At 35.1% G+C, this 60,948-nt stretch overlaps 8 protein-coding genes and 1 long non-coding RNA gene across 11 annotated transcripts; 7 read left to right on the top strand and 2 right to left on the bottom strand.

Moving 5' to 3' along the window:
• Positions 1–444: 444 nt before the first annotated feature.
• Positions 445–7,287, top strand: LOC105955713 (uncharacterized). The gene is made up of 17 exons (XM_012979503.2): positions 445–932; positions 1,535–1,639; positions 1,720–1,786; positions 1,896–2,080; positions 2,229–2,489; positions 3,061–3,144; positions 3,246–3,293; positions 3,384–3,445; positions 4,345–4,402; positions 4,751–4,931; positions 5,545–5,663; positions 5,903–5,983; positions 6,065–6,139; positions 6,316–6,370; positions 6,469–6,520; positions 6,638–6,794; positions 6,886–7,287. Exons 1-17 carry the CDS (start codon positions 501–503, stop codon positions 7,084–7,086), a joined length of 2,223 nt encoding a protein of 740 aa, XP_012834957.2. The 5' UTR covers positions 445–500; the 3' UTR covers positions 7,087–7,287.
• A 395-nt stretch (positions 7,288–7,682) lies between these two features.
• LOC148770307 (uncharacterized) lies at positions 7,683–8,515 on the top strand. Its single transcript, XR_016031890.1, has 2 exons — positions 7,683–7,822; positions 8,419–8,515. It is a non-coding gene; the product is annotated as an uncharacterized LOC148770307 (long non-coding RNA).
• Positions 8,516–8,916: 401 nt separating this feature from the next.
• Positions 8,917–12,134, top strand: ARA6 (Ras-related small GTP-binding family protein). Its single transcript, XM_012979505.2, has 8 exons — positions 8,917–9,276; positions 9,507–9,583; positions 10,843–10,926; positions 11,020–11,114; positions 11,220–11,325; positions 11,437–11,526; positions 11,622–11,708; positions 11,813–12,134. The coding sequence occupies exons 1-8, from the start codon at positions 9,252–9,254 to the stop codon at positions 11,849–11,851; spliced, it is 603 nt and encodes a 200-aa protein (XP_012834959.1). The 5' UTR covers positions 8,917–9,251; the 3' UTR covers positions 11,852–12,134.
• An 820-nt stretch (positions 12,135–12,954) lies between these two features.
• LOC105955716 (Tetratricopeptide repeat (TPR)-like superfamily protein) lies at positions 12,955–15,752 on the top strand. Its single transcript, XM_012979506.2, has one exon. The coding sequence runs from the start codon at positions 13,121–13,123 to the stop codon at positions 15,656–15,658; it is 2,538 nt and encodes an 845-aa protein (XP_012834960.2). The 5' UTR covers positions 12,955–13,120; the 3' UTR covers positions 15,659–15,752.
• Positions 15,753–18,521: 2,769 nt separating this feature from the next.
• On the bottom strand, positions 18,522–21,683 carry AMI1 (amidase 1). The gene is made up of 9 exons (XM_012979507.2): positions 21,461–21,683; positions 20,683–20,835; positions 19,982–20,106; positions 19,782–19,907; positions 19,520–19,702; positions 19,287–19,437; positions 19,026–19,194; positions 18,768–18,902; positions 18,522–18,678 (listed from the first exon to the last, which is right to left on the bottom strand). Exons 1-9 carry the CDS (start codon positions 21,577–21,579, stop codon positions 18,553–18,555), a joined length of 1,287 nt encoding a protein of 428 aa, XP_012834961.2. The 5' UTR covers positions 21,580–21,683; the 3' UTR covers positions 18,522–18,552.
• A 1,000-nt stretch (positions 21,684–22,683) lies between these two features.
• On the top strand, positions 22,684–26,157 carry PUB14 (plant U-box 14). The gene is made up of 4 exons (XM_012979510.2): positions 22,684–23,403; positions 23,688–23,804; positions 23,902–24,342; positions 24,871–26,157. Exons 1-4 carry the CDS (start codon positions 23,128–23,130, stop codon positions 25,966–25,968), a joined length of 1,932 nt encoding a protein of 643 aa, XP_012834964.2. The 5' UTR covers positions 22,684–23,127; the 3' UTR covers positions 25,969–26,157.
• Positions 26,158–27,154: 997 nt separating this feature from the next.
• On the top strand, positions 27,155–29,258 carry LOC105955424 (protein NUCLEAR FUSION DEFECTIVE 4). Its single transcript, XM_012979140.2, has one exon. It carries the CDS (start codon positions 27,274–27,276, stop codon positions 29,053–29,055), a length of 1,782 nt encoding a protein of 593 aa, XP_012834594.2. The 5' UTR covers positions 27,155–27,273; the 3' UTR covers positions 29,056–29,258.
• Positions 29,259–32,993: 3,735 nt separating this feature from the next.
• On the bottom strand, positions 32,994–37,156 carry ATRZ-1C (RNA-binding (RRM/RBD/RNP motifs) family protein with retrovirus zinc finger-like domain-containing protein). 3 transcript variants are annotated; one of them, XM_088819982.1, is made up of 5 exons: positions 37,020–37,095; positions 36,777–36,926; positions 34,474–36,420; positions 33,487–33,992; positions 32,994–33,406 (listed from the first exon to the last, which is right to left on the bottom strand). In XM_088819982.1, the coding sequence occupies exons 3-5, from the start codon at positions 34,567–34,569 to the stop codon at positions 33,166–33,168; spliced, it is 843 nt and encodes a 280-aa protein (XP_088676108.1). In that variant the 5' UTR covers positions 34,570–36,420; positions 36,777–36,926; positions 37,020–37,095; the 3' UTR covers positions 32,994–33,165. The 3 variants fall into 3 exon arrangements, with proteins under 3 accessions (XP_088676108.1, XP_012834965.2, XP_012834966.2); XM_012979511.2 differs by lacking the exon at positions 34,474–36,420 and having other exon boundaries at positions 37,020–37,156; XM_012979512.2 differs by lacking the exon at positions 34,474–36,420 and having other exon boundaries at positions 36,777–36,903; positions 37,020–37,144.
• A 15,267-nt stretch (positions 37,157–52,423) lies between these two features.
• LOC105955149 (putative E3 ubiquitin-protein ligase ARI8) lies at positions 52,424–54,944 on the top strand. The gene is made up of 2 exons (XM_012978853.2): positions 52,424–52,583; positions 53,288–54,944. The coding sequence occupies exon 2, from the start codon at positions 53,317–53,319 to the stop codon at positions 54,757–54,759; it is 1,443 nt and encodes a 480-aa protein (XP_012834307.2). The 5' UTR covers positions 52,424–52,583; positions 53,288–53,316; the 3' UTR covers positions 54,760–54,944.
• Positions 54,945–60,948: the final 6,004 nt, after the last annotated feature.

Genomic DNA, 60,948 nt, shown 5'->3' with positions numbered 1-60,948 from the left:
ACAACCAAATTTTCATTCAATTAGAAAAGCAATATTATTTTATCTATTGTTAATAATATCCATTATTTTATATTATTAATATGTATTAAAAAAATATAAAAAAAAGGTAAAGCTCGCGAGCGGTCGAACAAGCGAAATGAAGCTCGAGCTCAGCTCGTCGAAAAGCTCGGGCTCGTTAGCTCGAACTCGAGCTCAATTTTTCGAGCTCAATAGCATTAAGCAAACGAATGTGACGAGTGAGTGTGTGTTTGTGTATTGTATGTATCATTGCTCTTTTCAAATTTAATTTATAATTGAAGGGTATAACAGTCTTTACACCTAGGGGTAATTTTGGAAAACATTATGCTGGAGTTGGATTATAACCGTAGTTTGTTAGATTTGTTTGGGCGGGATATTAAACTTCAAATATTATATATATATATATTATATATATATTCAATATACATATTGAACTGTTCACAAAACGGCATTTCACACAGAAACACCTAGAACGCGTGAAAATGGCGGAGGAAAACCCCGCGAAAGAGAGCCGCATTCGAATTGCAGAAGAGCTGCCGGTGACCGCCGTGGAATTCATCAGCCAGGAGAGTTGGGACAGTTTCTACACCTCAAAAGGCGCCGACGATTTCTGCGAGTGGTACGCCGACTGGCCCCAAATCCGGACCTCACTCAAAAACCTTCTCTCGTTTCAGCTGGCGGAGGAGCTAGACCATTTCTCATTTCCGCTGTTGCAGCCGCTGCCGGAGGAGGTGAGTATTTTGGTGCCGGCGTGCGGGGCCTCGAGGCTGTCGGAGCATCTCTACGACGAAGGGTTTACGGGGATTACGAATGTGGATTTCTCGAAGGTGGTGATTCAGGCCATGATGAGGAGGAATATCAGAGCACGGCCGGAGATGAAGTGGCGCGTGATGGATATTACTGATATTACGGAGGTAATTTTTCCCCTTTTCTTCATATTCAGTGCCCTAGGCCATGTGGTTTTTGGGGCTTATGCACAAATTCACTAGTTTCTAACTCTTGCAATTGCAACGAAGGATTTAATTCATAATAATCAAATTAATTGTAAAAATTGTCAGTTGATTGTAATTAGGAAATCGCCGATATGTATAATAAAAAGTGGGCTGGTGTATTTGTTCAATTATGGAAACTGAGATTATGGTTTTATGATGTGGGAATTCAATTTTGGGTCAGAGAATGATAGGTTTGCAGGAGCAAGAAAATATGGTTATTAGGATATTTTAATCCATGTTGCAATTTTGGTGAAATGATAGGATATCAGTGCAGTTTTTTGGATTTAGTTCATCTCCAAAGTGCCTGTTTCAAATGATTAATCAAATCGTTTTTAGTCAATTAGCCTGTAATTTCCCGCACTTTACTCTTTTGGCATGGTTATGTCAATTACTAAAATCAAGAACGGGAATAGATTCTGAAGAAATTGCCACCTAAATTAGTGCGCCTCTGTGCTGTGATTGCATTTTCCAACAATGCGAATGTGATGGATAGTTGCACTACTAATGATTTGTAATTGATTCAGTTTCAAAGTGGGATCTTTGATGCCATCGTCGATAAGGGAGGATTGGATATTCTGATGGATTCCGAGCATGGCCCCAGATCAGGACCATTATCTTATATATCCGAGGTTTATGATAGTCTTGTTTGATAATGACACAATTTCGATCTCGTTACTTGTTATGGTCCAAAAGTTTGACTTGTCAACAGGTTAAAAGACTGTTAAAAGCTGGAGGCCGATATATTTGTCTCACCTTGGCAGAACCTCTTGTGCTAGGTACTGTTTCACATTATTATGGTGAACGTGAAGATAGGAGTAGTTGGATTTTTATTCAGTATATCGTTTCTCTCTGCACTAAATTATTTCAATCATATGACTCTCTCAGATCTACTTTTTTCAAAGTTCCGATTTGGGTGGAAGGTCAATCTTTATACCATTTCTGACGAAGCATCTCCTGGAACCACCACACAACAGACTTTTATGTTGGTCGCAGAGAAATCTTATTTAACTGTTGTGTCTCGGATAGAACCATTCATGGATGTATCTTTTGTAGAAACTCAGGGTATTCAGGTGAGAGCAGTCGACCGTTTTCTTTTGTCCATGTACCCCCCTTTAAGACCATGCACTTTGATCAAGATTCCGAACAATCTGATACCAGTGCTGTTATTTGGATTACTACGGATCTTGAGAAATGCATTTACTTTTTGAGACGTTATAGGTTGATGAGCTACTTGAAGCACTTAAAAGAGAAAATACCGTCCGCGAAGAGTACTCCAAGAGCACAGATCAATGGTACTCACTTAAAGAGCTGAAGCAAGGGGTCAAAGGAAACATTGGAGTGATTGAATCTGGTCGTGTTATATATCTTTTTTTAGGTGAAACTGGAATATCGCGTTTCTTCTATACTTGTGTCCTTCTTGATGCTCCTCCAGAGACTGGACCTTTCTCAAAACAATTTCTCGTATTATTTTTGCAGAAAGTTAGTTCTTTTTTCTCCCCTTAGCCCTTCACTTGTCGTTTTAGTTACAGTTTAAGATTCTATTGCTCTTCCGTTCAGGAAAATCTGAAAGTAGATATACTTTAATTGCTTAAAAAGTTGTGCATAACGAGTATATTAATCTAATATGAGATTATGGTGTTTATTTGCTACATAACCAAGCTCTATCTCCTTCTTAATAATCTGTTGCATTTCTATTTATTAGTTTTTATATTTAGTTTTCAATATAGGGTCAGGCATGTGTGCTATATATGTCCGAGTTACTGAACATTAAATAACTCATGTCTCTAAAGTTTAAGCTTTTGCATGAGATGTTCATTTGAATCTCACCATCGTCCATTTATGAGAAAGTCCACATACAAAACTTTACTAAGAAGTAGTCTATACCAGATGAAGTGTGTTAGAGTTACTGCTTCTTAAATTATTACATCTGTTAGAGATTAAAATTAAATATGAGATAATCATTAACCACGTGGTTCACTTGCTATTGGCATACTTCACTACTTAATTTGTTTCCAGTCCAACTGTTATGTGACTGAGGTTTACAATTCAGTCTCAAGCTTCCCAGAAGATCCTCGCATCAGAATTCCGACAACGGCTCGTTCTTCAAAGCTTCAAAGCTGCTCGACTGTTGATTGTAAATATTTCCAGTCATTTATAAATTTGGTGTACTTTCTTCCTGTACCTGCCTCTTCATATTTCATTTTTCACTCACATCATTTTATTGATTGGTTTTAGATTGTACTGGATTCCAGTTATTTTCGTCTTTACCCGGACGATACAAGGGTAATATTGAAATTTATTTTCAATATGTAATCCAAAATGTGAGCTGTATACTTGATGTATACTTAAATATTCAATTTTTTCCTTTTTCAGGAGGATGCCGACTATTTTGTCGCTAAACTGTGCCAAGTGGGAGACGATGACACTGATGCTAAGTAAGTATCCCATCAGCATCGCTTGTCCAATACAGGACTCATTCGATAATGATTTTAGCTCTTGATTTCATATTAGCCATGCTAGTTTTGTAGTATATTTTGTTTAGATACTATATTTCATCAGCTCGCCAATTGGCCCCATCCTTATTTGCAAAGTTAAATCTTTCGTGGTCTTAGTTTAAGTGTTTTATGCACAAGGTTTTGTTTCTTCAATGGTATAACATGTTTATGGGTTGTTCAGTATACCAAGGTATGCACCCTGTTTTGGGAACACTTGTGAAATATTTTGGATAAATGGGTTTTGAGATTGCAAGTAAGATGGCCTCTTCGAGAAAATTATGTTACTATATTCTTTCTAAGAATTGCATGAGAAATGCCATTTTTTCAGTCTTGTGTGAGAACAGACGAGGAATCGTTTAAAACCTAGGACTAGGAGGGAAAACAATTGATGGTGCACGTACTAATGGCATTTTTGTATAGATTGAGTGATATTCTGCTAGTTACAAGAGAAATATGCAGTACTTCTAAGAGTAGGGGTTCCTTCATACTGATACTTCATGCTTTGGATAGTGAGAGAAGTCATATTCATTTTCAAACATAAGAAATGCCATTTTTGCCAGTCTTGTGGGAGAATAGACTTCTTTTGAAACCTAGGTGGTGGGGGGAAACAATTGTGGGAGATACACATGACTTCTTTTCATCGTTGACAAGCACCATGTGCCTTGGGATGCCTTCTTACTCCATTAGCAATTAAAATTTTCAGTTTTTCTGCACATAGTACCCTATTGTGCAACGGAAAGAGAGAGCATTAAAGCTGTTGCAATGGTTTCAGTGCATTATAGCCAGAGTGACTTTACATGTGTTCGCTTAATCGAGTTTATCAAATGGATATCTTGCAGATATATGGCTGGAGATTATATGATTGAGGGGATTAAGCAGAGTAAAACTGTGCATCAGGTTGAAGAACTACTATTTCTTGCCTCATCTTATGAGATCTATAGGAGTTGTATTAATTGTCTTTTTCATGTGTAGAGTAAGTTTGTTCCAGAATATGGTTATAGCTTTTAAATTGATGTGCTAATACTTTGGTGTTCACTGATAATTATTACTACCTCTAAAGGATATTTTGACATACTATTTTTTTTCAATTCTCAACATTGATTATTTGCTCTCTTAGCACACTTTCATGGTTCTATATTCAGTGGCATGTTTCTAATGCAAGTTTCTAGGATTAGATATTTCATATCTACTGCTCTTTATGTACTTCCGTCTCTCATTTTCCTCTCTCTACTTTGGTTCATCCAGGTTTCATCTGTCTTGACTGGTCAAATCTCTGTCGAAGACGTGATATATAATCAATCTCAGGATATCACATTCCGCCGCCTTTATTTTGAAAGAACTGAGAGTTTGATGCATTCTGAAGCTCCATTATCCACAGAAGCTTTCAGACAGAAGAAAGGAAAACCAAAAAAAATTGATTCTCACGGTGAATTTCTGATATTTATCAGCTTTTCTTTTTTTCCTTATGCACTTGTGTTACCCCATTTGGGTTTTGGAGTCATTTTAAATTATGACTTTTTGCTGCATACATTCAATAATTTGTTTCCTTAATGTAGCCATGTATAAGATATTAGCCATGTTCTAATTCTAAGAATTCATCCATAGCTAATAGAATTGGGAAACAAAATAACCACAGGAGACTCCAGATTATACTGTTCTCATCTGCATATTTCACTAAGATGAAAGAAAATTCAAATTTTGTCCTCCGATTCTTTATTTACACACACACACAGTTATAATACTTTCTAGGATTGGTAGACTTCAGGTTCTTTTGCTAGGCAGGCTTCTCTGAGAATGTGATCTATCAATTATATTTAGGTTCTGGTGGCAATAATTGTAGGACATGTACCTAAGGTTCAGTGAAACTATCTTCATTGCGAAAATTGACACGCAAGCAGCTTTTACTACCCATCTCTAAGTCATCTCTTTTTTTCCCAAGCTACCTTACAAGCCTTTTAAACTTACTGTTATCTACCGCTGAGGAATACAAGTAGCAATATTTATTCACCTTCGTTAATCGTCTTTTTAATCCGGGGCAGCATCAAGTGGTGTTAAAGTTGAACACACAATTTTGACAACTGGATTCCACAAGGGGGTTATTGCTGGACTACTGTTGTTTTCTACACATTCAAAAAGAACTACCAAAGCTGGTGGTTTGGTGAGCCATCTACTTTCTCTTCAAATCACTGCCTAGTTCTAATTACTTCCTCATCTCTTTTTGCTTAAACGATTCTCCAAAAAACCTGCATACGTGACTTGCGGGGTAAATTACAATACTTTGCGATTAACACTGATGAACTAATATACTAGTATCTTCATGTTACTATATTATTACTCACTGTTGATACAGCTGTCCATGTTATGGAAAGGAACTAAAAAATATTCCCACTTTTCCAGGTCAAAACAGTGATCATTGGTCTTGGACCAGGAATACTTCCTATGTTTATGAGAAATCGGCTACCTTCTCTAAAGATTGAGGTACAACGAAAATTCTGGCTGTGTTAATTTACCATTTTTTCAATTCTCTTCTCCTTATGTATATTCTTCTTAATTTTCCAGGTTGTCGAGTTAGATCCTGTGGTTCTGAATGTTGCTAGCAATTATTTTGGTTTTACAGAAGATGAAAGGTTGAAGGTGATATTCTATTTTCTAACGTTTTCTTGTTTAAGGTTGTGAAAGGCTGTTGGTTCTAAACATCCACATTTGATTTAACTGTAACATACAAATTTTTGAAGATGCTTAAATTAATTCCGACTTAAACTGCAAAAAATTGCTCATACTTTTGCTACTCTCCTTCTTCTCATGTTCAGGTACATATTACTGATGCAATTAAGTTTGTCAGAGAGAAAGCAAATTCTGAGGCAGGTAGGTATAAAGTAGCGACAACTAGTTGTGTATTGTAGTAATATAAAAAGGTTAAAACAGCATGCTTAGCAGCAAGTACTTAACCGTAGTTCATGCAGATGGAAGCAAAGTTGATTTACTCATAATCGATGTGGATTCATCAGACTCAAGGTAACGGAGCTTTTAATAAAATAAAATAAAGAAATCATTTTATTTATTTATTTTGGTATCATTTTTTTTCACCTGCTAGATAACTCTATTCTTCATTTTTTTATTTAAATTGTGCAGTTCGGGTTTAATCAGTCCAGAGGCAGACTTTGTTGAGGAATCTTTTCTATTGACCTTAAAAGACTCACTTTCCGACAAAGGTTTATTCATCTTTAAGTTGATCCCGAAGCACTACTTTACTTGTATGAGGGCACCGGTGTATTCAAAATTGGAAAGGGTGAGAAAAACTCGTGAAGTAACATTTGTTTCGGGTTTTTTTTTTTCCTTCTCTTTGCATTATGTTTTGATAGTTGGTGGATATTTGACAGGTATTTAGCAACCTGTATCACATGTACATGGACGACGGCTTCGTCGAAATAATATTTGCAGTGAAGAAGGAAGGTCCGGTTGAACTTGACGAAGTTTGTAAAGCACTTGAAAGATCGTTACTGGGTAATTACAAGATGCATCCTTGGATCAATAATGTGTTACATGATTCCAAATTGATCAAACCATTAGTACTACCCTGATGATAATGGTTTTATTGTAATTAGTGACTGACTGGTTTGTGCTTCTTTTTGTATAGCTCTATTATATAGTGTTACTATACTCTGAATGTGAGCAGATATTGTAAGTATCTGGTGATCTGATGAGAGGCATTACTGTGTTGATATAATACATTTGCACATATTAGTGTTACCTTTATTGCTGTAGTTTCTTGAATTTTGACACTACTTTTTTCATTTAAAAAAAAAATTAAAAAATAAAAATAATGATTCTACTTCAATCAATTGCTACCACTCCTCTTCCCAGATATTTGGAGAGGAATCCCTCTCTCTCTCTCTCTCGCTCTCTCTCTCTCTCTCTCTCTCTCTCTCTCTCTCTCTCTCTCTGTAACGATGCCGAATTAGAGAAGAATAGCCCCCTTTTGGAAAGAGAAGAAACGACGCCGTTTGAAGAAGAGTTGCTCTCCAACTTAAAGAAGCGTGGTTTTTAATTGACGCTTTTATCAATTCTCTGCCCAACGGAACGACGTCGTATTGCCTTGGTCATTTCAGTATAAATAGCAGATTCCGGGATTGGGAAAGGCAAGCAATTTCAGAAGCTAGTTCGTAGTTAGGTTAGTATAGCTCGTCTTTTAGCCTAATATTCTCATTTCTCACCAACCCTAGAGCATTATCCGCCGCCATCACTCCCTCATTGAACTCTATTGTTACAGGTTATTTCTCATCAAAGGGGTTGATTATTGAAGACAAAGGAAGAAGGGTTCGTGACACTCTCTCTCTCTCTCTCTCTCTCTCTCTCTCTCTCTCTCTCTCTCTCTCTCTCTCTCTCTCTCTCTCTCTCTCCTCTTTGTGAGTGTGTGTGTGTGTGAGATGAACATCCATCACACTTAAATTGTCTGAAATCCAGGATGTGAGATTTTATTACCTATTAATTTAATTTCTTGTTTAAATTTCAATTTCATTTGGGTGTATCTAAACTAAATCATTGTTTACATCAATAGTGCTCAATTTGGGTGTGGATCATTCAGCTTCCCTCAACAAAAATCAAACATTTGGAAATTATCAGAAACAAAGAAGAAGAAGAAGAAGAAGAGATTTATAATAATTAGAGTGAGGTCGAAAGATGAAGCTTCTGCTGTGAGTGTGAGTAAAAAGGGCACTATTGCTGGTGCAGTTGCTCTTATAGTACAGTTAAACCTTTATAAATTAATACAATCGAACTTAGGGAAATTCTATTAATTTAGTGAATTATTAAATTATCGAGTTAACACGTTTTCACCGAGTTGAGACCGATATAAACTATTATTTAATTGAGGTTATTAATTTATCGAGGTTCTACTGTATTTATATTTTTAGGTGACTAAAAATTGGAATTTGATCGTGTTGAATAGTCGAACCAGTCAATTTGGAACACTTTCAATCTACTCTCAGAAGACGAAGATTGAATTCAGAAGAGGTTTTGAATCGGGGAGGAGTGAATTATACCATGCATCTCTCTCAACAGTATATATAGTCACAAAGGCAACCGTGACGGTGTGTAACATTAAATGTGCTACAAAGTCAAAGTCACTCGATGTCGGCTAAGGCCGTAAAGATGTTGCCGAGAAAATACAAAGAATAATGGAGGTGCAACAAAAAAAGATAGAGATACGACAGAAGAAATGAGAGAGAGATTAAGGTTGAGGGAACCATTAAACTCACTGATTCGACAATCAAGATCAGTCAAGTAAGAATGGACGGTCAAGATCACTCAAGATGATCTTTTAATCTAAGTATGAATTGAATTCAATATTGGGCTACACTTCAAGAGAAAACAAAAATGTTATATATTACCTATCACATTAGAATTTCAATAATGTATTATTTTATTTTTTTCAATTTTTTTCAATTTTGCCCTAATAATGTATTATTTTATTTTTTTCAATTTTATTTCAAACATTACTTCACAAACAAAAGAAAGTAATTAATAGCTATATTTTCATTTTGGATTAGATATCTGAGTTTATTATTATTTTATTATATTAGACAATTGTCTCTCTCTTCCTCCACGGCCACGCACACACGCATTCAACACCATTGATTGATCATTTCTCTTTCTAGGCTAAATTCTATCGGAGCAATTTACAATTGGCACCAAATATATACATACACATATAGATACAAGCTAATAACCTGTAATTTGCTGATTCATGGGTTGCTCTTCGTCAGTTCCAGGTGAAATTTCAATATTTAGGGTTTACAATTTATTATTGATCCTCTAAATCCCGATATCGATTCTCCCCCTTTCATTTTTTTAACCTAAATTCTGTGCGTTTTCTTCGCGATTCTTTGCTGAAACACTAAACAGAGAAAATTAGCTTTGGTGTTTGATCTCCCTGGTTTTACCCATAGTGTTTTAACATTATCTTGTATTTATTTACCGAATTTTTTTTTTTTTTCATCAGATAGAAGTGCTGGGCGGATCGGTGGTATTAATCCGGATAACGGTGGCGTTGTTGACGCGAAGAACCTTAAAGTTAAGGTAATGATTGTATGCATGATTGATTGAAATGGAAGTATTAATGATGTGTAATTATCGGTTGATATCAACAGTTGTGAATAATCTTTTATTTTATGTTCTATTGGTGAAGAATAAGAAATTGGGTAATTACGTAGTAGAAATGGTAAATCAATTGCCTTTCTTAATTGTGCATATGCATAGGAAAAATTGAAAAGATTGAGTACTTAGCAACGATGCGTTTCCAAAGATTAATAAACGGAGTATCTTTAGTGGCAAAATGAATTTGTTTTGAGAACTTGACAGTTGACAGGTCAGCGAAATAGCATAGTCTAGTAGAAGAAAATGTTTCGATATTGGTTCTTGGGGTATTTTAGTCATGAATGTAATTGTCAAAAGCGAGTAGTTATTTCTATTGTTTGACTTAATAGAGTTGTCTTCTACTGTTTCTTGCACCCAATTAAAATGCCGAGACTAGTATTTGCAGTGTGCTTCCCGTCAAATTTTGTATTTTGTAATAGTCCATTGGAGCAATCGGGAAATTTCAAAAATTGCTGCACCAATTAAAATATCGTTGTGCTAGTTCATGAATCAATAACACCTCAAAAATAAATTTTAATTTCGATAATTATTATATGGATTAATTTGAAAATTCCTGCTTCAAACTAACTGTTCCATACTCTACGTTTAGAATCGGCCGAATCAACAAAAAAGTAATTCTGTGGGATTATATTGATGGTGTGTGGAACTGCGTATAGTAACTTGTAGTGGTAAGTGTCTGGATATAAATGATGTTTATTTGCTTACAATGTGGTTATTATACGTAACTACGTAAGAGATTTAGGTATGTCCAGTTTGATATGGAATACGGGGGTACAGATGTAATCTTTTTCGTAAGCCATTGGTATAAAAGAATGAAATGTATATTCTAATTATTATCTTTTTCCACTTCTATTCTTAAATCGTCTTTCATTTAAATTTCTCCTTACTGTTGGATTTTCAATTAATGGGTTCCAGTATTAATGATTATTTCCTTTTATTTACGGGGCCGTGCGAAGAAATCCCATTGAATTATTATTACTACGGAATTATGGCGCTGGTCATATAACTATACTAGCAGTGTGTATCCTTCATGATAACTTCTTCGTGCTGAAACCTTTTTTTATTAAGGCAATGCCAATGTTTGAACCATTGAAATCATGTTTAAAATAAATTGAAATGCAAAAGTATTTTTTTTTTATCTAATTTGTCGCACTCATAATTTTATTACGTTATCTTTGCAGTTGGTCCTTTTAGGTGATTCCGGTGTTGGAAAAAGTTGCATTGTTCTCCGATTTGTTCGTGGTCAGTTTGATCCAACATCCAAGGTAATGAAGAACATAAACATTCCCGAAATTTGTTGATATATAAATTTTTGATGGATTTATTTAAACTTGCATTTTTTTTCTTCATGATTTTAGGTTACTGTCGGAGCATCTTTCTTGTCTCAGACGATAGCCTTGCAAGATTCTTCTACAGTGAAATTTGAAATATGGGATACCGCAGGTCAAGAAAGGTATTCTCACTCAAATCTAATTTTCTAGGTTTTATTAATTTTCTGTCGGTTCTGAATTTAAAAAGATTGTTTTGAAAATTAAACATTCTTTTGCCTTTTATTCAGATACGCAGCTCTGGCACCGTTGTATTATCGAGGCGCTGCAGTTGCAGTTGTTGTGTACGATATAACTAGCCCCGAATCCTTCTCTAAGGCACAATATTGGGTCAAGGTATTTTCAATAATTAATACAATTTTGTTCTATTCTTTGTATTTTACCTACTCCGGGAACTTGAAAATTATTTTCTATTAATTAATCAATCGGTTATATTGACTTTATCAGGAATTACAAAAGCATGGGAGTCCGGATATAGTTATGGCTTTGGTTGGGAACAAAGCTGATCTCCACGAAAGACGAGAAGTACCTGCTCAAGTTAGTAGATGTAGTCTCGATTAATTTCCCTTTTAATAATAGAATTTTTTTTATTCGTCGCTGTATTTACATTTCTGTTTCTGTTTTCTCAAAAGGATGGAATTGACTACGCGGAAAAAAACGGAATGTTCTTTATAGAGACTTCTGCAAAGACAGCAGACAACATAAATCAGCTCTTTGAGGTGCATTTCTCTTTTCTTTCTTTTTTTCCGACTATTTTATCGATGCTTGTAAAATAGTTATTGCAATTTTTATTTATTTTTTTAATGATATTCTTGTTTGTCAGGAAATTGCCAAGAGGCTACCGCGCCCATCTCCTTCGTGATTGCCAAAACACTGGAAATCGAGTTATTTGTAACGGCAGGTAGCTATTTATATATGCCTGCATTTAAATGTATATTCTAATTGTGTGACATTGTAGTTGTGTACTTGATCCTGTTAAGGAAGACAATTGATAAGCATACAACTTCATATATGTTATTACATTACACAACTTAAGTTTGTTTAAGTTTCCAAATTTGTCCGAAACTCCCTAAGGTGTGTGCTTTGTTATTGATTGATCTCAAAACAGTTTCGCTAATCGACACGTGTGTTAAATTTTGGACGAAGCTATTTGTTTTGATGCAACTTGTGAGTCTATTTTGTTAGGGTGTGTCATTGTGCAGTTCGGTTTCGGTTTCGGTTTTTTTTTTTTTCTCTAGCTTAATGGGAAATGAGGTTTTGAGAATAAACTATTTTCTCAAGAATAAATAATATTACAATGTTTTTTGCTCTTAATGAATGATTAATGAATCATTCTAGTACAATGCAGGGTAAATTAAGAACTAAGTAGCTAGCTGGTCATTTATATGCTACACCCGATGAAGGTAACATTGAGTTGATTTTCACTGTTAATCTACACACATCAATGTGGGTGTGGGTGTGGGTGTGGGTGTGGATGTGTTTGTGCTTATGAATGATGAAGATCTATCCGGTGTATTTCACCTGGTGTAGCATAGTATAAATCGTAGGTAACTAGTTTATGAGGGCTCTGTAGATGCTACACCCGGTGAAATACATCGGGTGATGTTGAACAATTGATCAACGTATAATAACACATTCACACATGCGTATATGTACTTAGTGGATAACTATTTATATAGAACTATGGTTCTATATCGGGTGAATGTTTTAAAATGAAAAAGAAGGATTTTATCAAAGTAAAATTACATTTAATTTAACATAATCATATTTTAAAAAATTAAACCTTTTTTTGTAAATTAACAAAAATCGCGAGCATCATTTGTTGCTTATTGACGGGGTATTCTATCGATTAATTTTAAAAATAGTTTTGCAATATTCTACAAACTTTTTTTTATTAATAAAAGATTTTATTAAATTTTATACAAATTGATTTATTTTGTTAAATCAAAAGAAAATTCCACTACAGCAATCCCATTTTACGTATGTGTAATTCAATATTAAGAAAATAAAATAAAATAAAATTATTGGTCACTTATTTAAAAGAAATCCAAAATAAGAGGGGCCAAATTAGCTAAAAATCTATAATATAGGGAATTATTTTGGATTAAAAAAAAAAAGAAAAAACAAAAAGATGCGTATAGCCATATCTTCTCCGCCACTGCCCCTTCCCTTTTCCTCATCCACCATTGCACAAACCCACCACCACAGACGCTCCGCTTCCATATTCTCCACCGCCGTCGAGCCGCCGGAGCTCAGCCGACAACATCCATGCAGCACTTCACAAGATACCCACCACCACACGGACCACACCTCACCTCCCAAACCCAAAACTATCCGTTTCCGTTTGAGCCACCTATGCAGAGAAGGCCAGCTGCACCTCGCCCGCCAACTGTTCGACGAAATTCCGCAACCAACTACTGTTCTATGGAACACTCTCATCATCGGCTACATTTGCAACAAAATGCCACACGAAGCTATATCCTTGTACTCCCGCTTGTTCTACACCATCAACTCCTCAGACGATCGAAGCTGCGATGCTTACACTTATTCCTCTGTCCTGAAAGCTTGCGCCGAGACGAAGCAGCTCTCGACGGGTAAAGCTCTGCACGCCCATATTTTGCGGTACAATGTTGATCCAAGCAGGATTGTGTACAATTCTTTGTTGAATATGTACACCACTTGTCTTTTGAGTTCGGGGCATGATTTGGCGGAGAGGATTTTTAGGACTATGCGAAAACGGAATGTGGTTTCTTGGAACACTATCATTTCTTGGTATGCGAAGACGGGCAGATTAATGGAGGCAGTCAGTCATTTTGTGATGATGATCAAAGCTGGTTTTAGACCAACTGTTGTTAGTTTTATTAATATTTTTCCTGCTGTTGCGGGTTTAGGGGATGTCGAGATTGCTAATGTAGTTTACGGGATGGTAACAAAACTGGGTCATGAGTACGTAAATGATTTATTCGTTGTGAGCTCTGCCATTACCATGTACGCAGAACTTGGCTGTCTTGATTCGGCAAGAAAGATTTTCGACAATTGTTTGAACAAGAACTCTCATGTTTGGAATACTATGATCGGAGGTTATGTTCAGAACAATTGCTCTGTTTCAGCGCTCGACCTATTTAACGAGGCATTGGAAGCAAAAGATGGTGGTGCAGCTATAGATGATGTGACTTTTCTTTTAGCACTGACTGCAGCTTCGGATTTACAACAGTTGGATCTCGCCCGCCAGCTACATTCGTATTTAATCAAGAATTCTTCCGTTTCTTCTGTTATTTTGCTCAACGCGCTGATAGCTTTGTATTCGAAGTGCAGCTCCATTGGAGACACGTTCAAAGTTTTCAGTGACATGCACGAAAGAGATGTTGTATCTTGGAATACGATGATATGTGCTCTAGTACAGAACGGATTCGATGATGAAGGCTTGATGCTCGTGCACGAGATGCAAAAGCTAGGGTTTTCGATCGATGATGTCACGATTACTGCTTTACTCTCCGCAGCATCGAATCTCAGAAATCAAGAACTCGGTAAACAGATACATGCTTATATGATCAGGCATAGCATTCAGTTCAACGGAATGGACAGTTATCTCATAGATATGTACGCGAAATCAGGTCTAATGCAAGCTTCAGAAAGAATCTTTAATGGGAATTCCAAAGAAAGCAGAGATCTCGCTGTATGGAATGCAATGATTTCTGGGAGCACCCAAAATGGGTTGATCGAAGAATCTCTGATTATCTTCCGTCAGATGCTGGAGGAAAATATAACGCCCAATGCTGTCACTTTAGCTTCGGTTCTACCAGCATGTAGTCAGTTAGGAAATCTAGCTCTTGGAAAGCTGATTCACGGATTCGCCATTCGCAATTCGGTTGAAGAAAATGTATTCGTGAGCTCTGCTTTAGTGGACATGTACTCAAAATCCGGCGCCATTCCTTACGCTGAAAGGGTTTTCTCGAAAAAGTCAGTCGAAAAGAATTCCGTAACTTTCACAAATATGATATTGGGATATGCTCACCATGGAATGGGCGAAAAAGCCCTTTTGCTATTCCACGCCATGAAGGAAAGTGGTATTAAACCTGATGCTATTACTTTCGTAGCGGTACTTTCTGCTTGTAGTTACACGGGTTTAATCGAAGAAGGCCTCGAAATATTCGAGTCAATGGAAAGTCAATACAAGATACGGCCCACTATAGAGCATTACGCTTGTATAGTGGATATGTTGGGGAGAGTTGGGAGAGTGGTTGAAGCGTACGAGTTAGCTCGAAAATTGGGCGAAGAAGGTAATGTGTTGGGAATATGGGGTTCACTTCTTGGTTCGTGCAAGATTCATCGGGATTTTGAATTGGGAAAAATTGTGGCGAATAAATTGCTCGAAATGGAAGGTGGTGATTATGGGAAAACGGGATATCGTGTACTTCTTTCGAATATGTACGCGGAAGAGGGGAACTGGGAGTATGTGAGGAGTGTGAGGAGAGAAATGGCGGAGAGGGGGGCGGTGAAGGAGGTTGGATGTAGTTGGATCGATATCGGCGGTTATACGAATTGTTTCGTTTCTAGAGATAGAAAGCATCCGATGTGTGATGAGATTTATGAGGAGTTGAAGGGCTTGTCTGCAAATTTGAAGGATGTTGGTTTTGTGCCTCCCTTTGTTGTATCAAGTGAATGTTGAGACATATACATTGATTGGTGGAAATTAAAAATGGGAGAGTATTATTTTATGTAACAAATCTTTATATGAAATAGTTGATTTTTGCTCCACTTTATATATAGATATATATATAGTATTAGGCTGCTTATTGATTGGGTTGTATTTCACAGTAGAACCTCGATAAATTAATAACCTCGCTTCAGTAATAGTTTCTCTCGATCCCAACTCTGTAAAAATGTATTAGATTATTAGTTCGATAATTTCATATTTCGCTAAATTAATAGAATTTTGTTAGTTCCGACTGTATTAATTTGTAGTGAACTGCAGTCAAAATTACAATCTAATTGGGCTTTTGGCACAATAAGGATTCATTTGGACTGAACTAAGATATTGACCCATCTCTATCTTTCTCACTTTGAAAATTCATTAATCTACTCGAATTTCGCAAAATAAAATTTTAAGGGTTTTTTTTTTGTTTTTTGTTTTTTCTTGTTTTTAGTTTCTTAGATATTATTATCAACTGTATATTAATATTATCACTAGTATATTAAAATTTTGATCCGTCTAGAAACCCACAAATATCTCCCGAGTTGTTTTCACCATGCGCAGCGGAACCAAAATTTTAAATACGAGGGAGCCGAATGCATTAAAAAAAATTCTGATTTTAAATACGAGGGAGCCGAATGCATTAAAAAAAATTCTGAAAGTAGGGGGAAGGAGCGCGTCAATTCTATTGTACATAAAATTTTATATATTTATACAAATTAATAGATATTTGAGAAATATTGGGGCAGTCAAGCCCCTTCCGGATCCTATGCTGACTCCGCCCACAAAGTCAATCAATAAAACCGTTAGAAGAAAATACCCTTCTTCCCTTTGATGCCAAAATTTAAATTGAAGTATGAACACTCACACACACACACACACACACACATATTTTTTAAATACGAATTATACCAACCAAAAGAACCTTCTTCTATAATATACGTTTTTTTTTTTTTTTTCTAATTTCTCTAGCCACCAACCAACTTCTGAATCTTTTTTTTTCCTAACAAATTATTTTAGATGTAAATTTATTGCATCTTGCTTCAATAATTGATTCCATATTAGTCCATGCAATGCATGTTTAATGCAGAATTGTCAACGAGGTATGGACCATGCAACTTGTAATATTTGACAAAACGTATATTTCAAGTAAAACACGCGTTTACAATTCAAAAACCAAAAAACAAAACAAAAAAAAAAAAATTGGTAAAACACGCGTTTACGTGTATCATCAAACCAATAGACACGTATACATATATATATATATGCAACACATTAATTAACATTTGTATTTTATGTGTATTGTATTTGTAACGACCAAATGTGTGATCAAGACTCAACGGTGGAGCCACGTGGACTCGATTTTATTCTCACTTCATTATTCTTATATTATATATAATATATGTGATAGTTTATGTTTTGCGTAATCAACCATCTCTCGTGACTAGGCGTCGAAATCGGAATGGGATTCTGAATTCCGTCAATTACGATTCGAAAATATTTGAATTTGGAAATGTACTGTTCATTCCGACTTTGAAGTTTCAATTTTTTATTTTTTGGAATTTATTTGGAACAAAGTCGGAATTGTATATAAGATTACCGGAAATTTTGATTTCCGATCCAATTTTAGTTGCAAATATTTCGATTGTTTTTTAAATATATAATATAATTTTATGATATATTTTGTAATTTCATAATATAATCTATGTAGCACGAATATTTTAACTTGTTAACGTTTTCGTGTTTCAGAAACATTTCGTGTCGGAAACTTGAGACACCTGGAACATCTTATGGGTCGTTTGCAATTTCTAAAAAATTAGAAATATGTTTGAATAGCAAATATTTTAAATATTTTTGTTGTTTCCCAAATTATTTACATGGTGTAATGATCAATTGCAAATTGATAGTTGATAGTAAAATTTATTTTGAATATGTCTGTATAAAAATATATAAAAAGAATTTATACATAAATAAAATTATATATGTTTATATAGAGTATTTATAAATATGCACATATACTTTTAATATTTACACATTTCCCCATTCTTAGGACATGCCGTTTCCTCGTATCCGTTTCACCGTTTCCATTTCCGTGCTACTTAGAATATAACTATGTTATATTTTATATGAAAAATATAAATATATCTTCCAATTTTATATTAATCATGATGTTGGACAAAAAGTATTCATCTTGTATTATATATCACATTATAATAATTTTGATGATGAATGAATTAATTTTTTTAAATATTGTTATCCTTATTACCCTTGGATTAATTAAAACACTAAGTTTCATTAACCAATAAAGTAATTAACATAGAGAAAAATAGTGTTGTTTTCCTAAAATTCATTCATAATTATGTATATTTTTTTAATATTCATGAAGCCTAAAATGATAATTAATTTAAAAGAGAATTGGTGATTCATAATAATAAATCATGATTGAATATTTCTTTTAGTCGAAAATAATTAATTAAGAATATATGCTATCTAAGAACAATGTGTCATCATAATTTGTTATTATGAATTATACATTATATCTAATGAATGATAATATAGTCCAATAAATTAATTTTAATAGAATTAATTGAAAGTAAACTATTTCAACAATCTAGTATTGATATTTCGGTTTTCACATAGACGAATATTTTTTGGGACTTTTTGAATGTAAAAGTTTTTATAGGGGACTTTTTAGTATTTTCCCCAAAATATAAATTAATGATTCCATTCTTCAAAAAGAAAATCAATTTCTTTTTTCAGATTTTCAGTACAGAAAAATAAAATAAAATCAATTAGATAGAGTGTGTGTGTGTGTGTATATATATATATATATATATATATATATATATATATATTCAAGAAAGAGGTTTTCACTGGTGATTAAGACTTGTGTGAAGAGCCTCCACAAAAGTAAGTAGAAGTCCATCTGAGCCATGTTTTCCCACCAAAGAAACTGCAATTGGCAAATCATCATGCATCCCTAATGGTATGCTCACCTGTTCATTGCATTTCTCTCTCATCAATCTATATATATATACACATGTGTGTGTGTGTGTGTGTGTGTGAGAGAGAGAGAGAGAGAGACCTGGCAAAATCCAGAAACTCCAGCAACAGACAACAAACTAAAGGCCTTAGCACGGAAGTCTTCCAGCGTCGATGGTTCCGTTTTTACCTTCGGTGGAGGCCCCGGAACCGTAGGCATTGCAAGAATGCCAAAGTCCTGTATTTTTATCGAGCGAGCCAAACACGCGTAACATTAATCTTATTTTCAACTTCCAATAGTTGTAGTGATTAATAAATCAATTAAGCATAAATTATAAAAATTAAGGTATCAACAGAGTACCCCTAATAGATCACCGAGAGCTGCACGCAATTCGTTCTTCAAAGTATAGCATTCCTCTATATTTTCGTCCGTCGACTCGACAGCTTCCCATACTCTTTCCGATATTCCAGGCCCTAAATCGGGATTAACCGATCGAACCCATTCACCGTGATTGTTCTTAAACTCGTACCTGAATTTTTCGTATTTTTAATAAATATCTCAAGTTTTCAAGATTCTTGAATTAGTAGATATAGCAATTTCTTTTCTCTTCACTATTTGCACCTTTGAAGCAATCGCATCGCGCTGGACAGAGCTACTAATGACGGTATATTATCGCTTCGTTTTTCAGTCGCGTTGTTGCCCATAAAATGCTTCAAACTCGGAACATTGGCCTCGACGAAACTCCCCAAATTCGTATATTGTATTTTCTCGCCTAACACGAAATCGGGTATAAATCGAATGTTTTTTTTCGATGAAATATTCTGTAAAAATCACTTTATTCGAAAATGGCTTACTTCCATATAGCTTCTCCACCGAGGCGACGAGAATTTCTCTCAGTCGGTGACTAGGCAAGTTTAGAGTATCGAAACAATCATCTGCAATAATAAGTTGACCGAGTTTTACGGGATTATCGTCTTCCAATTGCAATAGAATCTTCCCAACTTGCTTCAGTATCGTTGGATCTCTAGCAAACCATCCTTCAAAATGGAATTTTAAAGATAGTTTAAGACGAAGAGTATTTTAATTAAATTTACGATTATTTATCGAGTTATTTACCAACTGTATCGAAACTCTGCGCCATTGGTGTTACTCCAGCTGTCGAAACAATACCGTGAGACGGACGAAACCCGAAAATTCCGCAATACGATGCGGGAACTCTCACACTACCTCCAGTATCAGTACCTAGATATAAAAAAATGAAAATAATTATTAAAAAAAAACGATAATTAATTCCGAAAAACACAAGAAAAATTCACCTAAGGAGAAATCGGCAAGATTTGCAGCAACTGCAACAGCCGATCCACTTGACGATCCTCCGGGCACTCGATCTGGCGCACATGGATTAGTTGGTGTTCCGTAATGTATATTTTCCCCATTTATGCTGCCCAAAAAAAATCTTATAATTATATTTTCGATAGAAATATGCCGACAATATTTAGCAAGAAAAAGGAAAAAACAATAGCCACTTGAAATGTTACTACCAACGGCATTCTTGAAAGAATTTCACATCAAAGTATATATATACCCTTTACGTAATTATGCTCATAATTAGAAATGCCGTTCGGAAAACTTCAAACGTCACAACTTCATTTTCTTCCCGAAACATCCATTTTCGTAAATTCTTAGAGAGAGACAACATATTTCAACACCGATGATCTCTTCTCTTACGTCAACAACAGTTTCTTATTTATTTATTTAAAAAAAAAAAAATTCAAACGATGCATCGACGTCACAATAGCTAAACCATAAGTCCAAATTAAAAATAAGAAAATGTAGGAAACATTTTAACAGTATTCTGCACAAGTCAAACAAGGTTGGTTCAATTAGCAACTCATTTGTCCTGGAGTTGACCGACCGACCGACTGACCAAAACACACGTTCAAGAAACGATTTCGAAATATTTAAAAAAAAAAAAATTGAAAATGCAGATACATGTTGAATGATCAAAAATTCAAACCTGTAAGCCATTTCATCCATTACAGTTTTACCAACACAAGTGGCACCTGCATTCAGCACAGACATAACTGCCGGTGCAGTCGATGTAGAAACCGAATGCGTTTTCGCCCAATCGGGATTCCCGAAACCCGTCACATAACCCTCCACATCGAATCTGATCAAACCAATAAATTAATATTTTTTTTTATCACGAAAATAAAATTCAAACCAAAAATTGAGGAAATTCGGGAAATTAGATGCTACACATGGTTATTTACACTGGGTGGATTTGAACTTTAGATTTACACATAATCACGCACACACCCATGTGTATGTGTGCTTACTGAGTTTTTATTTAATCAAATCTGATCAAACCAATAAATTAGTTTTTTTATCACAAAAATAAAATTCAAACCAAAAATTGAGTAAATTCGGGAAATTAGATGCTACACCTGGTTATTTACACTGGGTCGATTTGAACCGTAGATCTACACATAAACACGCACACACCCATGTGTACGTGTGCTTACTGATTATTTATTTAATCAAATTTACTATTCAAATCCACCCGATGCAAATAACCAGGTGTAGTAAAATTCATATTTCTTCCCACAATCTAATCATATACATCAGAGAGCAAAATTAGTAAATATGCTGTTAAAAGGAATCATCTTTATCAAACCCTAGAATTAAATGGAGAATATAAAAAAGTAATTATTATTTAATAAATGTGTGTATAAAAAATAGATAGATACAGATAATCATGTTATATATATCAATTAAAAAAAGAAGGGACTGACATGTCTTTAACAGAAAAGGTAAGGCCATTGAGGGGAAGTTTCTGAGATGAATTCGTGTCGGGAAGAAGAGTGAATTTCTCCATGAAAGCTCCATAATCTGATACTGATAAGCTCGCCATTCTCTCTCTATCTCTCTCTCTCTCTCTCTCTCTCTCTCTCTCTCTCTCTCAGTCTCTCTTCTCTCTCTCTCTTGTTGATGAGAATTACCTTATCTGAAATGGACAAATGACAATTACATAATCCCAAAATTCTATATTATAATTTTATTTTATTTTTATTCATTTAAGATTTTTATTACTAGACAACTATGTAGGACTGAGAGCAACTGACACGCGAAAACGGCATGTTCCAAAAATCGATGTACTGAAATTGGGAGAAATGTGTAAATAGCAAAAGTGTAGGGGTATAAATATAAATATGCAATATACACATATATATTAGTTTTTATTTATATATAAATTCTTTTTATATATTTTCGTATGAATATATTCAAACATAAATATTATTCTCAACTGTTAATTTCCAATTGACCATTAAATTATGTAAATAATTAAGGAAACAACAAAAATACTTGAAAATTTGTTATTCAAACATTTTTCTAGTTTTTCAGAAATTACAAAAATGACTCATAAGATGTTCAGCATGTGTTCTCGAGTGTTAGACACAAAACGTGTTCGAAACACGGATACATTAAGAAGTTGAAGTGTTCGTACTACATAACGTGACAATTATAGTATTATACTAAATCCTGGTTTCTAAAAATGAACTTTTTATAGTCAAAATGTCATTACATTTAAAAATAGTGGCATGAATCATGATGACACAATTCAATCATTAGTTTACGCACCAAACCAAATCCAGTAGGCTAATTATGTGTAACAAGTTCCATCTGACGACCGTTAACAATGAAATTCAAAACCTGATTCAATTGTTACACATATTTACCTGATCCAACTGCTAGGTCATCCCTTACGGAACATTTACGTTTTTTTTCGTAATATTGAATGTTGGAGATAAACACGATATACTTCACCTGATGTAACACAAAATAAATCAATTTTTAGTTTTGTTGATTATTAGATTTCTTCCATTAAGAAACATAATTATACCATGACAATAATGGTTGAATTTAATGTTTGTTATATATAACTATAAAAATATAATAATCACCTAATATTTATATTACCACCTTTTTATATTTATGTTAAAATTATATTTATACAATGATTAAAAGTACAATGGACCAAGCATCTCTTATTTGACCTTTCTTGTTACAAAGAAAATCATTAATAATTTATCACTTATTTAATTCATCGTAACAACACTCAAACAAAAACCAAAATATTATTGTGACAAAAAACTTCTTAATTAAAAATAAAAATAAAAAAATAAATTAATCTCTCTCTCTCTCTAAAATTCAGCAATTTTTCAGACATGACCTCCTCTAAATAAGACTCCAACTCGATTCCATAATTTACATTCTTACACATTCTTATTACATTATTCTTCGCTGAGTTCTTCATTTGTAATTTTGAAATCCCTCCTTTTTCAGCTCAAGAAAAATCGAATTAACCTTTTTGATCCCCAATTTCGTTTTCTCAATCCGGTGCTCTCTTACTGTACCGCCTGCAATTCACGCGTTTTTGTTGTGGAATTTTTCGTCGACGATGGCGGAAAATCCAGAGGAGGCGATACTGAGTCAACTCAGTGAGTCCGTCAAAGCCATCACCGCTTTGCCCGAGTGCAAAACCGTTTCCAGGAAGATGTACGGTAATCTGGTCAGAAGAATTAAGCTGCTGAGCCCTCTCTTTGAGGAGTTGAAGGACGGCGGCGAGGAGCAGCTTGCAGACGACGTCGTTCAGGGGCTTGACGCGCTCAGAATCGCTCTCGACTCGGCTCTTCAGCTTCTCAAATCGGTCCACGAAGGCAGTAAAATATTCCAGGTATATATACACACACACATATATCTGTAATTCTGTATACAATTTGAGGATTTTCCTTGAATGAAATTGGTTTTGTATTTATCTAATTGAGTAGTTGAATTCCGCAATTAAATCCAGGTAATTAGTAATTAAAACTGATAATTACAGATCAATGATCATTGATCAGATAGAATTAGTTTGTATTTACAGGAGAATTTGCAGATTTCGCCTTTTGTAATACTTGCTCTTGAATTTGCAAAATGTTAATAGAAGTAAATGTGAGGCATTTTTTTTTTAAATTACAGGCTCTGCAAGTCGACAAAATCGCGAGCAAATTCGAACACGTAACACAGCAGATCGAAGCAGCACTATCTCAGGTTCCCTATAATAAACTCGATATAACCGAGGAAGTTCTTGAACAGGTTCGAAATCTCGAAGTTTAATTACTAAGATGCTTCATTAGACGTGTTGTTCATATTTCATATTAACACTTTTGCTGTCGGATTATTTTTTATCTAGATCGAACTTTTACACGCGCAATTCAAAAGAGCAATAGGTCGAATGGAATCTCCCGATTTGGAACTAGTGAGGGACTTAGCTGCAGCACAGATGGAAGACGACCCTGACCAAATGGTTTTCAAACGGCTTTCGGAGAAGCTCCACCTCACCACAACAAACGATATTAAGGCGGAGCTAATTGCCATACACGACATGGTCATCTCTTGTGGCGGTGGTGGTGGTGGTGGGGCCCACGAGGGGATTTCCGATGATTATATTGAGACCATGTCGTTTCTTCTGAGGAAACTGAAGGACTGTGTGATGACGGATAATCAAGAAGCCGAGTCGAATGAGATTGACAAGGGTTTGATGAAGCACAGATCTCCTATTATACCTGATGATTTTCGTTGTCCGATTTCGCTGGAGTTGATGAAAGATCCTGTGATTGTGTCTACTGGGCAGGTTCGAGCTTTATTTTCTTCTATAATCCTTTAAATTGCATTTAGGTGGTAGGATTTGAGCTAAAGATTCAAATTCGTAATACAAAACCATTAAGCTTGTTTGGATCGAGTGATTTGATGATAGATTTAAAAAAATTAGCTCTTATTTCAAAATATTTTTGGAGTCATTGTTGAAGATTTCAAATCCTTCCTCAAATCATCTTCCGAAGTCCAAATCCTTCAATCCAAATGCAATCCATATGGAGTGGATTTGGATTGAATGATTTTGGATTAGATGAGAGTATTTTCCTAAAGGATTTCAAATGACTCCTTGTAGAGTGGGTTTCCAAATCCACCACAATAACTCAAGAATAACTTCGAATTGAGAGTTAACGATTTGTAACCTGTTATTAATAGAATCCATCCAAACTAGCTCAATGGATTTGTTACTCTGGATTTTAAAACTTCCAACCAAACGCAACCTTATATTATGAAGCCCTTATTAAATCACTATTCTTGATTCTTTGTTCTTCTTTTTTTCCAAATGCAGACTTACGAACGGTCCTGCATTCAAAAATGGCTAGACGCAGGCCACAAAACCTGCCCCAAGACTCAGCAGACACTCTCCCACACTGCCCTAACTCCCAACTACGTCCTGAAAAGCCTCATCGCACTCTGGTGCGAGAGCAACGGCGTCGAGCTGCCCAAGAAACAGGGCAACTGCCGCAACAGAAGATCATCCACCACCAGCACCGCCTCCGGCGGCACCTCCTCCTCCGATTGCGACCGGGCTGCCATTTCCGCTCTCCTCAAGAAGCTCGCCAACGGCAACCCCGACCAGCAACGTGCTGCCGCCGGCGAACTTCGCCTGCTCGCCAAACGGAACGCAGACAACCGAGTTTGCATAGCCGAAGCCGGAGCAATCCCTCTACTAGTCGAACTCCTCTCCTCCCAAGATTTACGTACACAAGAGCATGCAGTCACAGCACTCCTAAACCTCTCCATACACGAATCCAACAAGGGCATTATCGTAAATGCCGGCGCGATATCCGATATAGTAGACGTTTTAAAAAACGGGAGCACGGAAGCGAGAGAGAATGCGGCGGCAACCCTTTTCAGCCTATCGGTCGTCGACGAGAACAAAGTGGCGATCGGAGCAGCAGGGGCCATCGCCCCCCTCATAGACCTCCTCTGCCACGGAACTCCGAGAGGTAAAAAAGATGCCGCCACGGCTATTTTCAACCTCTCGATTTATCAAGGGAATAAAGTGAGGGCGGTGAGAGCTGGGATTGTACCGCCACTGATTGGGTTGTTGAAGGATCAAGGCGGTGGAATGGTGGATGAATCGCTGGCTATATTGGCTATACTTGCGAGCCATCAAGAAGGGAAGGTGGCTTTAGGGCAGGCTGAGCCGATTCCCATTTTGGTCGAGGTTATTAGGACAGGTTCGCCACGCAATAGGGAGAATGCGGCTGCGATACTGTGGTCTTTGTGCACCGGAAATTCGCAGTGTTTGAAGCTTGCGAGGGAGCTCGGTGCTGAAGAGGCTTTGAAGGAGTTGTCGGAGAATGGGACTGATAGGGCGAAGAGGAAGGCTGGGAGTGTTTTGGATCTTATTCAGCGAGTCGAAGAGGTGGTTATTTCGTAACGGGTAGTTTTTTTTTTTTTTTTGGCAATGTAAGTAAAGGTAAGGTGTGTAAAGCTATAGATACAACAATGTCTTGAAGTTTTTTCTAATGTGTTTGCACTTGTGTGTGGGGATTGTCTATAGGGAAATACTTGAAACTTGAAATTTTACATATATATATATATATATGTATTTTTTGGTGGTGTAGAATTTTTATCTTTTTTTTTTCTTTTCTTTTTTTCGAAATGTACTAGAAACTGAAAGAATAATTTTGTAATTTGGGCACGTCTCTGGGAGTTGTTTGTATCAGTGTGTAGTATATATCGTGATATACCGTGATATGTATCATGTTATGGTACGATTTCTAAAAGCTCGTGTTGAGATGGATGATACCAAGAACCGTATGGATGACCTTTTCCCTCCCGTGCATACCTCTTTATCGCCTTCCCCTTTCACGGCTCGGTTTACATTGCTACATTGTTGATAGGGTTTTCTTTCGCGATCCAACTAACGGTTGTGTTCATCATTTTATCAGAGCTTTTCGGATTGAAGTACTATTCAACTTTATTTACTTGTGGGCAATCGACGGCCCTCTTGGATCGTACATTCTCAATGTGAAAACCGTCACGACAAGAGATTGTATGACCGTACCGTGAGGCGTTGAAACAGCTGGCGACTAGAGGGATGACGAGATCGATGGTGCAAGAGTTGACGTGTCTTGGGAACGAGCGTTATACAGTGTCTTAGGTTTTAGAATTCTTTTTAAGAAAACAATTTCGAATCACTAAATTATACAGTTACTGATGAGATTGAAAAATCGATCTGGCATATATTTTTGTAAAACGAACAATCAAGGGAAGCCAAAAAACAGATCTTATGATCATCTTGCTTCAAAATGTGGAGCTCGAATAAGATAAAACGGGTTGCAAATTTTTGAGAATATTCCATATAATATAGAAGATTCTACTAAATCTGTACGTGTAAGAAAATTCATAATTGAGATGTTGTTGTAATTTCCGAAATAAGATGAAATTTTTCGTAATTTAGTTCCAAAACGAGTAGAAGTCTTCCTTCAACTAGGCAGATCAGATCCAGTAAAACCAGGGAATCAGATCCATATATATCTGCTCTACAAATTAATTACAGTGGATAATATTATCTTATTCATCCATATATATATAATTACTATATATATTATTTTATCCCATAATCCATAATCCAAATCCATATTAATAGCAACAACACTCACAAATCACAAAATAATAACAACCCCACTCCACTCACCCACCACCAGATCTCCAGCAAGAAAGAAAGAGAAAAAAAAAAATGGCTCCACCGTCGGCGGCGGCGCCGCCGTCCAGCGGCGGATTCACGGCGGGCCGGTTCATCCTGCAGGTTATCAACGGACGGTGGCTAATGCAGTCCGGCTCGTTCATGATAATGGCGAACGCCGGCGCCACCTACCTCTTCGGCGTCTACTCAAAGGAGATCAAATCCACTCTGGGCTACGACCAATCGACGCTCAACACGCTGGGCTCCGTCAAGGATCTCGGCGCCAACGTCGGCGTGCTCTCCGGCCTCCTCGCCGAGGTCACGCCGCCGTGGTTCGTCCTCACCGTCGGCGCCGCCATGAATTTCGGCGGCTACTTCATGGTCTGGCTCGCCGTCACCAAGAAAATACCCAGGCCCGCCGACTGGCAGATGTACGTGTACATCTGCGCCGGCGCGAACTCCCAGAACTTCGCGAACACCGGCTCGCTCGTCCCCTGCGTGAAAAACTTCCCGGAAAACCGGGGCCGGTTGATCGGTCTGATGAAGGGGTACGTGGGCCTAAGCGGCGCGATTTTCACGCAGCTGTATCTGGCCATATACGGCGACGACGCAAAATCCATGATCCTCTTCATCGGCTGGCTTCCGGCGGCGGTTTCGTTGGTTTTCGCGCCGGTGATGCGGATCATGAAACCGTCAACCCACAAAAACGAGGTCAAAGTTCTGTGGTATTATCTCATCGCTGCTGTCGTCACTGCTTTCGTCATCATGGGAGTGATTATTGCCCAGAAATGCGTCCATTTCTCACACAGTGAGTACGTGGCAAGTGCCACCGTTGTTTGTCTCTTGGTTTCCGCGCCTTTCTTCATAGGGTTACGGCAAGAGATAGCCACGTGGCAATCGAGGAAGAAGGAATATTTGGAATCGGAATCGGGATCCACCCCTTCTTCTATCGTAATCCAACACCCGCCGAAACCCTATCCGGAATCCGAGATGGCCGACGAAAGGAAAAACACGAGCAAAAATACACCTTGGTATAAAGACATCTTCAAGAAGCCGGAGAGGGGGGAGGACTACACTATACTACAAGCGTTGTTGAGCGTCGACATGCTTATTATCTTCGTTTCGACTTTCTGCGCGCTCGGTTGCAGTTTGACCGCGATCGACAACCTAGGTCAAATTGGGGAATCTTTAGGGTATCCGTCTCACACCGTGAGCACGTTCGTATCACTCGTGAGTATATTCAACTTCTTCGGTAGGGTTTTCTCCGGCTTCGTGTCGGAGAAGCTCGTTTTGGAGTGGAAGGTTCCGAGGACACTAATGATGACGTTCTCGCTTTTACTCCCTTGCGTCGGGGACCTCATCGTCGCGTTCCCGTTCAAAGGCTCGGTTTACGCTGCCACGTTGATTATAGGGTTTTCGTTCGGGATCCAACTCACGATTTTGTTTATTATATTGTCGGAGCTTTTCGGATTGAAGTACTATTCGACAATATTCAACTGCGGGCAATTGGCCGGCCCTATTGGATCGTACACCCTCAACGTGAAAACGGTCGGTAGATTGTACGACCGTGAGGCGTTGAGACAGCTGGCTGATAGAGGGATGACAAGGTCGATGGTGCACGAGTTGACGTGCATTGGGACCCAGTGTTATAGGGTTTCTTTCTTGATTTTGGCTTGTGTGAACTTTTTTGGTGCACTTGCTTCTTTGGTGTTGGTGGTGAGGACTAGGAAGTACTACAAGAGTGATATATATAAGAAGTTTAGGGATGAAATGGAAGCTATTGATACAAAGCTGAAGGAAGTGAAAATGGTTGATCATTCTCAATCCCAATCATAGTCTTAGGTTTTGGAATTGTATTTTTTTATTTATTTAGTTGTTTAGATTTTTATTTTATTTAATTTAATATGATTCCATTTCGAAAAAAAATATCGATCTCCACGTAATGCTTTGAGAAACCATTTTACTAAATCACACAAAATATTGTCTATCTTACGACTGTTAAATTTTAGTGTATAATAACAGTGGTGAGTTTAGCAAAATAGTCGAGACAAGAACTCGATTCTTTGTTCATAAGACGATATTGCTCCACATTGGTTCTCATGGCTTTATACCAATTGTTTAATTTTCTAAGATACAACGACCTTATTTCTAGATCGTAACACTATTAATCTCGAAATGTACAAACCCTTGAATCTGTTTTGAACTCTCAATAAGAATATGGAAGACAAATAATATTTTTGAGGTAAAAAAAGAAGGATTCCATAGAATTAATTTGGAATCAAATGGTGGATTGTACGATCTATTTATATTCTCAATAACTGTTTCTAATAGTCACAACTTTAGAAAAATAATTCATGAAAATATTTGATATATTTTCATATAAACCAAAGACTTATTCAAACGGATAGGTTTCTTCACATATTTTCGGCCGAAAAAGTTGTCTTAGCACCTCCATATTTTTTTTTTGTTGAGTAAAGCATCTCCATATTTTAATGGTGACTTTTCACCTTTTATTTTCGATAAATAAATATATTAAGTGATTTGTTAATTTCTCATTTACCAAAAATACGCCAAGCTATATATGAACAGAAGATTTCGATCAAAAGAAAAAAAAAATAGAAACAACTTCTACACTTGTATATATAATGTTTTCTAAAGAATCAATGTATATAATTAAAATAAAAAGAGTAATGCAGGAGCATGATTAATGGATCTTAATTATTACCATCACTCTGCCAAAATGAAAGCATACATTATAAGGAGAGAGTGAGTGCATTCAAAGAGTTTTACACTGCCGAGTTCTCCCTAATTAACTCTTTGAACCACCACACTTGGCTATATATATATGCAGTCAGATATATTAGAAAACTTGATCAAGACATATATATCATAAGGATGCGGAGACAAAAGTCAAGGGTATTCATTCTATCGAGCACTGTTCGTGGTGGCCAAGTTTTATAGCAAGGAGGTGGAAGCGGTACTCGAGAGACGCGTCGTATTCCGACGAGGTGTGCAATCGAGCACACAACACTTTTGATCAAATGGAAGGGACTGCCCGATCCGAGATGACGTCGGAACCCAAGGGAGAATGTGGTCGTTTGCGGACATTATTAAGACGTTCGGGATGATGAGGATATCGCCGAATTAGGTGGGAAGAATGTTACGGGCCGCCTATTTTGGATCAATACTTTGCCATTTTTCTATGGGTCCAAGAGACTAAGTTATCCTGTAAGTCCAATGGAAAATGGTTCAATTAGGCCCAAGTGTACAGTGGACTTGTAGAGATTCTTAGTAGAAAATCCTACGATATTTGGTAGAAAATATTTGAAGTGTTCTAGAGAACAACACCTAGCCATTACATCGAGATGATCACCACTGTCCATTGAGGAGGTGTAAGTGTATAAATATTGGTAGGACATTCATTTGGAATCATTCAAGAATCTAAAGCATTGAAGCACTATGTAACGAAGTTTACGTAATACTACAAATGACCTCTTTTGAGTGAGTCCAATTTTCAGAGACAAAAATTGTTGTCGCTATTCTTATCACTAATGGGCTGGGTTGTCCTAATGCTCTACAGTGACAATAAAGAATGATTAGGTGACAACAAAAAGAATTAGTGACAACAAAAAAGATGTTGTCTCTTAATATATGAATGTAGTGACAACTTTTGCATTTGTCAGTATTAAGGTGTCATTGAAGAAACTTTTTCTTGTAGTGTAAGCGCGAGTAGCGTAATTCCATCTGATTCATGCACGCTACTTGATCGAAGTTGAAGTCTGTAACAAATAGCTATCAAATTTATGTTCTGAAAAAGGACCTCAAATTAAAAATATCTCAGTATTAGGAACGCGCGGTGGATATGCATGATAACTTAGTAACTTAGTAAGAAATAGTTTACTCAGTGGCAGATCAGTTGTAGGGTTAAAAAAAATCCCTATATAATTATCCATTATATGATGTTAGATCCGAACAGTTGACAAGATCGAGTTGTAGTTCAAGTAGTAAGCAAGCGCAATTCGAAAAACACACGCATTTTTGATCTGTATGTGTCGAAAATGGATGGCGGCCTTAAAAAAAAATAATTCAAAATCGACTTTTAAACTCAAAAAATACATGGAATCTTAACAGGTTCTCCTTGCTCTTAAACTACTATTTTATTGTCATTTGACTCGATTTTGCAAGTTGTGTAAGGTTTTGATTTCTTTAGTTTTGAGATTTTTTTGGAGGGTTTTGTTGGTAGGAAGAAGAAGAAGAAGAAGAAGAAGGAGGAGGAGGTGAGGGGTTTATGAAGAAGGAGAGGGGTTTGAGGAAGGTTTGTGTGTTTAGTTAGACACGGCCACGGGGCGGGTCAGGTCCGGGTTCGACTTTTATGGGAACCGAAACCGCCCCGTGGGGGAGGCGGGTCTGGGTCTAGGGCGGGTCCGGGTCCAAACCGGTTTTCCTTTTTCTTTTTTCCTTTTTTTTTCCAAATAATTCCAAATAATTGAAACTTGAAAAAACTTAAGATTAACTTTAAATTTAAAATTACAAAAAAGAAAAAAAAAATGAATTTAAACACTAAACAATTTTAGAAAAAAATGAAACGATTAAGACCTTGAGATATAAACTAAATAAAATGAAAGTTGTGAAGATTGGATTAAGGGTATTTATAAGTGAAAATAATAATTGAGAAATTTTTCAAAATTAAAAAAAAAAAATTAAAATTCAATATTTCTTTTAAATTAAACCGTAATTTTTTATATTTTTCAAAATTAAATATATATGCATTTGTTATTAGTTGAGATTTTTAATATTAATAATAGTGAACATAACAATTAATAATTTATTAAATATTATTTATACAGTGACTATAATCATTTTACATTGTTATTTATAATTATATATTTATAGTTAGGATTAGTATAACAATAAGTAGTGTTGTTTGAGTTGTTATTACTCTACTAAACCATTCGGGCCACCCGGGTTCAACACCCAAACTCACCATATTTTATGTTATTACACTTAAAATTTGGGTGGACACGGGTCCTGGGGTCGGGGTCCTCAGGCACTCTGCCGGATAGACCCATCGGGTCTTGGGTCCAAAATATCGGGACCCAAAATCGAACCATGCTTTGTCGGGTCCATGGTCAATAGGGCGGGGTGGTCTTCGGGTCAGGTCTGGGTCAAACCCAGCCCGCGATCGTGTTTATGTTTACTAATGAAGAAAGAAAAATGAGATTTGTAATGTATTTTTGGTTTTGATTTTCATTCAGAGTATTTATGTTATTAACTATTTATTATCTAATTTTAATCTGATGGTATTATAGTAAGAAAATTTTAGTACTTGTTCTAGCTACACCTTTCATAATACCAAAATTTCGGTAATGGTAGTGATTCGAGTGGTTTGGTACGGTTGCCCCTACCAAACCCACCCCTAGTTCGGTTGGGAGTTAGCTATTTTAGTTGTAGCGAGCTTTGAAATACTCGTTGTAGAGCTATTTCGAAGATGAATGTATGAACTGTACGGATATTATACACGCTGGCACGAACAACATGGCGGGATTCCTAGCGCAGGCCGTGGGTTTGAAATTGTGCCATGCTTTGCTTATGACTTATTTCCCACATTGAAGTACAGAGTAAAATCCTAGTTCTAGTCTAAGTTTGTGTTCGCTCAACCAATAAATTAGTAATCAACCCACAGAACCAGTTAATTAGGCCGAACCCAAACCATGATCAGGTCTGGTTTCTCGATTTTTGGGCAACAATAGCAAAACCGCTAGAAACAGCAAATATAGGAAGCGTTTTAGGAGATTAAAGCAAATAGCGAAGTCAGTTGTAATTACTCCATCCACCGATTCTAAAAGGCTAAATAAAGCAAAACAAATAAACCTCAAGATCCAAAATTCACAAAAGACACAAAGCATTAGAATATCTCGAAACAGCAGAAAAACACATTCGAGACTTTCAGTAACGCCCCACCGAAGGGGGTCGACCCCCCCTCCTCGGGCGGTCATATGGCCCCGCCCTTTCCCTATAGCTTCTTCCTTCATAACGGGCTGGCCCCCCTCCACCCCCGTATCTGTCACCACCGCCTCTGGGCCCCACATCTCTCTCATAACCTCTGTCTTTGCCATATCCATTCTGAGGAAAACGCTCGGACCCCCCATACCTATCTACGGGAAACCTATCTCCAGCCGGTACATACCTATTTACGCAAATTTAATCCAAAATTAGCACAAGGAATTAAAACTGAACAACTAATTACTCGATGATTAGCAAACCTACCTGTCATTAGCAAATCGATCACGGCTCGCATATCGGTCATCTCTACTGTCGTAACGGTCCCTATCACCATAACGGCCTCTATCGTATCTATCATCCACGTATCTGTCTCTATCATCTGCATAGCGGTCCCCACGCCCACCGGCCCCACCGAACCTAGAGCGCGGCGGCGAGAACGGGCGGCTGCCTCTGCCACCGCCGCCGCCTGCCGACGGGCAATCTCGGGCCCAATGCCCCGGTCGGCCGCATTTGAAGCAATCGTCGGGCCCTGCTGATCTATTATCTCCTCCACCACCATAGTTGCTGCCCCTGCCGCCAGACGAGTAACTTCCATAGCCCGGACCGGAATCTTCGCCTCCCATTTTGGGCTGGGCCTTGTTGACTGAGATGACTCGGTCACCGAGCTCTCTGCCATGCATATCCCTGATGGCGTCATCCATTGCCCGTCGGTCAGCGAAAGTTAAGAAGCCAAATCCACGCGGGCGGCCTGTATCTCTTTCCATCATAACCTACATGAAGTTTACATATGAGAAAAAAAACTTAACTTGGCAAAAAGGCAGTGAATGTGAAAGGCTAAGTAAAATACACATGAATACATGAATATCGGAACTGAATAGGCGGATGCTGAAAAAAAATGAATTATGATTTGACGTAAATCAGTTGCACAAAGAAAACATCATCAACTAACTCAAATCCCTAGAATGTCCTTTGGATCTATCACATTAGCAGAGACTTGACTTATATTTCGAAATACCCTTCATTTTATATTGCTTTCCTGCTGACACAAAGATGACCGTACGTCTAATTCCTAGACCAACATCAAACAAAATTGCCGAGCATATAAACAAGAAGTGAAAAACGTGCAAACAATTTATGAAGGGAAGATTATGCAGTTTCATTGCCTCTTTAGTTCTATAGATGCCATCAACCATTAAAATGAGTTGAAATAGATTTTTAGAAATAGCATCTTAAAGTGCAAGAAGTTCTTACATGAGTAGAAGAATCTGCAGAGCAGATTCCATGATCCGACATTAGTTTTACCCAGGCCTCAAATTCAGCGGAACAAAGAGCAGTAAGAAAAATCATTCAATCAAACAACGATGGGATCCTAATCTCAGAACACAATCTATCAACTGGCCATTTGATCTCACTTTTATTGAATGCCTCTACTCAGTACACTTGGTCTTAACTCAGCAAGAATTTGAATGTTGAGCAATGACGAAAACAAGAAAATAAATCCACCAGCCACTAAAAGCTTCACTTTGCATGCTTGGAGATAGCTCAATGTTCATCTACATGTCAGACAAACCTTTCCATACAAACTTCACCTTCAAAGGTCTTGACACATTCGAAAAGCTAACTCATGGCATTGGGCAGTGGTATAATCCCACAAACTGAAGATGTTCCCAGATATTATTGCTCGGTTTTCTTACTTCATATTTAATATTGCAACCGAAAGGGACCATTTTCAGACACATACTACAGTTGTTTACTCAAACATGCGGAAGGGATGATATTTTCAGATACAGGCTGGAACGGAAAAAGCTACTTAAACATACATTCTGCACTCACTGGATGATCATTATTCAGAGAATTTATCCAGATTTTGGAGTTGAGTTTTATGAAGGACCACGCTTCAGATCACATGAACATGTACTGCCTGCTATAGCAGATCTCGGATGAAAAAAAAACATGGGATCTAGATCTTGCAAATAAGAAAAACTCAAAGGCAGGCCGACAAAAGCAGAACTTTCACACGGAACTGTCTCTTTCGCATAACAAAACCACTCTGCACAACACTAAACAATATGCCTAGAAGAGGACACCTCCTGCACAAACTAGCAAGGCAAGCTCCCAAACGTTCATCCTTGTCCAGCGGCTACAAACAAAATCGCCTAACTTAGCCATCGCATGCAACACTCGGCTTTGCTTGTCTTAACAAAAACTAATTCCTTTAAACTGTATCCTCCAGTCTCCATGCACATATAAGATACAACAATCACATTTTCCAGTTTAATCAGATACTCAGTTCTTAGCTCTAATAGATTTTCAAGATGGATTGTCTTTCTAAGCACCTAAAAAGAAAGTAGATACTACTGGAAGATTAGACCACAATCTCAAGAAACAAGAAGGCAAAGTACTTTCTCAGTTCTCATAAAGGCATACAACACCCCACGAGCTCTGTGAATGTAACCCAGAAGAACTGTATCTGATCCTTTTCGGAAACTCATACACAAGATAAGCACAAGATTCTATAAAATTAATAACAAAGTTCAGTCATCTTTTCTGCTCGTAGCTTTTACACAAATCGATCAACACACATGTATCAGCCTTAAGGACTTCAGAGAGGATGGAAGAAATGTCAACGTAATCATGTTGGACACTGAAAATGAAGAAGCAAAGGACAGGCTATCAACAGAGTCAACTTCCAGCTCAAAACACTTTTTTTCTCAAACACAAAATCTTGAAAGACTATCCAATGATGACAGACCCACTGGAATTACACAGGAATAAGAAAATTTGTCGGGGAATGTGCTTGCTTTGATGGAGCATCATTGACCAACACAGAGCGATTCGTAATTGTAGGAGTGATTGTCCATAGCTACCACTTCTAATTAAATCCAATGTTTACTGCAGTTTAAACTCACGAGCCTAACTTATTGCTTTTTTTTTCTCAAAAAATGTCAAAAACAGCCTGAACAAAGTAGCAGCATGATCAAACAGAGCATCAAAATCAGAACAGCCCAACTAAAACTGCAAAGTGCATGACTGATTCCAGAAAACAACAAGCAGATTACAAAGCCAGAAACACAATACAATACACGCTTCATCGGTGCTGAAAAATCTCATATGGCCCACAGAGTTCCTCCAATCCCATATTAAAGCATTTCAGAAGTCACAACCGACATACAAAGAAAAAAAAACAAAAGGTACCCTCTGAGATTAATATAGTGATTAGTGAGAAGATATATATATAAATAAATAAATAGAAACAGGGATATGCATTGAACAAAATGAGCATACAATCTTCAATAACCTTCACCATATAATTCGATATGCAAGTAATTAAATAATCCTGATTGTTTGCCCCTTTTATAAAGCAATTAAAAAATCCTTCTTTGAACAAAAATCCATGCAAAAAACAACAAGGTGAATCAATTAAAGACAGGCAAACATATTTAATTATACGAGAAGGCATATACAACAAAATTTACATATATACAGGCACACGTTTATATATGAAAACAATTCCACAAAAAAAGGTAAATTCAAATTCAAATTCAAATTCAAACCTGGCAATCGACAATTTTTCCGAAACGATTAAAAGCATTCTCGAGCTGCCGCTGCGTGACTTCCCACGATAAACCTCCGACAAATATACGGTAGTCTTGATCCTTGTCCGCCATCTCTACGTACTTCCTTCCTCAGAAAAAAACAAAACCCTAATCCAACGCGAGAAATTAGTGTGTGAAAATCAAAGTAAAATTCAAAAGGAAAACAATTCAGAAGGTAAAAACGCAGAAAATTAGGGTTACCGGTGATGGGTATCTAAGCTTGGATCTCTCCAAAAGTGTGGATTTCTTAATAATAAAGAGTGAAAAGGGGAAATATATTTGAAACCCTAGAGGGCAGCGTATATTCTAATATATTTATTTGGTACCCAATTTTTGCTATTAATATCAAAATAGTATATATTATTTGTAAAATTTCAAAGTGGTACTCGAGGTCTTAGTAAATTACAGAAATTCTAATTTATCCTAAAAAATATGAATTATTTGTGAAAAAAAGATAAAACTGTTGTAATACATATCCATATCTAGGGGTGTAAACGAGCCGAGCTCGAGCCGAGCTCGCCTCTTTTGGCTGGCTCGAGCTCGAGCTCGAGTATATTTTGTCGAGCTCGAGCTCGAGCTCGAGCTCGCGAGCTCCTCTTTTTTTGGCTCGAGCTCGAGCTCGTGTCAGTTGTGTCGAGCTCGAGCTCGAGCTCGAGCTCGAGCCCATTGTCTTTTTTTTTTTTTTTTTTTTAATATTTTTTTAATTATTATTTTATTATTAAAAATTATTTAAAAAAATAAAAAATAAAAACTAAATTGTAATTATATATATTTTTAATATTTGTATTTATTTCTATAATATTTTACATTATTATACATTATTTAAATAAAAATAATATATAAAAAATAATAAAAAATAATAAAAAAATAATAATAAATCCGGCTCGCGAGCCGGCTCGCGAGCTCATGAACAACTGAAAACCAGCTCGAGCTCGGCTCATCAGAAAGCTCGAGCTCGCGAGCTCGAGCTCGAGCTCGAAAATCTCGAGTTCGAGTTCGAGCTTTTTACGAGCCGGCTCTTCGAGCTCACGAGTCGGCTCGGCTCGTTTACACCCCTATCCATATCCATATTATTACTTGTGGACTAAGTATATGATTGCTACGTGTCTTTCTCTCAATTATAGATATCCTATATTAGTATGACCAAGGCTTTGTAATATTCATGTATAAATACATGACCTGAGTGTGAAATATGATATGAAGCATTCGGTCTTAAATACAAATTCTTCATTTCCTTTCCCCATCAGTTCATATGTTATAAGATAAGATATTAGCTTAATTTATATATTTTATCTTGTGAGTTAATAGGGCTTATTCTATAACACGTTATCAGCACGAGATTTTGCTCGATAGGGATTTGTTATTTTCGTATTCTTCTTTCTATTTTATTTTACGAAAATCCAGATCCTCGATATATTGTCGTAAAGACAAACGAGAATGATTAGCGAATACTTCGGTATTTTATACGCTATCATTTCTCAAAGGATATGATGGATTCGTGTATATTAATCTATTGCTTATTTATTTATTGAATTGTTGTTGAAATTTATATTTGCAAGCTTGTGGATCCCAAGTAGTGTTATAAACACGTGCTATATCAACAGATCTGTGGGCCGACTTAGAGGCCAAGATATAAACTCCGAGCCTGAAGCTCGTGGAGTTGGGGAAATAATAATCTCCGTTTAAAGCCGATTTAGAGGCAATCAACTCCGGGCGTAGTACCCGTAGAGCTTAACAGAGACCGTATAGAGGTCATACTATAACTCCGAGTGAAAAACTCGTTGAGTCAAGACGTGATAATCCGTCAAAAGTCGATTTAAAGGCCAAATATCTAAATATATCTCCGAGCTGAAGCTCGTTGAGTTAAGACGTGATAATATCCGTCAAAAGCTGATTTAAAAGGCTAAATATCTGAATATATCTCCGAGTCTGAAGCTCGTTGAGTCAAGACGTGATAATCCGTCAAAAGCCGATTTAAAGGCCATATATCTGAATATATCTCCGAGCCTGAAGCTCGTTGAGTCAAGACGTGATAATCCGTCAAAAGCCGATTTAAAGGCCATATATCTGAATATATCTCCGAGCCTGAATCTCGTAGAGTCGCTAGACGAGGTAAAACCCGTCAAGAGCCAACTTAGAGGCTATTAATCACAAGCCCAAATTTAAAGGGTTTTGGGTTATTTTGTACCCAATGTATATATTTCTCTCTCGGAAGATGTGATTCCCGAGATTGAGTTATTTTATCCATGTTTAACCTCTCTTGGATGGTGTGATTCCCAAGATCGAGTTGTTTGGGTAAACCCATATGTACATATCTCCCTTGGAGGATAAATACCCGAGGTCGAGCTGATTTTGATACGCGTACATAAAAAAAACATGGCTAAATATGACTATTGCCTATTCGATAGTGCAACTACACACTCAATATTCAATAATAAAATATATTTCTCGAGTGTGACTTTGTGCAAGGCACAAGTTAAAATCATATCAGATCCCGTGGAGATAATAGATGACTCCGGGAGTGCAACAATTATGTTGCCTAATGATACTACGTATGCTTATTATATACGCGAAATATAGCATTTGCGCGTTTGTTGGCACATATTATTGTGCAGCACTGGGAATAAATGTCGAGCACCCAGTAGCATACGTTCACACTCAAAATGGACTGGCGGAATCTCTGATTAAACGCGTCCAAATAATTGCTCGTACTTTGCGGATGAGATCTAAATTCACTAGTGCAGCATGGGGCCATGCAGTATTGCATGCATCAGCACTGATTAAATTACGCCCAACTGCTTATCATATGCATTCCCCAATGCAATTGGCATTAGGCTTTGAGCCCGATATTTCGCACCTTCGCACATTTGGTTGCGCTGTGCATGTGCCAATTCCTCCTTCTCAGAGGACTAAAATGGGTCCCCAACGCCGACTTGGCATATACGTTGGGTTTGATTCACCGTCGATTATTAGGTTCTTGGAACCAATGACGGGTGATTTATTTACCGCTAGATTTGCGGATTGTCATTTTGATGAGACATTATTTATACCGATTGGTAAGGATATTCAGAATATCCGTGATAATGATAAACAAAAACCAATCGAGAATCTCACATGGTGTGAGCAACATTTATCTCATCTCGACCCACGTACCTCTGAATGTGAAAATGAGATCCATAGAATCATTCATTTACAAAATATTGCCAATAGACTTCCTGATGCATTTAATGATGCCAGTAAAGTTACGAAGTCTTATATTCCAGCTGTGAATGTTCCAGCTAGGATCGTTGTTCCTGAAGAACATGCGAAAATGAATGATGATCCCCCACGACAAAAACGGGGTAGACCAATTGGATCAAAGGACGTTGTTCCTAGAAAAAGAAAGGGAAAAATCAATGAACCCTCAAATGAGGCGGTTCCTAGTGAGTATGCTCCAGATGAATCTGTTGAGCCTGATATCGAAAAAACGATATCAAATTCCGGGAATACCGAGAATCCCATAAGTTATTTAAATGAAATATGGGATATAAATGAGATAATCATCGCTAATATTTTTACATTCTCGATTTCTCAATAGATTGTCTACGATGATTATAATAATGAACAACGTTTTGTAATATTGCAGATTATATAATGCAGAGAAGAGTCAGGTAAATAAATGGCGGTATACGCTATTGGAATAAGATGAGCCAATATGAAGTACGATTGACGGGCCATCTCAGAAGCTATATATTGCTCAATTTCAGGGGGAGCAATAGTGTGCTGTACTCTTTTTCCCTTATGTCTGGTTTTGTCCCGTTGGGTTTTCCAGCAAAGGTTTTTAACGAGGCAGCTTATGCACACGGCTTGGATTGAGTTATGCACTCTTTTTCCCTTCTGACCGGTTTTGTCCCAAAGGGTTTTCCGGCTTAAGGTTTTTAACGAGGCATACATACATTTTACTCATCCAGTTTACAGCCGATACACTAATGCTTAGTCCAAGGGGGAGTGTTGTAATACATATCCATATCCATATTATTACTTGTGGACTAAGTATATGATTGCTACGTGTCTTTCTCTCAATTATAGATATCCTATATTAGTATGACCAAGGCTTTGTAATATTCATGTATAAATACATGACCTGAGTGTGAAATATGATATGAAGCATTCGGTCTTAAATACAAATTCTTCATTTCCTTTCCCCATCAGTTCATATGTTATAAGATAAGATATTAGCTTAATTTATATATTTTATCTTGTGAGTTAATAGGGCTTATTCTATAACAAAAACTAAATTCGAAAATTATAAATACCTTCTAATTTAATTTTTATTTTGTAAATTATGTATACTAAGGCCTCGTTTGCTTACATATATTGGATTAGATCGGATTAGATCGGATTGGATTAATTCCCTACTGGTTAACTAATTAATTAGTTAAAATATGTTTGGTTCTTTAGATGACATGTTGTATTAAATTTGTTAAATTCTGTTATTATATGTAAATTATCTATAAAGTCTTTTATTTAAGGGGCTCTTTGACATAACCCCCTCATTACTTTTTTTAATAGGGATAGGCCCAAAATATTTTAGACCATTTGAGAAAAGTCCAATTCCAATTTCAGCTATTATGCTTTCCAGCTTTACCCCCGCCCGCCACCTCATCACTAGGTCACGCGCTCCGCGTTTTTTTTTTCCGTTTTTTTAATCGACTATGAAGCATAGTCGATTAGTCTTAAATCGACTGTGCTTCATAGTCGATTAAGGAAATTCTTTTATTTTTAACTTTTTTTTCTAATTTTTTTTTTAATTTTTTTTTTGTTTTTTTTCTCTATCAGATTTATTAATGGATAGTCGATTAAAAATTTAACTATTAAAAATAACAAATCACAATTACAAAAAAAATACAAAATCAATTATATTTAAAAAAAAATACAAACATTGTAATTGATTTATACATTGGAATCAATAAACAAAAAATCAAAAAAAGAAAAAATTAACAACTAGAGTCGGTTAACCTTAATCGACTATTGAACATAGTCGATTAAGCCTTAATCGACTATTGAACATAGTCGATTAAACCACGTAGTCGATTAAGGCCTTGCCTGCGCGATTTTTTTTTCTGCGCCGTCTTCCACCACAATCCACCAAAAAACCCTAGATTTGTTCTTCATCGTCGTCACACCACAGCATCACCACCCCGCTTCCATATTCTAACTGTTTGTTATCCAAACAATCAAAACAAAACCATGTACTACGGTCAAAATCACCAAAACAAAGCCACCAACCAAAGTAGAACCACCACCCATCAAAATCCGATTCCAATCGACAATTTTACCTCTTTTCGACGTCGATGTAGCAATCGTGGCATTCGAACTCAGAATCGCTATCAAATTAGAGTTCGATACGAGGTTTTCTTTTGATAGGCGCCGACGGTTAGACTCTATGCATTTCTTCATCTTGCGACGGCGGCGGCGACGACGGCGAGGAGAAGATTTGTCGGAGAAAGCAAAAAAAAAAAAAAAAAAAAAAAGAACAGAGAGAAGCAGAAGAGAGAAGACGAAAAACGAGAAAGGAGTTGGTAAATGAAAAATGAGATAGGGTTTTGAGAGAGTATATTGAACAATTAAGGGTAGTTTTGGAATTATGAAAATAGTATTTGGGTGGAATATTAACTCTGGGGTTTTCTCTAATTATTTTTAGGAGGGGGTGTTTTCTTAACTACATCTCCTATATGAGGGGGTCTTGCTAATTATCCCTTTATTTAACAAAATTAAATCATTATTTGATGGATAAATTTGTAATTTCCCATATTAGTCACACCCTACTAAATTAATCGCAGGGGGAAGGGTGTTACTAATTTCATGACGCAGTAGCACTTAATTGCGGCCTTTAACTTTAGTAGCGAACTTGAGTAATGTTGAATCCTACCAACCAAACATCTTACTAACTCCTACAATTTAGTTAATCCAATCTAATAGTAGCAAGCAAACGAGGCCTAAGATAAGATGTTCAAATCAAAATTGAATTATATTGTAAAAAAAAAAAAGGTTTATTCACTCCCGAAAATGTTCTTGTGCAAATTACTTTTGTTATCTTTACAACTTTACAAATCGATTAACATAAGTACATTTTATTCTCTCCATAAAATATTCTTGTGCAAATTATTTTTTTTACCAACACAATCTAATATTTATATCACCATAAACATATATCGATGTTATGAACCTAATTTAATTCATAACATAAAATGACATAACATGTTGTAGGATATCACATTTATTGATCGTTAGATAAAAAAGAACAAAACATAAGTATTTCTTCCTATTTGAATGAATATAATCAAGATGAAAATAAATCATGGCATCTTATCGTTTCAATTACTCTTTAATTTGAAAGTAGGAAAAGTAGTTTCAAATATAAAAGTGTGTTTTCTTAAGGATAAATGATTAAGTAATAAAATAGCCAATGAAGAGTTAAAGTACTAAGTATATCATAATTTAATTCTTATTGATTTTGCCATGCAAATATTTTCTAACAATACTCTTCTACCTGAATGTGTTAACAATTCACAATATAACCTCTCAAAATCAAACTAGGGGATTAATGCCTATGAGCAAAACAAATTAAACATAATATAAAATAAATAAGAATATATATTATTGTTGGCACATAAAACAAAGCTTAAGTTAACATAATATATCAAGAATTCACAACATAAAATAGTCTATCAAGCATCACACATTATACAAGTCCAAAAATTCTACTAAAAAAATAGATGTGCTAACATGCAATATTTTCTTATCTTCGCACTACTTGATGATCTTGACAGCACTCAATCATCATCTTCATCCTCATGCATCAAAGTTTACCAAAAAAAATATCGTCAACGAGAATACAAACTCTAATATGAACTACGCCAACATGTGACGAAATCTAATATCAATATATAGTTTTGGGACCTAAGAATCCCCTAAAGAATAAGTTTGTCGAACATTGACCAAATGATTAGTAAATCACGAACCAATACTACAATGGATATGAAGACGCTACACCAAAAACTTAAGACTAATTCAAAAATCTTGATGGTAAGCAGATTGTTTGAACGCCACAAGATAAATAAGTTCACAGTTCTTTCAAGATAAAAAGAAGAATATCAATATCTCACAAAATGATATTAATAGCCCCTTCATATAGGTTCAATACTCTCTAATGGGAAAAAACTAAGAACGTAGAATCATTATCCATCTAATCAAATCAACCACATATCAGTCAATCTTAATAATACTTATTGAATCTAAATTAAGTAAACTTCTTCCAAGATAAACTTCTAAATCATTATCTTGATCTTCAAAAGCTGAAATTGCACAAGTCAAGGACTCTCTAAAGGGTGAATAAACGTGTTTATCCTTGATTGCAAAAATCATGAACCTTCCAAAGCCTTGAAAAATGTGGCATCAAACTCTTCATAATCGACTTCCAAGGCCTTGAAAAATGTGGCATCAAACTCTCCATAATCGATTGCGTCATTAAATATTTGGCAAACACAACTCACCTCACTAGTTTGGTTGTCCTCTTCCACCCCATTGTTAACTCCCGTCATTGATTCATCAACAAACTTAGTATCATCATCTTCTTCCTCCTATGTCAAAGTTATATCTCTTCATAAGAAAATAATCATGGCTTGTTCCATTCCGTTGTCGTAGTACATCAATCTAAAAAATCACACGTGTATAAAAAACTTTAGAAATAGGGAATAAATATAATATATGAGATAAAAGCAACATACTAGATATGATGCATCGATTATTTTCCTTTTGAGTTGTCATATGTCTGAAATCAAAATTAAAGTTCCATGATTTCAAAAAGTAGACTGAAAAGGGAGAATTGAAGATTGATAGAATGGGGATAAAAAACAAGTTCATCAATGTTACCATGTTTGAGAAGCATTGGTTCCCTACTAGATCCAGAGGCAAAACATCTTCGGGCACAACAAGATCTACTAAAGACGGTGATAAGGCAAGCATCGTCCAATTATAATGTGTTCATTCCTTCACAAAAGCACATAGAAGGGGCTTACCTCCCTGTTCTTCAAAGAATTTGAATTGAGAATATTAATGACACATGCAAGGGGCTTACCTCCCTCCCCCTATCTCCCCTTCAAAGAAATGAGAATACTATAATTTTCTTGTGCAAAATAATTGTTTTATCTTTGCAACTCAATTCTCTCCAGAAAATGTTCTTGTGCAAATTATTTTTTTTACCAACACAATCCAATATTTATATCACCACACACAAATATATATCAATGTATGAACCTAATTTAATTCATAACATGAAATGAGATAACATGTTGTACGGTATCACGTATACTGATCACCAAATAAAAATGAACAATTCAGAATTCCGCATAATTTATTCCATTATACACAACTGACAGCCTATTTTTCAGACAAATCCACACAACTCAAAATTCCATCAAATTTATCAAAAGAATTCATGGAATGAATTGGTTTGTATAAAATTCATTAATTCTGACATCGGACCATCATAGAGTGCATAGCCAATCTCAACCCTAATTAGTAATACCATCATGACACAATCATATATCTTACTCAATGTTATGAACCTAATTTAATTTATAACAACCTAATTTTCAGACAGATCCACACAACTCAGAATTCCATCAAATTTATCAACAAATTTATGGAATGAATTGGTTTGTTTAAAATTCATTAATTTTGACATCGGACCATCATAGAGTAAAGAGCCAATATCAACCATAATTATGTATGGACACAATCATATATCTCAATAGACGAAACAAATCATATATCTCAATAAAGGAAACAAATATATAAAAATGTATCTGTAGACTGTAGTGCAACATGCAATTCGATAAGTGTTATGCAACATACAATTCGATAAGTGGATAACAATTCTTTCTAAAAAAAAAAACAATTCTCGGATAACAATTCTCCTAAAGAAACCAAAAATATATATAAAAGGAAACAAAATCTTATTGTAATAAGCGCTCTAACACTGTCAGATTCAACTCATCAATCACATCGTTCTTAAACTCTATCACTGTCGGATTCAACTCATCAATCACCTCGTTCTTAAACACCCGTAAAATCCTAGTGTTTTTCATTATGAGCTACGATCTAACACTGTCAGATTCAACTCATCAATCACCTCGTTCTTAAACAGCCATAAAATCCTAGTGTTTTCCATTATGAGCGTCCAACCTTTGTCCCACTGAATCGTCATTTCTTATAAAACCTTAAGCCGATTTTCTGAATTGTAATGATTCAAGTTTTTCTGATTTTGGATTTTCTGAATTGTAATGCTTTGAGTTTTTCTGATTTTGCATTTGGGGTGGTAATCTTCTATTTATATTTATATTTTATCTCTGCAACTCAATTCTCACTAGAAAAAATACTTGAGCAAATTATTATTTTTATCTTTGCAACTCTACAAAATTGAATAACGTAAGTACGAATTATTCTCTCCAGAAAATATTCTTGTGCAAATTATATTTTTTACCAACACAATCCAAAATTTATATCACAGCAAACATATATCAATGTTACGAACCTAATTTAATTCATAACATGAAATCACAACAAACATATATCAATGTTATGAACCTAATTTAATTCATAACATGAAATGACATGACATGATGTACGATATCACATATACTAATCGTCAAAAAAAAAAAAAAAAAAACGACTCAGAATTCCACACAATTTAATCTCCTAATACACAACTGACAGCCTATTTTTCAGACATATCCACACAACTCAGAATTTCATCAAATTTATCAACAAATTTATGGAATGAATTGGTTTGTTTAAAATTCATTAATTCTGACATCGGATCATCATAGAGTAAAGAGCCAATCTCAATCCTAATTATGCACACAATCCTATATCTCAATAAAGGAAACAAATCATATATCTTAATAAAGGAAACAAATGTATAAAAATGTATATGTAGTGCAACATACAATTTCGATACATGGAACATGCAAGTTTGATACGTGCAAAATGTATCTTTGTAACATATTCTCAAAAAAAAAAAAAAAAAAAAAACATTTCTCGGATAACAATTCTCCTAGAAAAAACCCAAAAATATATATAAAATGAAACAAAACCCTTACCGTAATAAGCGCTCTAGCACTGTCGGATTCAACTAATCAATCACCTCGTTCTTAAACAGCCGTAAAATCCTAGTGTTTTCCATTATGAGCGCCCAACCTTCGGCCCACTGAATTGCCATTTCTTATAAAACCCTAAGCCGGTTTTCTGAATTGTAATGGTTTAAGTTTTTCTAATTTTTGATTTTCTCAATTGTAATGGTTTGAGTTTTTCTGATTTTGGATTTTTTGAATTGTAATGGTTTGAGTTTTTCAAATTTTGGGTTTGGGGCGGTAATCTTCTTCTATTTATATTTATATTTTATATTTTTCATTTATAGTTTTGATCTCTATATTATACATCTTTTTTTTTTTATTTTGATCCTTAATGTTTTTCTGCTACGAAATTGGTCCTCAAATAGAGGAATCAAAAATGTAAAAACCAATTGTTAGAGGACCAATTTTGTGGCCAAAAGAATGTAAGGACCAAAATTAGAAAAGGTGTATAATATAGGGGCCAAAATTTAATTATCCCTCTTCATTACTCCGATATGCTTTATTTACAATAACAGTGTCATTAGAAACTACAATTAATTTAGTAATTTAAATTTCTTTTGACATAATAATACAATAAATTAAGTGTCATGTGTGAAATACACCTTATAGAACATCCCTAATTGGGATATTTCGATCAGGGGAGGGGGTGCGTTTGAATTTTGTTGACTTTTCGAAGACATCCGTCATCCTTTGCCCGATTTCAACGATTTTCGCCTGACCAACTTGAAAGACTTTTATTTCACTTTATGCGGAAAACCTTAATCACAGAATCTTGAAATCAAATTCATCTTAAGAACATAAGCACACAATTGGGATTATCGACATACTGTTCGCCATGGATTTCGATAGAGACGATGAACGAATCACAATAGCAATCTACAAGCCGAGCCTAGCCAGGAATCCTCTGAATCTTCTTGTGAGAACCTTATTCGTAGCACACCTTCTTCTCTCTATCTCTCTAATATCACAACTCAATAGTATTCTGTAATTGATGTAATTCTCAAATTGCGTCTGTTGGTTGAGGAGAAGAGCTGTGGAATTCTTTTATGGGAAAATTTGCTAGACAACCCTTATTTTGGACTTATATGGGTGGAGATCCAAGTGATTAGATGAATATAGGTGTAGGTCCCTTGGCTATTAAAAATAATATGAATTAAATAAAATTATTTGTTTATGGACACAAATATCCTCAATTAATTTTTATATAAAAATATTATTTTGGAAAATAAGGGAACAAATCCCACATATCACTCTCATTTTTCCTCTCCCCTCACTCACGGTTCTCTCTCATCTCTCCTCTTTACGTATCTCTCTCACGCATTTATATCTCTCTCAACCCCTCACGACTCTCTCTCTCTCACTTGCACATTTATCTCTCTCTTATTCTTTCAATACTTTTTTTTCCGTTAATGTATTATTATTTGATAATTTATGTTTGCATTTGTAATTAATTTGCTTCCAAACAACAAACATCAAACATCAAACAGCAAAATGAATTTGAAAACGCGTATTTAACATTACATACTTGTTGTAATTTTTTGGTATGATTTCATCATAGACATTCATTTGCATATTTTCTTAATTATATCTTTAAATATTCAATTACTTTATCCACTAATTTTTATTTTTTTCAAAGTTGTAACAGAAAAATGCAAATTGCATACAACAACAAAATTCTAAATACAAAAGAAACAATAAATAAACTCCAATTTTTAGGATGATTTTTTTTTCTTTGTTAATTATGTATTATTGTTATATCATTTTAGTAGATAGCGAACTGCACCATGAATAATGCAAACATTAAATGTCAAACATAAATTTGTGATTTGCATTAGTATAAGAAAAAAATAATATTGCATGATGCAACAGCAAAACAATAAGTTTATTTTGCAATTTTAAACTTGAAATTTGCAAGGCGATGATGAAACCCTTTTATCAACAAACGTAAACTAAAACTGCAAACTGTAATACACGGGATAACAAAACGAGGTTTGAACAATATTGTGGAATCGGTTGTTCTTTCTGTAACGATTGGTTGTTCTTGGATCTCGACTGCAGTATGAGTTGATTTTTCTTTTCATTTCCGATGATTTAGTGACTTTTTCCCTTTTATTTGGCTTAACTGTTGGAAAAGCAAAAAAGAAAAAAAAAAACCAGAACTAAGGAATTATCAAAACAATGTTATTGCAAAATATCAAACAACTAACAACTTATGCAAGTGCATGCAAGACTTGCAAAATGCAAACTACAAATAAAAGCACCGTATGTAATTAAACGACACATGAATTAGTAAAATATAAATTGCAAAATTCGTGGTGAGAGATTATTAGATGGAAATTTGCTCAACTGGTGCCCTCAAGCTAGGTGCTGTTGATTTTGTCTTTACTTTTTTTGGCGAGTTGAACCGGCATTTAAAGGCGTGTTCCGTTTCTTTCCCGCGACTGGTTAATGTAAAAAAAATGATTATACGATATTGAACAACAAATGTACGCTTTAAATTCCAAGATGCAAACTCACAACAAAAAACAACAACAGTACTAAGTACGAAATCATAACAACAAAACTACTAAGTGCAAACTCATAATAAACAAACGTTGATTGAAATTACCACTAACGAAACTCCTCAAATATGCTATGTGCAACTTTAAAATGCAGCCCATATTTGGTTATTGTAATTTCAATTTACATTTTTTTTTTTGTTTTTTTTTTATTTTATACAAACAAAAGTCTGTCTTATAAACTTCAAAATAGTCTGCCTTATGCAATATTAACCCAAATACGTGCAAATCAAAATTTTCAGTAAATGAGTTTTTGCAAATGAAAAACGAATAAATGGGTTCTTCAAAGTACCAAAAAATATAAAATCAAAAAAAATATTCTTTGAACAAAACCGGTAAAATGTAGAAATCCAAAACGAACATATTGAAATTCAACTTGCAAACTCATAACAGAGAAATGCAAATAGCAAAGTCAGAACACATAATTAGGTTCTTCAAATGTATTGTTTTAGAATAAACATAACCAAAGTCGTAACATAAACAAACCTCTCAATTTGTTTACCTGATTTCGGGGATTGGAAATCATCATCCTCCTTTGATGTTAAGGGGGAAAAAAACGGAATCTCAAATTATTATTGAAATATTTGAAATAAATAGCAAACAAACAAAATACAAAAGCAAAAAAGGAACAAAATACAAAATTAGTAATAAAGAAAAAAAATCAAAATCGAAAACCCAACATGCAAATAAAATTTTACACAAAGGATCATTGATTACCAAGACTTAATCGTGTTTTGGCCATCGTACGAACTCCAAACAACAAACCCTAAACACCAGCCGTTGATTCCGAACAACAAACAATTTGTAAACAACAAACAGAACGAAGTTAAATTGGGCAACAACAAATCGAACGAAGGCAAACGGAATAAAAGCAAAATGCTCATACCTGGTAAAATTGCAAACGCTTACACACCCACACGCTCAAACAACAAACCTTAAACACCAGCCGTTGTTTCCGAACAACAAGCAATTTGTAAACAGCAAACAAAACAAATGCAAATAGTGAACAGCAAATCGAACGAAGACAAAATGCAAACGACCTGGTAAAACTGCAAACGATTAAACACCCATACCTATGGAAGGATTCGAAATTCGTGGTGAGATTTTCACTTTGAAGAAACAGGGAAGAAATCGATTTCCAGATTTTTGCAACTATAATTTTCGGACTTGCATATAATAGGGAGAAAATTTGGGGATTTGATTTTGAAGATATATTTATCGTATATTAATAGGGATATTGATAGGGGTACTTTTGACAAATTATAAATACAAAAATTTGCTGTAAATTAGAGTTTATTAGATGGATTTTAACACATATAATCTCTTATAGGAGGACCTATAGCAAATTGCCCCTTCTTTTATAGACGGCAGAAGAGGGCCATCATAGTCTTTTATTGCCATCAACGTTACAAATCAATTACCATAAAATCAGCATTAATTCCGTAATTGAATTACCCATAATTAATTAATTAAATACAAAGGTTAATAAGCCATTAAAATAAAACGTTAAAAAATAAAACTAACACAACCTGACTGGTGCAGCCAAAACTTACTTTGAGAATTTGGTTAGAGCATTTGAGGACGATTTTTGGTTTTAACTCGTTAGATTTTCAAGAAAGGATGAAAGTGCATAAAGTTTGTCATTGTGATGTATATAAGTGTGGAAATGAGACAGATTAGATTAGATAATTAGATACCGCGGAATTCGGAAAAATTCCTTTTTGTTTTTTTCCGGAAGCGGGGAATCAATTCCAATTCAGTTCAAAAAATAGAATCGGAAGTGGGGAATTTGTTTTTTTACTCTCGAAAATTTCTTAAATCACGCACGCACATACTTCTCAATTCCGATTATGGAGTTATTCTTTTTTTTTTTTTTTTTTTTTTTTTTATCTTTTGATATGAATTATGGAGTTATTTACTGACCTAGTTTTACATTTATAGTTTAAGTAGCCAATAAAGTAAAGTTGCAAAATCTTATAAGAGGAATTAAAGACAATATTTTTATTTATCTGAACTGCAATATCTATACAGTGTATCAATTTTGTCATAGTGAATGGTGGAAACAAGGAATTGACAAAAATATATGGTTATTTTCGACATAAATGTGTCGAAAACTATCAATAATTCGACACTTATGTGTCGAAAAATGCCAAAATACACATTAATCTGAAAAACTTAATTTTCGACACACTAGTGTCAATTTGGTAATAAATTTTGATGGTAATGTGTCGAAAGTTCCCATAAATTCGACACTAATGTGTCGAAAGTTTTCTGTTATAAATTTACTTAAATTCTTCACTTTTGTGTAGATCGATTGCTCCGATGTACTTACTTGGTCGTCCGCGACGGCGGTAGCTTGGCCTAGGGTCGGCGGCGGCGATAGCTTCACCTAGGTTGGTAGGCGGTAAGCCGGTAACTTGTGAGTGGCGGCGGTCCGCGGCGGTTGGTGGAAAGAGAATTTTTTTTTTTTTTAATTGATATTAAAGTGAGAAATATCAATGTCATTTGTATAAGTTGATATTTTGCACGTAAAGATATTTTTGTACTTCTTCATATTAAAGTAAGAAAAAAATGAAAAAAAAATAATAAAATATATTAAATTGAGGTTTTAAACTAGGTGGTATAGAATTGAGAAAAAAGTGGTATTATTTTTGCTGCCCCGATGTATAAGAAAATTTCTTTAGGGTTCAATTTTGCCAAATATATCGAATTGAGGGTGCATAGTGTCAATAGACATATTTGTAGGGTGCAAAAGGCCATTGTGACGTGGAACATCAGAAACGTCTCGGGTCGGGTAGTAGGCTAGTGGTGTGACAATCCGAGCCGACCCGATCCAGGCTCGGGCTATTACTATATAAAGGTTTTATCTATCTTCGACAAGAGCAATTCATCTCTTTCACAACTCCGACGAAAAGGGGGATTGATCTAGGGTTTTTTTCGTTGTAAATTATACGGCGGAGACGGCGACATCGGCAAAGGAATTGACTAGATACGGCGGCGGCGGCGGCGGCAGTGAAGACAGATAAAAGGTCCCTCTTTTCTTCTCTCATTTGGCCGAGGCCATTGCGATTTTGAACCTTAGTTGTTGATAAGTGCTTTTTGAAGTTTCAGCCTTCAATTGCTTTTGCTCTGAAATTGGAATAAAACTTATTTAGCAGCTTTTTCTATATTAGCATCCAATTTGAAGCATATTATGCCGATTTCTATTGTTGAAGAATTTTTTTTAGCAATCTTTTGTTTGTGATGATAATGAATCGAACTGAAACGAGTTAATTCTTTTTTTTTATTTTTTATGATGATGTTGATAGAGTTTTCGATCCTGAATTTTACAACCTTCGAATTAGGAAAAACGAATCCTACCTAGATGGTTAAATTAATTTAGTAAGTGTAATTGCATCATATAAGGAGTCAATTAGGTATATAAGGAGTCAATTAGGTTATTATCTCCCATTGTCCTTTTACGAAACCAAGAAAGAAGAAACTTTTTTTTTTATGTTTCTGCAAATAATCTTCAGTCCTGCGAAAAAGACTCCGTTTTTTTTGGGTAGGTTGCGGGCTTTTATATAGGTAACCAAATACATGGGATTGGATTCAATTCTTCGTAAACTTCTTGTTTGTCCAAAATATGAATATATACAACACACACACACTCACATGTGAGTGTGTACTTGATATAGCGAGTTGCAAAGTAGTTTTCAGTTTTGAACATACTCAAGCTTCTTAAAATTTGCAGTTGGTGCTTGTATCCCAGTCAACAGTTCCATGGATTATATTTGTTATGGTGAACATTGGGACCTCGAAGATGTGGATACCCGCCCCCCAGAAATGATTTTTCTCTTCCAGATATATTACTCATGCCTTGGAGAAAAAAAAATCAGTCAACTCCGAGATAGCCTCATAACCGAAGTTTCCAAATTTCTCTCAGTTTCAAGGGGCATTGCCTGCACCCTCTTGGTCCAATACCGTTGGAGTACGACTTTGCTTTACGACAAATGGTTTTCTGATGAGAAAAGTGTCCGCGAGGCAGTTGGTTTGTTGCCGGAAAAACAAGAATCACCGAAACAACTCGACTTTTGTTGCTGCAATATTTGTTTCGGAGAAATCAAGATTGAGAATACATTGTCCGCCCCCTGTGGGGCCCACCCCTTTTGTCTCGATTGCTGGAAGACTTATCTTACTGTCTCCATCAACAACAATGGCCCTGGATGCTTGAAGATGCCTTGCCCCGAGCCTGGATGCAAAGCCTACGTAGGTTTAGACATTGTCGACTCTTTGGCTTCGGATTCCGATAAAGACAAGTACTATGGATATTTGTCGTCTTCTTATGTTGAAGGCACCTTGAATCTGAAATGGTGCCCAGGCCCGGGATGCAATTTAGCAATCCGGTTAGACGAGTACGGCCCCAAGGGCTATGACGTGACTTGCGATTGCTCTCACAGGTTTTGTTGGAATTGCTTGGAGGAGACACATCGCCCTATGGATTGTGAGACAGCGGATACGTGGCGCAAGCAAAACACTTGCTTTGAGGCGGACACCGTTAGATGGATATCGTCTTACACGAAGCCCTGTCCTAAGTGCCGTAGGTACATAGAGAAAAACCATGGATGCAATCACATGACATGTGGAAGCCCCTGTGGGTTCCAGTTTTGTTGGTTGTGCCTCGAGAAATGGAGCCACGACCACTATTGCAACGAGTACGAGGATGAAAAAAATGAAGGTGAGAGTACTTCAGTAGATACTGACAACTCGAAATATTTTGACGGATATGAGCACTACTATGAGAGATGGCTTTCGAATCATAAATCGAGGGAAATTGCTGTGGCTAATCTGAAATGCGCCAAAAACGGGATTATTGAGACCCTTGCGTGTGTCCAGGGCGAAAAGAAATGGAAATTGATGTTTGTGATTGATGCCTTGGAGCAGATAGTGGAGTGCAGGCTTGTTTTGAAATGGAGTTACGCATATGGATACTACTTATCTTTAGCTAAATCGATGAAGATGGCACTTTTCGAATACATGCAAGGGGACGCAGAGGCTGCACTGGAGAGGCTTCACCATTGTGCTGAGAAGGAGATTCAAAAATACGTCCTTTGTCCTTCCCCCGATTTCAACGATTTTCGGGTGAAGCTGACGAACCTTACTTGTGCCGCCCAAACTTACTTTGAGAATTTGGTTACAGCATTTGAGGACGATTTTCGGTTTTAACTCGAAAAAATCTGAAGAAGAGATAACCGCAAGCTCAGGGAGTGGGCTAAGTTTGTCATTTTCAAAAGTTCTTTTCATATGTGAGTTATATTTTCTGCTGCATGTTTAATATATGTTTCCTAACTTTATTTAAATTGTATGAGCTTCCAGTTTTTTTTTATTTCTAATTAATGGTGATTAAGTTATTAGGGTCCATTTGATATACTCCCCTAGAATGGAAAATATATAGGGATAAGTCCACCCCTAAATTTTTTTCTTTGAGATAACCCTTGGAGGGGCAAAAGCACTATCGTGCCCTTATTTCTAATTTTTGCCAACTGCATTCAGCATTTTGCTAACTGCATTCAGCATAATAGCCAACTGCATTTAGCATTTTTGGAGCTGCATTTATCATTTTTTTCAGATTTTTTAATAAAAAATTATAAATTTTTATTTTATTATTATTTTTCATTTTTTTTATTATTATTTATTTTAAATTTTTTTTATTTTTCATATTTTCTAATTTGTTACTTTTTTTTTTTTTAATTTTTTAATTTTTTTAATTTTTTTAAGTTTTTAATTTTTTAATTTTTTCTTAATTTTTAAAAAATAATTTTTCTATAAAATTTCTTGTACATAAATTGACTACATGTGACTACGTCACGTACCTTCTTTTTACTCCAAAGTTATATCTAGTCATGTACCTTTCTTCACCCTAAAATTATATAGTTATATATAGTCACCGACTATGTAAACCGCTGATTATATACAAAAAAGAACTTCATCGACACCAACAACAAAAATCACAATTTTAATTCTTGATATTATAAATCAACTTGTACAAATATAGATCGAAATAAATATTGATATTATATATCAAATTGTACAAATATAAATCGAAATACACAATCACATGCATATGTTCTTCAATACATAACAAAATCATCATCATCACTCTATATTAAAAACACACAAGACACAACCCATACATGACTAATGTTACTATATGTTACTATATATGACTATAGTAACATGTAGTCATGTTACTATATATGACTATAATAACATGTAGTAATGTTACTATATATGACTATGTAACATATAGTCATGTTTACCATATATGTAGTAATGTTATTATATATAACTATAGTAACAAATAGTCATGTTACCATATATGACTATAGTAACATGTAGTAAATCACTTCTCCCCATCATTTCTTACTGTATAGAAGAGGCAAAAACAACAATCCCTGTGGCAGAGAAAATACCAGTTAGAGAAAACAAAAAGAAAAATGGAAAATGCAAATTACATCGAACCTTATACGAAAAGCTATATTTTTTTTATTTTTTCTCAGATATGGCCAATCATAGTCAAATCAAACCAACAACGTCGACCGATTATAAAAAAAAAAAAAAAAAAAAAAAAAAAAAAAAAAAAAAACTCAATAAATCCAGTATCCAAACAAATTCACCAAAAAATAATTAAAGGACAACAACAAAAACAAAAAAAATCAAAACAATTAGACAAAACATCAAACACAATACAACTAATATTATTAATAAAATTAAAATCACATACACAAAACACTCTCTTCTATTGATACATAACCTGCTCTCTTCTATTGATACATAACCTGCTGTCCGGTATGTACTGACAACTATGGGCGTAGCTTACAAAGAATGTTTAGCATTATCCAAAAGTAAGACTTAGTTCATGAAACATTTATAATTCCTTACTGTATAGAAGTAGCAAAAACAACAATCCCTATGACAAAAAAATACGAGTTAGAGAAAAAGAACATAAAAATGGAAAATGCAATTATGCACATTTGAGTGTTGACTTTTAAGGACATAATAACCATTAGACACTTCGGCCAATAACAGAGAAAACCACATTATCTGCCTCTTCAAACTCCAAACCTACATTGAGTGTCTCTATTTTGTTTTGCAGCAATGAACACAATAAGATCGGACTTCTGTTTCCCACATTACAATTAAAAATAGTATTCTTCGCAGCTCCACTAATTCCAAGACTCGCCTTAACAATGAGTCCACCACCATCACGAACAATATAAAATAAGATACCAAATAAATTTAGGGAGCAATACAGTGATTTCATTTATTACTGTTAATTTCCTCAAACAAACCCATTAAATTATTGAGTTTTTTTCTAAAATAAATAAAAGTTTCATCAGAATCTAGTTGGTTCGCATTTAACATCGTCCTCATTCAAAATGCATATGCAAACAAAAGATTAAAATGGATATGTTATTCCAAAAATTAATTAATACCAACGAAATTTTCGACGAAAAGGATGCCGCTGTCCCTGCTCGCAGCCGCCTTGCGTAGACGCCGTCACCAATTCTCTTCTCATCGTGGACGATGGGCGGAGAAGTCGCCGGAAGGGAGAGTCGCGCAAGGCAGAGGGAAAGTGGCGCAAGCCAAAAGGGGAACGACGGTGGGCAGTGGTGAGCGGCAAAGTGGCGGTGGCGGCTGAGGAGTTGTGGGTGGAAGAGAACGATAGTTGAAACAGGAAGAGAACCGAGAGTTTGACGAGAGAGAAACGAAGAAGTGAGATCTGGGAAGAGAACTATGGTTTATATTTAAATGTTATAATTGAGGGTAAAATGGTCACATCACTATGTCTTAGGGGGGTCTACCTAATTAAGTTCAGAATTTGAGTTTTTACCTAAGAGAAAAAAAACATTGGGACTTCTCATATATATTTTAAAAACTAGGGAGTTATCCCTCATTTCTCCAAGTTATTAAGACCGAGCCTATAATGTTTTTTTTTATATGTGAGTTATATGTATGTATATATATATATATATATATATATATATATATATTGAAAAATGAAACAGTTAATTACAAGTAAATAAACTAAATTGTATTTAAAATTTTAAATAATTAGAATTAATATGCTCAAATAAAGTATAGATTTCTCTGAAAAATATGTAAAAAAACGAAGATAAAATAATATTTAAAACAAGCATTTCACCCGGGCGTTCTACAGAAGTATGATACTAATACAAGTTCTAATATTGATACTCATATTATTTATACTAAAACTAATATTAATATTAATACTAATACTTATATTAATACCACTATTGATACTAATATTATTACTAATATTGATATTGGTACAAATACTAATACTAATATTAATTTTGATACTCACACTCATATTTATATTCATACTCATACTAATACTAAACCTAATATTAATATAATACTAATATTAATATTAATACTAATAATAATATTAATACTAATTCTAATATTACTACTACTGATACTAATATTAATACTGATACTAATATTAATACTAATACTGATAGTGATAATAATAATGATACTGATATGTATACCGATACGTATATTGATATTGATACGGATACGGAAAATGACACTGATATTAATTGATATTAACACTGATACTCATACTAATACTGATACTGATACATATACTGATATTGAAATGATATTGATATTGATACTCATACTAATACTAATACCAATAATAATACTAAGGTTAAATTACACCCACACCCCTAAAGTATGTTTAACTAACTTTAAGGTCTCTGTGGTATCGGTGATTACACTCACCCATATAACATAGTTAGAAGGTCTAATGGGATAATGCATTGCATACGTTATTCCGACATAGTTCTAACATACTATTATTTTTAGCTAGTGGTAGAGACAACATAAATTTAGGTGGTGACATGGCTCCCCAACATTTCTTAAATCATCCATAACTCTTTGTTGTCTCCACCATTTCCTGAAACTAATAGTCCGTTAGAATTCTATCAGAATAACATATCCAATGCATTATCTCATTAGAGTTTCTAACTATGTTTCAGGTGGTGAGTGTAATTATTGATACTACATGGACCTTAAAGTTATTTTAGTATACCTCAGGGGTGTGGGTGTAATTTACCTTAATACTTATACTACTAATAATTATACTGATATTGATACTGATACTTATACTGATACTAATACTGATACTAATAGTCACACTAATACTAATATAAATACTGATACTAATACAAATATATATACTTATAGTGACACTCATATTAATACTCATACTAATACTTATACTAATACGAATATTAATACTAATACTAATACTAATAATAATACTAATACTAATACTAATACTAATACTAATACTAATTCTTATGTACTGATATTGATATTGATATTGATATTCATACTGAAACTAATACTAGTACTGAAACTAATACTGATATTTATACTTATATTGATACTAATATTAAGAATAATACTAATACTCATGGTGATACTGATATTAATACTAATACTAATACTCATAGTGATATTATAACTGATACTGATACTAATACTATTATTAATACTAATACTAATATTAATATTAATACCCATACTTATTAGTATTAGATATATTAATAATAATACGTATACTAATACTGATATTAATATTATTCCTAATAAATACTAATATATTAATGTGCTAATGCTAATACTAATAAATTAATATGCTAACGTTGATGTATAGTATACTAATTATACTAAGACAAATACTAATGTCAATGCTAATTTAAATATGATAATCTTAATGCTAATGCCAATTATAAGTATTGTAGTGCTAATATTATTCAAATCCTTATCCTATTCATAATCATATTCCTAACACTAATCGTAATTCTAATAGTAATCATAATCCTAATCATATTCCCAACATTAATCGTATTTCGAACCCTAATCCTCATAATTCTAATACTAATAATGCTAAGTGTTAATGCTAATTTAAATATGATAATCCTAATACTAATGCCAATTATAAGTGTAATGCTAATATTATTCAAATCCTTATCCTATTCATATTCATATTCCTAACACTAATCATAATTTTAATATTAATCATAATCCTAATCATATTCCCAACATTAGTCGTATTCCGAACCCTAATCCTCATAATTCTAATACTAATAATGCTAAGTGTTAATGATAATCTTAATCATAATCCTAATACTAATCATCATCCTAATCATGATACTAATATTAATAGTAGTCTTAATCATGATCATATTCTTAATTATAATTCTAATACTAATATTTGTAACACCCCACCTTTCCAAACCCCTAAAACCCGAAATTAATCTTCCTAACTTGAGAATCCCTATGTGATATTATTACGTGAATATAATTATGTGACGTATCTGAATAATTACTTGTCTTATTTAATTAGTAAATTACATGTTCGGAATTTGGTGATTTCATCGTTTAGGTGTAACTATAATATGTATACATACGTAATTATACACTACATGTCTATGTGTACATATTTTACATGCATGCATATATATATATATATATATATATATATATATATATATATATATATATATATATATATATATATATATATATATATATATATATATATATATATATATATATATATATGTGTGTGTGTGTGTGTGTGGATATATCATTTTCTTAATTCCTACACTCAAAAGAAGCTTAGTAAGATGGAAAAGACACTCTTCTTTCTTTATCTCCCAACACATCATTCCTTACTTGTCTTCTCCTCCTCTTACCACTGAAATACCACCACCACCATCGGCCCTATTCTCCTTCCGCATCAATACCATTTTTCAAAGAAATCCAAAAATCAAAAATGAAAGTTCCCTATTTAATTATAGTCTTAGAGTACACCAAAAACACCATCAAAACCGCTTGTCTTCTCACGGGAGAAAACAACACATCCCTCTTAGAAGCTCATACCCTCTCTTTCACCATCAAGGTTGCTTGGCTCGATTTTGGTATTTAAAGCACTCTCCCTTCAGTTGTTTTTCTATATATTCTTCGACTAATAGGTAATCAATCTTGATTTCTTGCTGCAATTAAAGGGTGTCAATAGTGTCAAAAGGGTTTTTAAAATTTCTTAAAAGACTTGGAAAGATTTCGAGAAAATTAGGGTTTTTTGGGGAAAAATGAAAAAGTTGTGTTGATTGTTAATTTCTTGTTCTTGCATGCATTATTTGTGTTTTTAGTGGATAGATATAAGTTTTACTGGCCAAGAGTTTAAGGGATTTCGAATTTTCAAACGGTGTTGATCAGGGCCAACCCTGGCCCAGGGCGAACCGGGCCCAGGCCCAGGGCCTCATTTTCTTTAGGGCCCCAAAACTAGAAAACATTAGTTATATTATT

The sequence above is a fragment of the Erythranthe guttata genome, chromosome 6 (genome assembly GCF_056151865.1).
Source record: "Erythranthe guttata isolate IM_541 chromosome 6, IM_541, whole genome shotgun sequence".
NCBI lineage: Eukaryota > Viridiplantae > Streptophyta > Magnoliopsida > Lamiales > Phrymaceae > Erythranthe > Erythranthe guttata.
This window is presented reverse-complemented; position numbering and strand designations above follow the sequence as displayed.

Bases quoted from the DNA above. Each gene is read 5' to 3' on its own strand.
- LOC105955713 (XM_012979503.2), top strand. From the start codon at position 501: ATGGCGGAGGAAAACCCCGCGAAAGAGAGCCGCATTCGAATTGCAGAA. The intron at 2,081-2,228 runs GTGAGAGCAGTC...GAGACGTTATAG, and splicing joins TAGAAACTCAGGGTATTCAG to GTTGATGAGCTACTTGAAGC. The intron at 6,140-6,315 runs GTGATATTCTAT...TCTCATGTTCAG, and splicing joins CAGAAGATGAAAGGTTGAAG to GTACATATTACTGATGCAAT.
- ARA6 (XM_012979505.2), top strand. From the start codon at position 9,252: ATGGGTTGCTCTTCGTCAGTTCCAG. The intron at 9,584-10,842 runs GTAATGATTGTA...TTATCTTTGCAG, and splicing joins CGAAGAACCTTAAAGTTAAG to TTGGTCCTTTTAGGTGATTC. The intron at 11,115-11,219 runs GTATTCTCACTC...CCTTTTATTCAG, and splicing joins GATACCGCAGGTCAAGAAAG to ATACGCAGCTCTGGCACCGT.
- LOC105955716 (XM_012979506.2), top strand. From the start codon at position 13,121: ATGCGTATAGCCATATCTTCTCCGCCACTGCCCCTTCCCTTTTCCTCA.
- AMI1 (XM_012979507.2), bottom strand. From the start codon at position 21,579: ATGGCGAGCTTATCAGTATCAGATTATGGAGCTTTCATGGAGAAATTC. The intron at 19,703-19,781 runs GTAAATAACTCG...TCCATTTTGAAG, and splicing joins GCAGAGTTTCGATACAGTTG to GATGGTTTGCTAGAGATCCA. The intron at 19,438-19,519 runs GTAAGCCATTTT...ATTTCGTGTTAG, and splicing joins GGTGGAGAAGCTATATGGAA to GCGAGAAAATACAATATACG.
- PUB14 (XM_012979510.2), top strand. From the start codon at position 23,128: ATGGCGGAAAATCCAGAGGAGGCGATACTGAGTCAACTCAGTGAGTCC. The intron at 23,404-23,687 runs GTATATATACAC...TTTAAATTACAG, and splicing joins AAGGCAGTAAAATATTCCAG to GCTCTGCAAGTCGACAAAAT. The intron at 23,805-23,901 runs GTTCGAAATCTC...TTTTTTATCTAG, and splicing joins CCGAGGAAGTTCTTGAACAG to ATCGAACTTTTACACGCGCA.
- LOC105955424 (XM_012979140.2), top strand. From the start codon at position 27,274: ATGGCTCCACCGTCGGCGGCGGCGCCGCCGTCCAGCGGCGGATTCACG.
- ATRZ-1C (XM_012979511.2), bottom strand. From the start codon at position 36,890: ATGGCGGACAAGGATCAAGACTACCGTATATTTGTCGGAGGTTTATCG. The intron at 33,993-36,776 runs GTTTGAATTTGA...AACTTCATGTAG, and splicing joins GAAAAATTGTCGATTGCCAG to GTTATGATGGAAAGAGATAC. The intron at 33,407-33,486 runs GTAGGTTTGCTA...TTGCGTAAATAG, and splicing joins GATCGATTTGCTAATGACAG to GTATGTACCGGCTGGAGATA.
- LOC105955149 (XM_012978853.2), top strand. From the start codon at position 53,317: ATGGATTATATTTGTTATGGTGAACATTGGGACCTCGAAGATGTGGAT.